The sequence below is a fragment of the Camelina sativa genome, chromosome 7 (assembly GCF_030686135.1).
Source record: "Camelina sativa cultivar CO46 ecotype springtype chromosome 7, ASM3068613v1".
NCBI lineage: Eukaryota > Viridiplantae > Streptophyta > Magnoliopsida > Brassicales > Brassicaceae > Camelina > Camelina sativa.
In genome coordinates this window covers 21,401,988-21,454,680 of record NC_141886.1, presented here as the reverse complement: position 1 = coordinate 21,454,680, position 52,693 = coordinate 21,401,988, and the positions used below count along the sequence as shown (strand labels likewise).

General features: G+C 37.2%; 9 protein-coding genes across 10 annotated transcripts; 3 read left to right on the top strand and 6 right to left on the bottom strand.

The window, feature by feature from the left end:
* Positions 1-6,796: 6,796 nt before the first annotated feature.
* Positions 6,797-11,551, top strand: LOC104750717 (tRNA(adenine(34)) deaminase, chloroplastic-like). Its single transcript, XM_087459093.1, has 4 exons — positions 6,797-10,492; positions 10,574-10,661; positions 10,892-11,019; positions 11,089-11,551. The coding sequence occupies exons 1-4, from the start codon at positions 7,029-7,031 to the stop codon at positions 11,351-11,353; spliced, it is 3,945 nt and encodes a 1,314-aa protein (XP_087315219.1). The 5' UTR covers positions 6,797-7,028; the 3' UTR covers positions 11,354-11,551.
* A 173-nt stretch (positions 11,552-11,724) lies between these two features.
* On the top strand, positions 11,725-12,877 carry LOC104750715 (lysine-rich arabinogalactan protein 19). Its single transcript, XM_010472557.3, has 2 exons — positions 11,725-12,568; positions 12,665-12,877. The coding sequence occupies exons 1-2, from the start codon at positions 11,885-11,887 to the stop codon at positions 12,758-12,760; spliced, it is 780 nt and encodes a 259-aa protein (XP_010470859.1). The 5' UTR covers positions 11,725-11,884; the 3' UTR covers positions 12,761-12,877.
* Positions 12,834-13,874, bottom strand: LOC104750716 (uncharacterized). Its single transcript, XM_010472558.3, has 4 exons — positions 13,649-13,874; positions 13,409-13,532; positions 13,184-13,318; positions 12,834-13,070 (listed from the first exon to the last, which is right to left on the bottom strand). Exons 1-4 carry the CDS (start codon positions 13,807-13,809, stop codon positions 12,966-12,968), a joined length of 525 nt encoding a protein of 174 aa, XP_010470860.1. The 5' UTR covers positions 13,810-13,874; the 3' UTR covers positions 12,834-12,965.
* Positions 13,875-14,275: 401 nt separating this feature from the next.
* On the bottom strand, positions 14,276-18,668 carry LOC104750714 (phosphate transporter PHO1 homolog 1-like). The gene is made up of 12 exons (XM_010472556.3): positions 18,020-18,668; positions 17,629-17,932; positions 17,048-17,487; positions 16,893-16,964; positions 16,597-16,726; positions 16,167-16,290; positions 15,807-16,056; positions 15,564-15,713; positions 15,293-15,445; positions 14,920-15,198; positions 14,669-14,805; positions 14,276-14,569 (listed from the first exon to the last, which is right to left on the bottom strand). The coding sequence occupies exons 1-12, from the start codon at positions 18,242-18,244 to the stop codon at positions 14,479-14,481; spliced, it is 2,355 nt and encodes a 784-aa protein (XP_010470858.1). The 5' UTR covers positions 18,245-18,668; the 3' UTR covers positions 14,276-14,478.
* Positions 18,669-25,362: 6,694 nt separating this feature from the next.
* Positions 25,363-26,844, bottom strand: LOC104753702 (uncharacterized). The gene is made up of 2 exons (XM_019237778.2): positions 26,655-26,844; positions 25,363-26,513 (listed from the first exon to the last, which is right to left on the bottom strand). The coding sequence occupies exons 1-2, from the start codon at positions 26,842-26,844 to the stop codon at positions 25,363-25,365; spliced, it is 1,341 nt and encodes a 446-aa protein (XP_019093323.2).
* Positions 26,845-27,925: 1,081 nt separating this feature from the next.
* On the bottom strand, positions 27,926-28,396 carry LOC147941547 (uncharacterized). Its single transcript, XM_087458561.1, has one exon. It carries the CDS (start codon positions 28,394-28,396, stop codon positions 27,926-27,928), a length of 471 nt encoding a protein of 156 aa, XP_087314687.1.
* A 5,885-nt stretch (positions 28,397-34,281) lies between these two features.
* Positions 34,282-39,622, bottom strand: LOC104750713 (phosphoenolpyruvate carboxylase 4). The gene is made up of 20 exons (XM_010472555.2): positions 39,415-39,622; positions 39,132-39,295; positions 38,927-39,041; positions 38,743-38,820; positions 38,590-38,658; positions 38,430-38,508; positions 38,267-38,343; positions 38,062-38,157; positions 37,763-37,904; positions 37,549-37,665; positions 37,380-37,450; positions 37,025-37,261; positions 36,786-36,911; positions 36,592-36,693; positions 36,354-36,500; positions 36,144-36,242; positions 35,947-36,035; positions 35,696-35,822; positions 35,409-35,615; positions 34,282-35,294 (listed from the first exon to the last, which is right to left on the bottom strand). Exons 1-20 carry the CDS (start codon positions 39,568-39,570, stop codon positions 34,470-34,472), a joined length of 3,123 nt encoding a protein of 1,040 aa, XP_010470857.1. The 5' UTR covers positions 39,571-39,622; the 3' UTR covers positions 34,282-34,469.
* Positions 39,623-39,949: 327 nt separating this feature from the next.
* On the bottom strand, positions 39,950-42,113 carry LOC104750712 (glutathione S-transferase Z1-like). 2 transcript variants are annotated; one of them, XM_010472554.3, is made up of 10 exons: positions 41,952-42,113; positions 41,737-41,833; positions 41,587-41,643; positions 41,107-41,192; positions 40,934-41,005; positions 40,795-40,848; positions 40,630-40,705; positions 40,451-40,512; positions 40,296-40,355; positions 39,950-40,190 (listed from the first exon to the last, which is right to left on the bottom strand). In XM_010472554.3, exons 1-10 carry the CDS (start codon positions 41,952-41,954, stop codon positions 40,080-40,082), a joined length of 678 nt encoding a protein of 225 aa, XP_010470856.1. In that variant the 5' UTR covers positions 41,955-42,113; the 3' UTR covers positions 39,950-40,079. The 2 variants fall into 2 exon arrangements, with proteins under 2 accessions (XP_010470856.1, XP_087316384.1); XM_087460258.1 differs by having other exon boundaries at positions 41,107-41,184; positions 41,576-41,643; positions 41,952-42,091.
* A 328-nt stretch (positions 42,114-42,441) lies between these two features.
* Positions 42,442-43,448, top strand: LOC104750711 (nudix hydrolase 1). Its single transcript, XM_010472553.3, has 2 exons — positions 42,442-42,808; positions 42,912-43,448. Exons 1-2 carry the CDS (start codon positions 42,670-42,672, stop codon positions 43,223-43,225), a joined length of 453 nt encoding a protein of 150 aa, XP_010470855.1. The 5' UTR covers positions 42,442-42,669; the 3' UTR covers positions 43,226-43,448.
* The last annotated feature ends 9,245 nt before the right edge of the window (positions 43,449-52,693 follow it).

Sequence of the window (52,693 nt, the reverse complement as noted above, 5' to 3'; positions counted from 1 at the left end):
AAATGAATAAATCCTTGCTTTTAAATTCAAAGTCACACATAAACTTAATTTACAATGTTCTCACTGGTAAATGGTAATGGCCTAGCTAATGAGGGGTTTGGGTGAATGACTTTATAATCTTTACGATATATTTTTTTGGTGGAATATAATCTCTACGATATTGGTATGGTTAATTAGAGGAACTTTGACTTTAATGCAAAAAACATGCCACCGGCTTTGTAAAGTTTGGTATGCATCATTTAATGCATGAATCTTGCTTTCAAGTTTCAACTAAATGTAATTCCCGGTTCACAAATACCGCGTGGTTAACATATATATATACACGTACCAGTCCCATAATACCTTAGATAAATATATATATATATATATATATATATATATATATATATTAAAAAAAAAAAAAACTTAAACATCATATAAATTTCAAAAGTCGCTAGCTAGATATTTGTTTTTGTTTTCTAATCAACTCTTGTTTGTAGCTAGGCATCTAGATTTGTATAAATTGAACTTTCGTTGTTTGGTTTGTAGCCTTGTAGGTATTCTCCTGTGTCTGGCCTGCCTGACTGTCTACATGACTACATCAGTGATAAGTTCGTAAAGCGTGTTAGTACTTCACAGCTGCTGAAGATTATCAGTATCAAATGGCCTTATGCAATTTTTCGTGTATGTTAAACTTTAATTAATGAAAGATACAACCAGAAACAAACAAGAAATATAAATACACTAATTTGTAATAACTATATCATTCTTCTTGTCATTATAACTCAATCGTTTAACCAAAAAAATAGCCTCGAACAATTAAATATGGCCATATGAAGAAATAAATACAATTTTGCAATGTTTTATTGCATGACATATATATATATATATATATATATATATATATAAATATATAAATATATGGTGGTCGACTCGTATTTTTATTCTGATATGACAAATATATTTGATAGAGTTTAATTGCATGGCTTATCCAGAGTTTTGGAAGTCGTTTTAAATAGTTGAATAACTACAATTAAAAAAATTATATGATTCTTGTACCTAATAATTTTTTTTGGGGTTTTCTCAAAATATCTGAACTTGGATTTTTTTTTTTTTAATAATCTGGATATTATAATGAATTCTTATTCGTTTATTGTAACCTCCATGACAGCATAACACATTGCATATGTCACTTTATCCATACAAGACAATATCAGTTTTGGTGTAATTATTTACCTTATCTTTGTTTTTTTTTCTCAACATCAACTTTTCATTAACCAAGAACAGTTACACATTCTATATCCACAATCCACATAGGGCTTAATTCAACTTGGTATTATAAAAATGATATAGATTTACCTTATTAAAACACTACTCTTCTATTTTATATAAATATTGTTTTTTAATACGTCTACATTGGTAAAGAAACAAAAACCACTGCGCCTAGTCTTCTAAAAAAAATCACACATGCACTTGGCTGAACACTACAGTTTTTGAACTATGTGGGTGTGCTCGAGCTTCAGCTAATATCTTACATTGACATTTATGTAATTATGCGATGTGGTGTTTGTGACCATGTGGCACGAAATAGTTTTCATCCATTTCTTTATCGGGTTCAATAGCCAAAGTCAGAAAATAGATTGCTTACTATTGGAGTTATATACTTAAATTAGTCCGTTGATTGTGGTTACCTTTGACAAAATTCAATCTACTATAAACTGGTAATATTTATAATAAAGTTGTAATATGGTATGGGATTAATTTGTGCAAAGGCATAATCAAAGATGTCATACTCTCATAAATGTCAAGACATGGGAAAAAAGGAAATTAGAAAAAACAAGACTTTGGCGAAAATTTCAAAACTTAGTAGTTAGATTGTCAATCGAATTACACATCACATGCCTTAAAATATTCACTAATACCATATATCTTCGTCTTTTAAAATCGTTGTGGATTTGGTGATTGAAACTAAAATGTTGTAAAAAATTAGCTAATTCATTAAACCTTAATTCTAAACATAAACCTTGGGTGGTCGTCGCCTCGTCCGTATCCGGCACTACTAAGATAGAGGGAAGCTTCTAAAAATTCAGAAGTATAATATTCCCTCCGTTTCAAAATATAAGATGTTTTAGAGAAGTTTTTTGTTTTATAATATATGATGTTTTCAAGTTTCTATGCAACTTTTAGATTAGTTTAGTATTTTATATTATGCAATATTGTTTCTAATTGGTTGAACTTATTAAAAGTAAAAACTTTTTAATCTGCATGTTTTAGCTAAAATATTATATATTTTGAAACGGAGGAGGGAGTATATAAATATACTAATATAGTTTGTAAATATAATGCATGATCACCTTATTTATTCATTAATTGATGTTGACATGAAAAATAAAAATGACGTTGACGTAAATTAGGAGAGCTTGCCACGAAGATGGTAGAAGCCGACAGAAGCTATAAGACCGTAACCTTTATTATTTTTTTCGGTTCAAAGATCCTAACGAATAAAGACCATAATTTTTTTAACTGATCATTTATCATTGTTTGTATAATTTTAAGCGACAATAAAACACAGATGGTTGAAAATTTCAATTTTAAATGTCGATAGCTCAATTAGTAAAAACTGAAAGTTTAGAGGTCAATGGTTCGAGAAATATTGTTTGGGATAGGACTATATAAAATGTTCTGATCCCTGGTCTAAGGGATGTACGAGCATAGACCCCAAATCTCTTACTAATTAAAAACAAAACACACTCAAAATTTCAATTTTACAGTGCAACCTTATCAACTTAAAAAAATGCCAACGGAACCTAAATCTCATATTAGAATATGTAATTTGAGTTCAGCCAAATTTGTTAGACCCAACTCAAAATAAACCGGACCCGAACGTATTAATTGAGTCGATACAGAACTGAATTAGTTAGTAGTTACCTTAGCTACCCCCTTAAATAGAGTATAACACACATTTATTGGAGTAACAAGAATAATCAATTAAGAAAAACTCATAATCGTGTTGGATGCATATTGTTCATTCATTCTTGAAAATTTTATATAAGTGATCTATGTTGATTTGTGAAGTAGCATTACTGAATTAGGGACAAATTTATTGGAAGATTTAGATCACACGGCTTCTAGGTATATTTTCTTCGTGTGGTGCTTGTAAAAAAAAAAAGGTTGGTAGCCATAATAAATCTAAAGTTGTGATGGATATTTTGTATTTATGAGACTTTTCCGAAAGTAAAAGACTTTATGAAGTTGACGATGAATCTGCACGGTTTACGGAATCTTTAGTTAATTGAGAGACTTCCAAATATATTCCACTAAAATGTGATTTGAGAAATTAATTAACGTTTTTAGATTTTTTTCTGTCTTTGACATTTTCTTTGCAGCGTTGATCTTTTCTTCTCTACTTAGAAATTGAGTTGTTTAATGCTTTTACTAAGATTTACCTAATACTCTATGTTGTGTAATTGTCAAGTGTCAACTTTGCATATGAAGCAATAACTATTGTATACTTCATTGCTATTACTGAATTTTGCTTAGCGTTTTAGACCAATAATTGTACTACTTTTTGTAACCTTTTAAATTATCATACCATACAAATTTTAGTGGAAGACTGTCTTCAAAAATATGAAATATCATATCAATGATCTTTTTTACACATCCCATTCGATTTCTCTTAGGACACCCTTTTGGCTAGGACATCTTTACATTTTCTTCTTCCTCCTCCTTTTTAATACGCAATTATATATCTTTAGTCTTGTCTCATTTTATTTTGTATGTTTTGTACTTGATTTTGAATGAATTGGAAACGATTACCAAATGTTAAATGCTTTCTTGCTATTGTAAATTCTAACGTAAATTTCACTCTATGAAATATATAGATAAACTTAGAGCTTCCACTTTTTTTTTTTTTCTTCAAACAGGTTAAATTCCAATTTTGTAACTGATGTTCACGTTTTCGAATGGTACATTTTGAAATACGAATCAAATATTTGAGAGAACTGTGAACATCTCTACAAGTAAAGCACAATAATTGACATGACATCTCCACAAAATAAAAGCTAATATTTCTTCTTCTTGGAATAAACAGTTTCTTTTGTTAATGCGCTATGGTTTTGTCCTCGATACAACAAAGTATAAAAGTGAGAAAACGGTCAATTCCCTTCTGAACTTAATTGTTTTATCGTATTCATACACAGATCTTTGGAGTGTACCTAAAACTACATGAACTTAACTAAAATTTAAATTTTCCACATGAACTATCGAAATCAAGCCAAAACCATCAAATCGAGTAACGGTGTTACTGTTCCGTTAATATATGATGACTGGATACCACACTGGACCCTTAAACCACGTATCATGTATTTATTTTTATATCTTATTATATAAAACTTGATGACAAAATTAGTAATTAACAAGATCGTGACACGTGTCAAGTGTATCATTCAGATGTTGACACATGTCAATTCTAAATTTATTAAAAATTTTAAAAATAAAAATCTAAAAATTCAAAACCTACCATAAAAAAAAATTATATAAAAGTAAAATAGAGAAAAGAAAATCTAATAAATAGAAATTCGAAATTATAATATTATTTACTTATTTTAATTTTAAGTTGCTAATTTTACAAGAAAAATGATTATTTTTTTTTATAAGATAAATAAATGATTATGAAAAATTATACAATTAATTACTGTTTTTAAAAAAATGTAAATACTCACCTTCACAAAAAGAAAAAGATTGTTGAAGTAGAAAAATAATAATAAATCGTCTCATATTTTTTTCACCAATCAAATAATTTATTTAAAAAGACTGTTATTGTAACATATATAAGATATGAGTACGTAAGATTAACGTATGTGTTTTTGTACCTATAAAAATATTAAAATAAAGAGATATAAAATAGGTTATTTAATGTGTTCATAAATAAAATTTGTTGGTTGTAGTAAAGACTAAAGAGTATATTTTACAAGTAAAATATGTTTGTGTGTACAAATACATTTTTAGTGGTAATGTAGATAGTATATTAAATGGATATACATTAGTGTATTATAGCAAAAAAAAAACAACTATTTTCTATAACTAAAGTTTATCTCTTTACTTTTATATATTGTTTTTACTTACGAAAAGAATTAAATATATATTCTTTGTTAAATTTCATTTTATTTTAATAACTTTGAACTCTTCTACAACTATTTTCTTTAACTAAAAGTGTATCTATATACTTTTTTTGTCAACAAAACAATAAATTAAAAGGAAATTTCTCGGTTAGTTGCCTAAGCCGGAGGGAAGGAGTTTACAAAAGAAACTTCAGAGATAAGAGAACGCGAAGCACATGCAAGATACTTCGCCTTCGTATTTGCCGCAGCGGGATCCATGAGATGAAGAATAGTGGGAAGGACTCCAGCAAGTTAAACTCATCGAGCAGGTTGGAGAAAGACGGAGAATCTTGGACTGCACCAGAGTGGCCCACAACAACTCTTCTAACTCCAAATGTAAGGGGAGAGGCTCCGTCTTAGACACGAGGTGAAAAACATTGACATGCGAAGACGGAGATGGAGCTGACATAACCACCATAAAAGAGAGAGCCTCTTCCCAGGCTAACTTATCGCCCATCCTAAATGAGAGAGCCTCAATCTCTAAACCTTGAAAAACTTTTTTGTTTATGGCTTTCTAGATTGCCTATAAAATTCATTGTAATTGAAGAAGTTGATCAGAATCACCTTTTTGAGAGATATCTTTCCAGAAAACAAAATCCAAATTTGATTACACTGACTCATATATAAAACTCTTTGACGAGACCAGAGTCGAAGATAAATCTCAAACTTCACACAAGCGAAAACATTCAAAGAAAACATGATTAATAGTCTAAATATGGGCGGGTCCTAATCTAATTTTTTATAAAGGCATTTCTTATATAGATAATAAAATAGTGATACAAGGAGCCCTAATATATAATACATAAATTAAAGAAAAGGGGAGAAAGCTAGCACTAAGCTAGATTACAGTTTATGTAACTAACAGTCAAACATTTTTTATTTTATTTTTGTTTGATAACTACTAAAAGTCAAACATTGTTTCTCTTCAACATTATATCACCTATTGGCTCAATAAACGGCGTTAAAGTATACGAGATATTTTACGTACCAATCATCGTTTTGTTTGGTATCCGGAGAATTCTATATTTTATAAAATATGTTTAAAAAATATCTGTATAATATTTGAAAATAAGGTTGAGATGAATAAATTACATATTAAAAACTAAAAAGAAAGAATTTTACATTGAATTTAGAATTTCAGATTAATTAACCTATAATAATTGTGCATGTTAAACTATTCTTTTATTAGGTTTCACACATCAAACGAATCATTCATATATTTTGAAATTATGAAAAATAGAGCAATATACTTTACTGTTTCTTTATGACCAAACGAATAGTTATTATAAAGAGTAAAATATGATATATATATACATATATATATATATATATATATATTTGTCTTGCCACCAACATAAGCTATGCTGAAAAAAATTATTGTTTGGATGTCATCTTCGAAATAATTTCTCTCTTTCTTTTTCATTTAAAGTATTGAAAATGAAATGTGTGTCCTTGAAGGAAAAAAGGTCAAAAAAATTATGGGATCCGTAATGTTTGAAATTCCTTAATGTTAGATTAAAAAAAAAAACATAATGTTTCTTACTATATATAACGCTTACTTATCTTTATGTTAGAGAAAGCCCAATAAATGAAACAGGCCCAATAAGAACCCGAGAGAGTTTTCCAAATTAATTATACTTGGTCAATTCAGTTAAACCAACTCAGTCGAACCGGACTGGTTATTTAGAATCATACATAGACTCGCTCTTGTCGTCTTCTTCATCTGCAAAATCCCACACACAAACAATTTCATATATTCATCATCTCCGATGTAAATCTCATCGAAGAAACCAACCACACACAACACAACACAACAATGGTCTCCTTCATTTCGAAATGAAATTTCAATAGCTGCTTAAAACGAGGGGGTACCTCTTCTGTTCAACAACAATGTTCAACAATACATACACCAACTCACTCCAATGGCCGATTCGGAGTAGAAATCGCCAAGAGTACTGCTCTTTGCTCCTCCCTGAGAGATCTGAAAGTTACCGATTCTTACAATCTTCATCTACTTCGTCAAGGAGATGTTGCTGCTGCTGTGTAACACCATCTTCTTCTTCTTCTTCTTCTTCTTCTTCTTCTTCTTGTCGTTCATATGTTAAGCCTAAGGTATCGTTAAACCCTGGATTTGTGCTTTATGGGATTAGGCAATCTACGCTTATCCAGTGGCCTTCGTTTCAAAGGAGGTTGCTTGTTTGTGGGAATAGACTTGTGGGTTGTGAGGTTTATGCTTCTTGTGATGGTAGACGAAGTAAAAATCGGAGCTTTAGGCTTAAGGGTTTGGTAGAATCTAATGAATGTTGTGATGGTAGAAGTTGTCCAGATGATGATGTAGAAGCTATGGTTTCGTTTTTATGTGAGGAGTTGATAGATGAGGAGAGGAAGTGGAACTTAGTTAGTAGAGTTGAAGAGAGTAAGAAAGTGGGAAATGTCAGAAAGGTTAGAGATAGTTATGGTGATGGGAGAGTTACTCGGAAAAACAAGCAGGAAAGGTTAGAGAGACCTGAGGGGTTTGGTAGGCGAAATGGGATTAAGGAAGATGTGAAGTTAGATGAAAGAGATGATTGTGAACATTGTGGGAGTAGAAAGAAAAGTTCTCAACTGGAGAGTGAGTCTCGGCGTGGTTCTAATAAATTGGTCAGTGTTGAATCCATTGGGAAAAGTAAAAAAAGGAATGAAGAAAGAGAAGTTCGACCAATAAGGACAAAGAGTTCGAGTTGTTCATCGTATTATTCCCTTGCTTCTTCTGGGGAGTTCGAGAGTGATACTGAAGATCAGGAGGAAGATGGGGCAATTCATCGAGAAAACGTGAGAAGTTCAGGAAAGAAAGTTGTTGAATTAAAATCTAGGAAGGAATCCTCTCAGATGCATTCGAGGAGAAAGAAAGATGAGAGCTCCAACAGAGTGGGTTCAAGCTACCGTAAGCAGGTTTTTGAGGAACGTGAAAATTCAAATCAGGCAGTGATTTTGAACCAGAGAAGAGGTAAGAAGTTTAGTCAAACTAGTAATAGAGCGTCTGAATCGACAGGAAATTATGAAGAAGATACAGAGATTCATGAGATCCATGTCAACGATGCAGAGACCAATTCCCAAACCCAAAAGCTTCTTGGTGAAAGAGAGGACTACGGAGTTCACTCAATTCGTAATGACTCTGGAAGCGAAAACATTGAGAGTTCTCAGCAGCTACTGAAGGAAAGATCAGAGGCTCGTTATAGCAGTGAGGAAAGAGTATCTGAAATGCGGAGAAGAGCCAAAAATAGACAGACCCAAGAGGAAGGTATAAATGTGCTCCAAAATTTTCCAGAGGGTACAAATTATCAGCAACCTCTAGTGGAAGAAAGGATATCTAAGCAAGCTGATATGAGAAGGACTACTGAACGCTTTTCTGAAAGTTCAAAAGTTCATGACATGGACATAAGAAATACATATGTCTTGCAAAGCGAAGAACAGATTAGAAACCAAGAGGTACATGCTGGCTTGGTTTCTGGTTTGCAATCAGAAAGGAAGCAGCAAGATGATCTTATTGAACATAATCCCTTGCAAAGGACGCAATCTGACAGAACTTCTGTTTCTATATCTCATACTAGTGATACTCTAAGGTATACAGAAATTCAGAGAAAATCTGAGAAGAGGTTAATTGGTCAAGAAAGTACTACGATTTTGCAGTCGGACAGCAACGTCGAAAAAAGCGGTGCTTGGAAAGACTCTAGGCTTGATCATGCTAACTCGACAAAAGAAGATGAAATGGCCTTATGGGATCCAAGTTCTCAGGAAAAGCTAGCTGAAGAGGCCCCAAGTTCACAATCATCTTTGACTTTGGTCTCGGGAAATAAATTGCATCTGGTAGTTCTGGTTTCAGCGGAGAGGAAAGGATCTCAAACAACACTGATTCCTCCTCCTTCTCAGCTGGTAAGCAGAGGTTCAGGGAAAAGTTATGGAACTGGTGGAGTTTCAATTCAAGAAATTTCCCATGAAACTTCAGAAAGTGGTGATCCCACAGCTTTTGAATACTCAAGAGCAGGAGCTCTTGCTACTAGTCAATATGCTGGAGAACCGATGAGAGTTACAACACACGAAGATGCTCTGGGTTCTGCACATCGGTTAGAACAGTCATCAGAGAAGTTTGTTGGGGAGTTTTTGAAAAAGGCCAAGCATGAAGTATCATATCCGGAGACTGGGGAGCAAAGAGTTGAAAGCAATCAGTTGAAGAGGCGGGACTCAAGGCGATCATCTGGTTCAGGAGCAAAGGGACCATCAGATGAATTATGGGTCACAGATTCTACTCAGGGAACCCCTCAACCAGGAGCCACGGAAGGCAATGCAGCCGACGGAAATGCTGCTTTCAAAAGAAATGGTAGGTCCTTGTGGAATGTTATCGCCGATATTGCTCGGCTTCGGTGGGGCTCCCGAGCTGGAAGCTCTGAATCGAGTGCAAAGCCTGCCGGAAAGAATTCACCGAATGAGTCAGTTAGCAGTGCAACATGGTTTTCTGGACGTGAGCATGAAGGAAGCAGTGATGATAACAAAGGGGATAGGGTTTTGCCTCAAGAAGCTCATTCCCTACATCAGTTGGAGGTTGGTCAAACTTCTCCTAGAGGCCAATTTGAATCTGCTGGCACTACAAAACTGAAGCAGCGATCTGGACGGCACGAAGGTGTAGTATTGTCACCATCTTCCACAATATTAGAAGGTGGCTCTGTATCCAATCTCATGGCTTCCACATCTGGTGATCAAATTGTTCGCGTTGATGAAGAAGAAGGCAGAAACTTTGAGTTCCGTCTTTCCGAAACTGCTTCAACAGGGGTGCCAAAGAAACTACCTAGTCGAAACCTGATAAGATCTCCTGCTATCAAGGAACCATCAGAATCTAGTCCAACCAAGGTAACTAGCGATCAAAATGTTACTGTGGGAGAAGGAAGACGCTACCAGGCTCGTGTTCCTGAAATGGATGCAGGTCAAAAGCCGTTGCCATTGCCTGGTCAAAGCCTAAGGTCTACTGTTGTAAAGGAACCTTCAGAATCCTGTCCCAGCATGGTATCTGGCAGTAGCAGCTTAAGAGAGCAGGTGGGACAACAACAACCTCTGAGTGCGAAGTCCCAGGAAGAAACAGGTTCCATACCGACAGACTCTTCGTCCACACAAAAGAAACTTCAGAGGAACAAACAGGTCGTGAGGGATAGTTTTGAGGAGTGGGAAGAAGCATATAGAGTAGAAGCTGAAAGGCGAACAGTTGATGAGATATTCATGAGGGAAGCGTTAGTAGAAGCTAAGAAGGCTGCTGATACATGGGAGGTACCTGTTGGGGCTGTGCTTGTGCATGATGGGAAAATCATTGCTCGGGGTTTTAACCTGTAAGTTTAGTTTTCGTTAAACCTTTTTTCACTCTTATATTCTCCAGCTGGATTCACCTAAACCATAGTTTTGTGTTTCAGAGTAGAGGAGCTTCGGGATTCAACCGCCCATGCAGAAATGATTTGCATTCGAGAGGGTTCCAAAGTACTTCGTTCATGGAGGCTCGCGGTAATCTTCTCTCTCACTCTGAAACCTCATGGTCATATATTAATTCCTGTTACATTGGAATAGCAGAACTAGTATATGAGCATAACAACAGATATTAGTTAAGGCGTGCTGATGGTTAATTTTTGGGGAAGTTAGAAAAAAATGATCAAAATAGTCAGTGTTTGATAATGTGTATTGATAGATGCGGTAGTGAAATTATTTACAGTATAACTTGCTTATTCTTCCAACAGGATACAACGCTCTATGTAACACTAGAACCGTGCCCAATGTGTGCGGGAGCAATACTTCAAGCAAGGGTGAACACTCTTGTGTGGGGTGCTCCTAATAAGCTTCTCGGAGCAGATGGCAGCTGGATCAGGTAACAATAACTTCTGAAACTGGAAACGTTGTTGCAGAGTCAAAATCATTGAACAAATTATGGTTTCAGGCTTTTCCCTGGAGGCGAAGAAAATGGATCAGAGAATTCAGAAAAGCCACCGCCTCCAGTTCATCCATTCCATCCTAAGATGACAATCCGGCGCGGAGTTCTCGAATCAGAATGTGCTCAGACAATGCAGCAGTTTTTCCAGCTGAGGAGAAAGAAGAAAGACAAGAACTCAGATCCACCCGCTCCTACAGATCATCATCATCATCTTCATCCTTCCAAACTCCTCAACAAGATGCATCAAGTCTTACCCTTTTTCTGTCTGTAGAAGCTTACCTCCAAATCCAATGCCTCGGTGTTCATTTCTGTATGTACAAGTTTTGCGTCTGATTTGTTCAAAATTGTATATTTTGTGTCCATGAAACGTTGTCATTTGTTAAAACCTGAAAACTAGGTTGGTTCATTGTAATCCCATTGATTGTAACGTTTTGCAAAAATTTCTATATGAACTCATGATGTTTTGCCTTCCAAGGTTTTATAACCAAACCTCTCTTGATAGTGATCTAGACTCTTTACCAATTTTATAGGTCCAAGGGAAGCATCGGTCCCATTTAGTTGATGATTAACACGTTTTATTAAAAAAGCTGATTATTATTGGCGACAGTTATATGATAAGTACGTATTAATGGCACGAGATTAGAAGTAACGTAGCATTCCGATGAAGACTTGATTTCTTAAACCACCTAACTCATCGTTGCACCAAACTTTTTCATTTACTTTAAGAAATCTCAACATCCCACAGTTGTTTATATGCACATTAACTTCGCCAATTGTTCCCTGCAACTTCCATCTCAACACAATGAATTCAAATTCAGTAATTTGGTCTCTTCTTTTAGCTTCTGTTCTCATCTCTCTCATTAGTGTCAATGCACAAGGACCTGCCGCATCACCGGCAACATCTCCGCCTGCAACACCCGCTGCTACTCCTCCAACCACAGCTGCTACGCCTCCAACCACTACTACTCCGGCTCCAACTACCACTACTCCGCCTCCAACCACCGCTGCTCCACCCGTTCCAGCTACTAAGCCACCAGCATCTCCGGTTACGCCACCGCCAGCAGTTACTCCAATTTCATCACCGGCTCCAAAAGTTGCACCAGTAAGCAGCCCCACAATTCCGCCACCACAGCCACCCCAAAGCCCACCCGTTTCAGCTCCATCCGTCTCACCACCACCTGTGTCACCACCTCCAGCTCCGGCTTCTCCCCCACCGGCACCAGCTTCACCACCACCGGCACCAGCATCTCCACCTCCAGCACCAGCTTCACCACCACCAGCACCAGCTTCATCACCTCCAGCACAAGCGCCTACACCAATAAGTTTACCACCAACCCCAGCACCGGCTCCTGCCAAGCACAAGAGAAAGCACAAACACAAAAGGCATCACCATGCCCCAGCTCCAGCACCAACTCCCCCGAGCCCTCCATCTCCTCCAGTTGTAACAGATTCCCAAGACACAGCTCCAGCACCAACGCCAGACACGGTAACAATTTCTTACTCAAAAACAATCTTAAAGGTTAACTATCACTGCCATGCTTCTGTGATATGATTATAACCTTCTTTAAATTCTGGTTTACAGAATGGAGGAAATGCCTTGAATCAGCTAAAAGGAAGAGTAGGAATGTGGGTCAATACTGCACTGGGAATTCTCTGTCTACTGGCTATGACAGCCTAACTTTCTTATCTCTCATGATATCACAAATGTATCAACCAGAGCAGCTACATTTTTCCCCATGTATACCAACACATTGATTCAAAAAATAATATATTCTTTTGTATTCTTTGTCGAAAATAGCTTCTAGTTCTTATATCATACCTAAACGAATATATCTGAGAAAAATGAATAAAAAAAGTTGATTCAACACTCGATGTAGCGTATATCAAACTTGATCAGTACCCAAATCCTTGGAGGTTTCACGGAAGTCGTACTCAACAATGGCACCAAGATTGTCAACCAGTTTATGATGCTGAAGACATCCTGCACACTGCCAAAAAAGAAATAATAAAAGCAATTAACCAACCAAAGCAAAGCATCTCTCTTGGAAAATTAAGCAAACATGTGGTGTGCACAAATTGGGAAGCAGAATCAGAGACACACCTGAACAAACACAAGGCCACGTTCATAAGCATGTCGATTGATAAGCCGCTTAGTTCTTTCTCCACATGAATCGCAAGTAAACTCCACTTGCAAACTTCTTCTCGGTAGTTTAGTGTCTACAGAAGCAACCTGTCCCTGCATAACGACAACAAGAAGAACCAAAGTTTCAGCGAGAAAGACACATAGACACAAACGACATCAAGAGACCCAATTTGATTGATATACCTCTGCGGAATCCTCTGATTCCTCTTCTGGGTTTAACTTAGAATCATCAGTAAGAGACCCAAAAACAGAGAATGATCGATTCCTTTGCTTGGGTGCTGCTACCACCTCTATCACACGAGCAGCTCTGTAGAAACAGCAAAAGGATTCGAATTTCAGAGGATTACGAGAAGGGAATAGAAAATGAGATCAGACCCATTAGAGGAAACGGGATGGAGAAGAAGAGAATTAAAGCTTTGGGACCTGTGTAGAGTCGTCGATATAGGGTTTTGCTGCTTGAACAACGGAAGAGACGGCTTGTAGAAAGAAGCTGAGAACCGTACACTGATTGGCTTTGTGTTACCACTTACCGGAGAATAGATTGGAGCCAAAACCGGTGACAAACGGGCGGTAGTATTCGCCATGTTCTCCGTCTGTTCTGTTCTGAGTTCTGACTCTGTTCTGTTGATCCCAACTTAACCTAGTAAAAATGGTAGCTTTACCACGGAAACATCTCTACCGTTGATTTCAACGTCTCAGATACAGTCACGTGTATAATAATAATAAAAATTTCTTATAGCTCAAAATTTTTGTAGATGAACTAATTCTCCAAATAATTTTGAAGTCTATTTGGTAAATTAGTAAATCCAAGTAGAAATCAGATACATTGCTGTGAAAAAAATTGATGTATACGATTTTTTTTATTTAGTTGAGTTTTTTTTTTCAATATATTGTCTATTATCATGTCTACCAATGACTCAAATTAATAAAATGGACTATCATTGTAGCATGTTTTTTTTTTGGTTAAGAAATTAAGATAGAACTCTTTATTTCTTGTTTTTTTTTTTTTTTTTTTTTTTCTTTTTTCTACAATTACATGGGGATGCACAATGAGAAAACAAAGGGGGGGAGATTCTTTAGTTACAATAATTTTTGGACAAGAATAATAATAATAAGGGTAGTTTGAAGAGTCTTGATCGTTGATCACAAAATATGGTTGATCAAGAAAGAACAAATCCTTCTCTTCCCCTTCTTCTCATATTGTTCTGACAAAGTTAACAATGATGATCGATCAGATCAGATCAGATCAGAGGTCAGTCTTCTTCGTCGACTTCTCTAAAAGGAAGTGGCACTGTCTTTACAGCTCTAAACTTGCCTGCATTATTTAGATGCTCATTCTCCAATCTGCATATGTTTTGTTTTTTGTCCACACAAGCATCACTATATATATATCCTGAATCTGATTCCAAAAAAAGATCCTTAAATATGGAGATTAATTTTTACCGGTAAAAGTTCCATTGTCCTCTCCTAATGACTTCAAGAGCAGCCAAGAACAATCCTGTTACTCGGTAATCTACATGCTCAAAACTTGAGTGCAAAACTGTTTGTAACCATGCCAACCTCAGAACAAGATTTAGAACCTACAAAAGAATCAGAGACAATGGCGGAGCTTAAGTATGAGAACAAGTTCCATTTTCAAATCTTTTGTTGAGATTTATGTGTGTATTTGGTGATAAAAAGATTTGGATTTGTACCATAGAGAAGTAGTAAATGGATTTTTGGCGAAGCATGAGTTGGTTCCTAAGCCAAGGGTTGTTGGAATTGTGTTGAAGTAAACCCCAATCTTTTACATAGTCCCAATACAATTGGTAAACTGTAGCTACACTTGACATAGCCACCACAAGGCAGAGCCAACCGATGCTCCTTTCCTTCTCGTAAGCCACTTTGGTTCCAGCGGCTAACATCGCTGACACGTACTTCCCTAGGTTCACTAGGTGGCTCGTTTCACCTTCATCAAACCACCTTCTTGCACACTGTGTTTCAGAATACTTTCTGTAAGTATTTTCTTCTAACTTGGGAAAGAAGAAACAGAAACTTGTGGAAGAAGGAATGATGTTTATTGTATACCTGCATTGCTCTCCAGTAGTATGGTAGGAAGGAAACTGCATAGGCGAGATCTCTGTAGTATTTGACTCTCATACAGTACCCATAGTCCTGTGTTGCGTAGCTACCAGTTATATAGTAGCAGGCGAAGTATTCTAGGTTCCTTAACATCGGTACCTGCAAGATAAGATTAAATCGATGTTCAAAGATCAGATTTTGATTCAGGTTTATGGTAAAGACTATATTTTTCTCAACTCTGTTTCAGTCTATTGAAATGTGATTCAAGGTATATTACCTGGCTACAAAGCTGATCAGCCATGAAGAAATCGAGCATCACGACTTTGTAAAGGGGCGAAAAAACTATGTTTCTAATGACTGATATAAGCCGGTAACGGCTTGATTTATAGAAAATGTTCAAGGGACAAATCAGTATTAACAAGAAGGCCTGCAAAAAAAATAGTAAACAGATTTAGGTTACAAATTAAAGAAAAAGAAAACACATATGATGAAGAGTGAGTGACTAGTGGTTGTTAATTACCAGTAAAAGAAGGCCAGGGATCACTTGTACTTGTCTAAAGGAGTAACCTTTGGCAAGAAGTGATAGATGAACAAACATGACACCAGCTATGGCAGACATTGAAGCGGTACATATCAAGAAAACATCTCTGTACTTGAGCTCATTTTGGGACCCAAGTTCGAAGATGAAACTATAGTTTATCCTCGCTTTTCGCCAAAAAAATATGTTGCAGCCGTATAAGAACAAGTGTAGAAACAAGAGCCCAAACATGCTGTAGAAACACATGAAACGAAGATTAACTAGCATTAGCTTCCATTGGCTAAATTATTTCTTCTATTAATCCATAATAAGGTTTTATAAGCTTTTAATTAGATCACTCGCCTAAGCACAGGATATGCAGTTTCCATGTAGAAAGTGTTCTCAGAGTGTTGTCTATACATTCCAGTTAGATGAGCCACAATGATGTAGCCAGCAAGAAGCGCAACAAAGCAACCAGTGAAAAGACCTGAATATAGAGATCCAACAAAGATAGATTTTATTATAATCTCCAAAAGATTCTTTAGCAGACAAGATAATGATATGCAACAGAGAGTATAACACAACATGACGCTCTTAGTTGTCCACCGAGAACTCAAAGATTAAAAGGTTACATTGTGGAATCCTAATGTGTATGGGTCCAAAGGCATTTTTTATTTTGTTAGTCTGAAAAAGATTTTGTGTTTAGCAAGTGCAAAATAATAATGTCACAACATATAAACAGGTAAATATTTTTAAACAGTAAAAAGCAAAAAAAGTAAAAAACAAATCTCACCAATGAAGAAGGTGACAGAGTGAGACTCTTTACGGTGGTGCGGTTTCAGATATTTCATCGCCTTTCTACGATTTTCTCCAGCGAAGTGCTTGATGAACCATCCCTCAACTTCGTCAGATAGATTTATCACCTGTTATGTCCCAAGATTATGACAAGCTATGTTGGTTAACTTTTTTTTTTCTTCATATTATTACAAAACCAAAATAATAAAGTGACAAGACAATAGTGTAGGTTTCGATTTTCCGCTTAAGCAAACTTTTACAACAAAGGAGACAGTAGATTTTTTTCTTAGTTACCTTGTCTGAACTGTTGAAATAAGAACTTTCCACAACTTTGAGATAGATTGGAAGGACTTGTTTTCCAGTTACCTAAAACATAAGAGGATTGGTCTCAACTAAAATAAAATAAAAAAACAAAAATTGAAAGAATCATATATTGATTTGAGGGTTACCTTATCGAACTTTTTGAGAATGTTCATGAAGGCTAACATGTTCAAGTTTCTGTAAGTTTTGAGATAGTTTAACCCTTTGAAGAGTTCTGTCAAAGCTCCTTTTATCATCTTCTCAGCGTGGCTTAGTTTTTTCTTGCTGATTTGCAGCTTATTTCCTCCATCTGGACTGTATTTTTTCGATGAGGAGTGGTTTATCAAGTAACTGATGGCTGAGAATGTACGAGAAGGATTGGTCAATGGAATCTTTATCTTGACATTCTTCCCTTGACAGCTGAATACTCGACCAGAACCCGTTGTCAGCTTCGAGTCCTCGTTGTTGATTTTGATCGGTTCTTCTGATCTTGGAGACTCCAATGCTTCTGCTCCATTATTCTCCAATTCCTCTAAGCAAGATCCCTCAACTTGCATTTGCTCCGTTCTGTTCCTAACAGAGTCTCCCTCTGTATCCAAAACAGAGCAAATTAATTTAACCAGTGATTTTTGAGATTAAATAACATAAAAAGAGCTTTTTCTTTTTGTGTGTTTAAAGGTCTACTTTATTAAATAATGCAGGTCTTTTAAAATAATATCTTCTTATTTACCGCAAGAGATGGTGCATGATATGGAATCGTCTTCTCTTGATTCTTGAGTAGACTCTCCATTGGCGTGCTTTTGTTTGAAAGCTTCTTTGAGCTCAATGAGTATCTCCATTTGCTTCTTCAGACACTCTCCTCTTTCCAAGAACTCTTTCTCCTTTGTTTTGTAGAATTGATTCACTTTGTTAAGCTGGGTGTCTAGACACGCGAAGAACTCTTTTGCAGCATCAGTATCATCAGCGATCTTCTCGAGAAGTTCCGTCTCATACACGTCATTGTTACTTCCAGAAGAAGCAAGCTTCTTATGAACCTATTTCAGAAAGCATCAAAGTCATTATAACACAACGAACCTATTAAGGTTTGATCAATAAAAGTCACAAAAGGTTAGTATTAGTACTTGGATGGTACTAGATCGTTCTCGCTCCTTGTTACCGAAAAGAGAAAGCTTTCCTAAAGAGGACTTAATGGTTTTAATGAGTGAAGTTTCAGTGTGCTTCTTCTCAACTCTACTGTTTAACATATGGATTTTCTTGAGGTCTTTCTTCAGCTGGGAGTAATCGACGAAGGCGTCTTTCCATTCCGGAACGAGCTGCCCCTCGAATTGCTTTGTAAACTTCACCATAGCTTCTTCTCTTTTAAGTCCGTTAACTCAAAATATGAAATGAAGAAGAGAGTGTTTGTTTTGTGAGTGTAGGCCAAGAGAGGAAGCTGAGATTTGTTTTATAGTGACCAAAGAAAAGGCAAAAGAAAAAAAAAGAAGAATATATTTGACCGGCTTGCTTGCTTCTACTGATGATGCCTCACAAAGCACATTCTCAAATATCCTTCTTGAAACCCAACTTCATGTACTAAATTTATCCTATGCTTTTTCCACTTGTGCTTTTTAGGGAGGTAAATCTTGTCTCGAGTGGGACCCTCTGATTCTCGCCTGGAATACATTCACCGATCCTCCTTCGGCCGCCAAGCTTCATATGCCTCTCTCACCACTCAGAATGTTTCATCCAAGAGTGAAGCTTGTACAATGAACTATATGAGCCAAAGAGGGTAATTTAGGTATTGCCAAGGGGAGACCAGAAATAGTAAGTAGATTGTAATTTGGTTAATATTTTTGTGTGGAAAAAAATGGACCAAGGAAATTAGGTGCCTAGAGTCACAAAAGGTATACACGGATTGGACCAGCTCGATTTCCACTACATCTTTCCGGAGGATAATGAAAATTTTGAAAACATAGAAATCTTAAAGAATCAAATAAAAGAAGAAAGAGCTACCAATCAAAATTCCGATAGAATAGTTTCATATTACAACTGCAGATGCTGCCAAACCATGTTATAGCAGTCAGGTAGTGTTGGTTATAGCCAATCAGAACATGGATTAATGTTCTTTAAAATCTACTTCCAGAAATACAAAAACAAATACAATGCAAATATGCAATCATTTTGACAACAAGCTTTTCCTTTTTGTCTAGTGCTAGATTTTTAGTGGCGACGATATGTCACAGCATTAATTAAGGAAAATAGAATTGTATTTGTATCAGTAGATTTTAAACAACATCTCAAACTTGGTAATGTTTTTGGATGAAACAACTATAGTATAGAATTAGTTGAGCAAATAAGTATATTATGAGAATTAGTTGAGCCGATTTTGTATGTTGTATAGTAAAATTATAAGTAATATTTTCAATAAAATCGGCTCAACCTACAGTTATAGAATTAGATACAAATATTATGAGACTTAATAGTACATGTATATGAGCTAATACAAATAGTATGAGACTTGTGTACAGCTAATTAAGGGAACAAACACTTCAATCTAATATTTATTTCTTTTCCATTTTTGATGACACATTGTAATTTTTTTTTTTAAGTTGGGCTTAGATGCCATATTTTGATGGAATAATCCTACATAGTTTTGTCTTGCTGATCTTAGTAAAAAAATTTCATGAAATATTTTCTGCCTGATATTTTAGGGAAGCAAATTTTACAAAGCACAGGATGCTCAAGAAGCTTTATGCACGCGGTTGAAGTACGTTTTGAGGGCAGCCATTCGGATGGATGGCATTGAATGTGCACACACTATATATTATATTCCATGTACTACTAATATATTTTGTAGATAAGGAAGATAAATTTTTTGAATAATGTATGGTATAGGCCTAGAAGATGTCCCGGATAATGAATTTAATATATACTTCACTACTAATGCCTCTTTACCTTTTGCCTAATTTACTTGTTTTATAAGAGAAACGAAGGGGTCAATAAAAGGAAAATACAAACGAAGCCAACATATGGCGGCCTTCCAATTACGGAAAGTCCATATTTCATGGAGCTTATTAGCTTCTTCTTCTTTTGCACAAGAAAATAAGAAAAAAAAAAAGCTTCTTCTTCTTTTCCTTTTTTTTCCAACGAAAAAGGTAACATTTAGTTTAATATTGACAAAATATAAATAATTTACGTAACTAAAGATGTCAACTGGTCAAGTATTGTCTTGCTCGAGTTCAAAACTAGTCCCTGAAAATAATTAGTTTATTATATATATGTTCAACATTCTTTTTTCAATGGATTGATGATTTCTTTTATTAATTGTTGTAAAATTGAATTATTTATAATGTGTCAGAAATCATTTTAATTTTTATTATTTTCATAATCTATTACATTGTTTTTAAATTATAATTTTTGGCCCTTATATGTATCGGATTGGCACTGTCAGATTGGTTTAGTATAGTGATCTAAAACAATTTCTAATTTGGTTTTGAAACATGGCAGTAACATTTTAAGTTCAGCATGTACTCACATTTTCACTCTCTCTCTCTCTATATATATATATATAGAGTAACATGGCAGGTTGGGGACCAGAATTAAAGACTCTAATTGAGATGAAAAGAAATATTTCCAAGAAAAAAGTAAGGAACACAAAATATTAAAAATAAAAGAACAAGAATTCGTAGGCTAATAAAACAAATAAAAACCAATGAGACGAGAAGTAGATGATGGTCTGAATCGAACCGCATTTATTTGTGTCTATGTGCTTATCATAGCTATCCACCACTTCGGAAACATCGGTTCCACAGTTTTGTTCAGCTTCACATAAATACATATATTTTTATTGGCAACAGATATCATACTTTAATTTCGTTTTTTTTTACTTTACATATTACATAACTCTTATTTAAATTTAAATATATTCTCTTTTCAGTTTTTTTTTTTATTTTTATTTTGGTATGAATGTTATGTGAGGGCCAATGTCAATTCTTTCATCGGTCGTCCAGATGAATATATAAAATTTTACTTTTTTCGTTCAAAGAAACGATAATATACATATCCAACTGATCAGTCGGTAAATGATCAAAGAGACCAATTTTATGTTGGGGGGCATAAAATATTTATGAAGATTGGACACTCAAAAGATACACCTTTTGCGATTCTACCAACACTAAATTACACCTTAAATTTGCAATGACTATGAGTGGCATACTCCAGATCTATGGGTCCAGTTGCGAAATAGCCATACAGATTGTAGCTATGGTTCGAATTATGACAACGGGATTTTTTTTTTTTTGATAGATCCGATTGGCTGTCGGGTCAGCCTTGAGGAGAACGCACCAAAGTGCTACCATGTGGACTCGTCGCCAACACCTAGATATTGGACTACCACACTATCTAACCCAAGTTTGGAATGCTTTCTGACTAATGCCCGGGGATAATCATGCCGCCTGCATTTCTGATTAACAGGTAAACCAAGTGGGCTAAGGCCCACCTGAAAGACTTCCCAACAAAGTGTTGATAACAACAACAGAGGAGGATCGAACTTGGGTATGGGAGTTTCACCCTTTCCCCACGCTGGTCCTACCTTCCGTTGTCAGCCCAAGAAGTAGTGGGCGAGTGGTAGGACCAGCGTGGGGAAAGGGTGAAACTCCCATACCCAAGTTCGATCCTCCTCTGTTGCTGTTATCAACACTTTGTTGGGAAGTCTGTCAGGTGGGCCTTAGCCCACTTGGTTTACCTGGTAATCAGAAATGCAGGCGGTCTGATTACCCCTGGGCATTAGTCGGAAAGCATTCCAAACTTGGGTTAGGCAGTATGGTAGCCTAACATCTAGGTGTTGGCGACGAGTCCACATAATAGCACTTTCGTGCGTTCCCCCCAAAGCTGACCGGACAGCCGATCGGATCTATCAAAAAAAAAAAAAAAAAAATTCCCGTTGTCATAATTCGAACCATAGCTACCATCTGTATGGCTATTTCGCAACTGACTGACTATTTTGAAACTCAAAAAATATTATAAACTAAATATATGAAATAAATTACGACGACATCATTTGGTTAAACTGCGATGGATATAAGACTATCGGGATCGCTAAATATTTGCAACAGCTACACAGTCGTGAACAAACTATGAAATAAATTCATAATTGTAATCGAAACTAAATTTGCCAAATGTATCAATGTGGTAGTAAAAGTGTCACAAACTAATATATATAGAGACAAAAACCACACAGTAGAGAAAAACACGACCGATCGATACTAAATGTATCTTCTTCTTTTTTTTTTTTGGTAAATTACTAAATGTATCTTTGTCTTTAGTCCTTAGTTGTTACCTTGACCGTTTGAGCGCTCAATACTATTCTTTGGATATGCGACCACGATACCACTTTGTAACCACACTTTTCCATGGGTCTCATGTGTTTTGCGGCATACTCCAGATCTATGGGTCCTCCGTTTTGTCCAATGATCCATTCACTATTCCAGAATAAATCATAAGAGTTTATGATTTGGCCTACAGATCACTAGCTAAGAGATATTTTGTCTCAGTTTTTCCCATTCGCATAAAAGAATAATCCAACAATTTTTTAGGTTTTGTCGAAAAGGAGTGGATATATCTAGTAGTGGTGGCAAATTAATGAATCTAGGAGATAGAACAGTCGGTTAATATTTTATCCAAAAAATAAAATATAAATAAGTTAATCAAATCATAAAATTCTAAATCATGTGAGAGACTACAGCTAAACCTAATAAAATCCATCTTGTAAGAATAAGATACCATCCTTTAGTAGTACACACTCTCTTTGATGTCGTAAGAAAAATATAGGGCCGAACTCTAGACTATATAGTATAGGGAATATACCCGTACGTCGAGCCTCTCTATATAAATGTTATATGCTCCTTGATCTTCGATTAAGATAATTAGAGAACTTCTATTTTGTTGATGAGATATTAACCATCAAAGTTAAATATGAAAGAAAGGTACTGTAAGTCTGTAATTACCGTATATATACACTATAATTAATGAATTTGTATAAATATATATATATATATATATATATATATATATATATATATATATATATATGTGTGTGTGTAAATTATTTGTTAACAATTTATATAATCTTTACCTTTAATAATCTTTTTAATAATATTCAGAATTTCAATTAAAGTCAAATGTCGTAAGTAAAATGTATAGCCAACTCATATCCACATCGAAGTTCTATATATGGTCATTTGTTTTTGGTTTTGAATGTTAATTAGAAATATGGTCATTTTTGTTCAAGTTATAGATTGATCAACCAGCTATAAGTTTTTGAACTAAAATGTTGTGGTAGTCACTGCAATAATTTTAATGTATGGAAGATAATATTTGGGAGTCCGAATCAACGAAGCTAATATTTTGATATAAATAATGTATTTTAACCTAAAAGGCGTAAGGCATATGCCCTTTGCAGTTTGCACGGTAATTTATCGAAGTCTAGTTAAAGTATATAACATATAAATATATATACACTCAATATACTTATTTAGGTAGCCACCTTCACGAAAGTACGTGTATGTCGCAGAGTCCTTTATTTAACTTTTGTCAACGTGGATGTATACACTGCTAGATTGAATTGTTTACATTTAAAAAGAGTAACAACGATGGCTAACTTACTTAGTATATGTGGAAGCATATGCTTCAATTTAGGCAGCGATGGATTAATGAATTAGTCTCCCTTTGCATGTGTCTTGATTCGAATTCTTACATGCCTATGTGTTTAGAATCAAATTATCTTCGAATCGTTGAGAAGAGAATATATGTGTATACACACACACGATCCTCCCAGAGAAAAAGGTTATTTTGGAGGTATTTTACGATTGTGATGTATTTCTACTTGAACTAATTCCATGTGTTTGGACATTGTTCAAGATACTATTCATTATGTCATGCATGTATATATCTATTATTCTTTTTTTTTTAATTGAAAATACATGTATTGTCCATAAAGTCTTCATATGTTTTGCCTGCCAATTTTTCGTATATATATTTAGTATTTATATTTAATAATATGCAACATAATTATAGTTGAATTGTATATAATGGAAGCTGCATCGCTATTGTGATCTTACCTAGAGAAAGATGTTGTCAATTTAATATTGCAATTGAAAGTTTGATATTATTCTCTTGATGAAGCATCCCTCCTAATTTACCATTCTTAGAGATGTAGAACTAAGAATTTTCTTTTGATTTGGGGTTGATTTGTATAATATTTTAATGCATGTGAATCTTAATTAGTTGCACGTCTGTTTCAAATAAATCGGAAAAGAAGTATATCCATATACATTATTACACTTAGCCTTTCATCAAAGCAACACTTGGTTCAGCTAAAATTGATCTAAAGAATCTCTCTAGTACTTTATATATTTCTCAAATGTTATTTAAAAGAAATTCCACATAGTATATATATATACTACAATTTTATTAAATTATGTAGTATAGAATATTAAAAAACGAAGTATATATATATAGAGTAAAAATGTGAGTACATGCTGAACTTAAATTAAGTTTTCATAACCATATTGATAGTTTTTTTTTCTATTTTTTGTTTGGACAAATGTATGATAACAAATGAATTTTATGAAAACTGTTTTGTCAATTTAGGAGGAAAAAAAATTGGATCATGTCTTTCTCCGAAATCCGAATGTTCTTGATTATAAAGACACGTGAATCTAAATTGCTATAGGACAAGAAGAAGAATCAGTTAATAGTTTTTTAAACAAAAAAACTCAAACATTTTATAACGAAATGGATCCAGAATATGAATATATACTTTTTCATCTTATCTTGTATAATTTATTTGGTTTAGAATACTATGTGAAGATTATGCCTTATCTTTTTAGTATAATGCCGAGGATAATTCTGTTTGTAAAACCTTTTTGTACATCTAATTTCATTCATATATATGTTTTTCTCATCAAATTATACTATTTACATTATAAATACATTCGTTTCGCTTCTAGTCACGTACATCATACATTGAAGAAACACCCGTTACAACTATTATGTTACAGATTAAATAGCTAACATGTAGTCGTAAAATAAGTCTCTAACGCATAGAAACGTTTGTTTAGCTTTAAATCCATCGTAAAATGCAGTGGCTTTGTGATGATACTTAAGATATAAGTGCATGCGGCTAGACATCTTTTTATCAAAAAAAGAAAAAGAAAAAAAATATAATATATTTTATGATTGTTTTACGTTACTCTTATGATGCAAGAGTTGCTAGCTATTAACTTTAGTATAAAGATATGTTGCAAATTGAGAGATAAAACTGCAACTACATCGACACATTTAGTGACTACAATTCCTAAGAAAGTAATTGCATAATTTACTATCTTATCTCATAAGATTGATTGTCAAGTGTTGAGATAAAAAGTAAAAAGCTGGTGATCAATTTTTTTTTTTTTTTTTTGTCACGAACCGGAATTGGTTTTCATTAATAAGGAAACGGTACAGTAGGTGGGGATATTAAAGTTGATTTAGCTAACGCATCAGCTTCCATATTCTCCTTCCTTGGTACGAAAATGAAAGATACAGAATCGAAACTTAGAGATAGATTGAGGATGTCGTGGTGAATCCCATGAAACTCCTTGAAAGAAGCCTCCATATTGAGCGCTTTGATCAACTGTAGTGAATCAGATGCGAAAGAGACTCTCTTGAAACCGATATCAAGAGCTTGGTAGATGGCAAGGAGTAGAGCAGATGCGACCTTCGTGGCTACAGATATGGCCTTGATTTTTGATGATTGAGATCTGTCAACGAAGATCCAGCCAAATCCAGCTTCCTTCGTTTCCTCGCGCCATGAAGCGTCAGAGAAACATTGGATGGTATCCAAGCGGATATCTGGAGTTGTCCGGATCTGGTCTGATGATTTTGATACTGGTATTTGGTGTTGAGCTGCAAGCCACTCTCTAGCTGCCACAATGCCGAGGGTTATGACTTCCGAGCAGGAGAAAAGGCGGTTCTCAAAATTCTTCTTATTTCTCGAGTACCAAAGCATCCACAAGATCCAGGGTGCAAGGTTCCCTAATCCTATCCCATAGGGTGGGAGACAGGTTAGTTTGTTGATTCCCTCAATTCCCTGTTGTGTATTTGTGAAGAGTTCTGCGTGTGGTGGAGTTTTGAACGGAGCTGACCGCCAGACTTCTAAAGCATAAGGGCAGTGAAACAGTAAGTGGAAGACGGACTCGTCAGCATTACAGTGTGGGCAAGTAGCAGATGGATTTATGCCTCTAATTCTCAGATTTTGGCCAGTCGGGAGGGCATTTCTCATGGCTTTCCAGACTAGGAAACAGACTTTTGGTGGGCAATGAAGGTTCCAAATATTTTTGTTCCAGTTGAAATTTGGGTTGTGGACTGGGAGATTTGGTTTGTCCCTATCTGTGGCCGCATGATATCTTGTCTTAGCTGAGTATTCTCCAGACTTTGTGAGGAGCCAGATATATTGATCAGAGGCTCCTAGCTCGCTTGGTCGCAAGATGGTTATCTTATCTTCGTAGTATGGTAAGATGGATCTTATCTTTGGCACATCCCATGTTTTAGATATTGGGCAGATAAGTTCTTCCACCTTCATGTATTGATTTTGTTCTGCAGGAGGTCCAAACGGTGTGATTGGTGTAGATAAGGAAATCCACAGATCATACCAAACCGACGTTGTCGATCCTGAACCTATTGCTTTGCCTAGATGAGATTTCAGAAGATCTTTTCCAATGCAAATGCCGCGCTAACCATGAGAAGCGGAAGACGAGACAGTACATTCCAAGAAAGAGTTGGTCTTGCAATATTTGCCCAGGAGGGTTTTAGCCAGTAGACAGTCGGGTTTGGTAAGAATACGCCAACTCACTTTAGCGAGGAGAGCATCATTGAAATAGGTGATATCCTTAAAGCCTAACCCTCCATCTCTTTTTGTCTTTGTCATTTTATCCCAAGCAATCTAGGACATTTTCCTTTTCTCTGCAGAGGTGTCCCACCAGAAACGAGTTAGAGCTGATTGGATTCGTTTGCACAGGGACATCGGAAGTTTGAAGCATGACATGGTGTATGTTGACATGGCTGAGAGGACCGATTTCAGCATTGTAGTCTTCCCGGCAACAGATAAGCGTTTTGCAGACCAACTTACTGCCTTTTGACGTATTCTATCAATTATGAAGTTGAAGTGATCTTTCTTTTTCCTGCCAAACATTTCAGGGAGGCCTAAGTATTTACCAAGACCACCAGCTCTTTGGATTCCTAAGGATTGTTGGGCCTGGATCTTCATAGCTTCAGAGGTCTTTGACGAGAAGGTAACTGCAAATTTTCCTTTATTAATCAACTAACCCTCAGCCAATTCATATTTTCTCAAGATGTTCATCAGAAGTTTGCAACTCTTTTCATCTGATCTGCAGAAGAACATAGTGTCATCAGCGAAGAGGAGATGATTTATCCTGGGGCAACCAAGCGCAACACGGATCCCAGGTAGTTTATTCTCTTTCTGTGCATTTAAGCAGAGGCGAGATAAGACCTCACCACACATGATGAACAGATACATGGATAGTGGATCCCCTTGTCTGATTCCTCTCTGAGGAAAAACTAAACCTTGAGCAGAGCCATTTAGTAAATAGGAATAGGAAACCGTGATCACACATTGCATGATCCATTGTATCCACATCCCATGAAAGCCCATTCTTTCCATGACTACTTTGATAAAATCCCATTCAATGTGGTCATATGCCTTCTCCATGTCTGTCTTTACTGCCATATAGCAGCATTTCTTTGCATCCGAGGTTTTTAAGTAGTGTAGGATCTCATGAGTAATGAGGACATTGTCAGTGATTGCTCTCTTAGAGACCAATGCTGATTGGTTTTCGGAGATTACATTCTGGAGGATTGGTTTGAGTCTCCTAGATAGCACCTTTGAAATAATATTGTAGAACACTGAACACAGGGCTATAGGGCGATACTCAGCCAACTTCTGGGGGCTTTTTAACTTTGGGTATGAGCCTAATGTTTGTTTCATTAATCTACTTTTGCAGGCACCCTGACGAGAAGAAGTTCTGGACTTCAAGGATAATATTTGGCTCCACTGTGTCCCAGTTTGAATGGAAGAAACTATCCGAGAAACCATCTGGTCCCGGTGCTTTTTCTGCATGGATGGAGAAGCATGCAGTCTTTATTTCCATGTCAGTTGGTAGGGCCGTGAGAGAGAGGTTCATGTCCTCATAGATGCATGGTTTAATGGCTTCCCTCACTGTTTCCAGCCGGAAGCTATCTTGGGATGTGAAAAGATCATCAAAATAAGAGGTAATCACATCAAGTATCTTATTCTCCTCATAAACGGTATTTCCATCCTTGTCCTCCAAGACCGAGAACTTATTAACAGCCAACCTTCCTCTAGTTATTGAGTGAAAATATCCAGTATTCTTATCTCCTAAAGATAACCAGAGTTGTCTGCTTCTTTGTTTCCAATATTCTTCCTCTGCTTTGTAGGCCATTAGCAACTCTTTGTTAATTTTGGAGATGTTTTCCTGGATGGGAGTTGGGTTCGACAAAGCTGCGTCCAGCTGATCTTTGAGGTTTTTAGTCAAGACGCGGCTGTTTTTTACTTTTCCTTTGTCCACTTGGAGATTGCACTTCTGCAAAGCTTCAGCTTCTCCTCAACCTCCTCGTGAGCATTTTTTGACCAGATTTCCTTTATGATGGATTTGATTTCCTCATTCTCTTTTAGGCGTCTGTCATATCTAAAGATTCCCCTCTTCTTCTTTTTTGTTAGGTCCAGTTGGGTGAGCAAAGGTCGGTGGTCAGAGCCTTCAAAGCGCAAGTATTCACTGCGACTATAGGGAAAGGTTTCCGCCCATGCTCCATTTGACATAGCTCTATCTAGGCGATAGAATACAAACTGATCATTCCTCTTTCCCCTCCATGACAGGAAATTTCCAGAGTGGCGTAAGTCAAACAGGTCACATTCTGACATAAAGGAACAGATATTTACAAAGGTTCCCACATGGCGGGGGAGGTCCTCCTTGTTTTTCAGAGGCATCAATGATATCGTTAAAATTGCCTGTTAAGAACCAGGGCTCCTCTCTCGTTCGGCCCAAGGTAGTTAGTTTCCCCCATATTTCTTTACGCCTCAAACGATCTGGTTCTCCATACACAAAGGTAGTAAAGAAGCTCTTCGCTTCAAAAACTATTTTTGTATCAATATAGTTTTTGCAGCTTATCAGAATTGATAAATTCACTTCGTGTTTCCAGAATAGGGCTAAACCTCCTCCCCCAGGGCTGTGGGGTGGGATCAAAAGATGGGAAGGATAATTCATCCAAGATAAGGAGCTTAAGACTTTTTCATCTGGGTTCTTCGTCTCCATGAGGAACAGAACCTCCAGTGAGATCTTTGACTGAAACTCACGGAGGCGCTGAACTGTTATAGGGTTCCTCAGCCCACAACAGTTCCAGCTTAGTAGTTTTAAAGAAGAGGAGACGGTGGATTGTGAAAATCCACCTTCTTCTTAACCATAGCTGGGAATATGGTTCCTTGAGGCGTTCCAGCCCCAGTCTTACTACTTACCCCTCGGTGGGAGGGTCCAACATCAGAGGTAGTCCTTCTTTTTGGTGAGGATTGAATGATGCATTTGTTTCGTTTGCTTGATTTTGCACCTGCTAAACTTAGAGGGCTTCTGTTTTGTGGTTTTTGAAGGAGTGGTCTATCGCGTCTTTTCTTCCAAGGGGCACTATTTGGAGCTTGTATAACCTCCCGACGTGGTGCAACCGGATCAATTACCAGAGGGTGGGCTTCAGAAGGATTCAAGTGTTGTGGTGTGCCCTCCTGGCTAGCTGCAATTGTCGCCTCAATAATTATGTTAGCGGTTTCTGCTGTTAAGCCTTTTGCTTCACCTTGTATCACTCTACACTTCCTTGCCACGCTTTCAGTAGGGTCAGCACAGCTCCTGTATTGCACTGTAACCTCTCGGAGGGATCCCATTACCTCCTCAGTAGATGGGATGGGCCTAGGTGGAGGAGGGGTTACTTCTGCTGATGACAGATTGTGCTCCACCAGAGGTTGCCTAGTGATAGATGTTTCAGAGTTTTCAGCTCGGAATAAGGATTTCTCTCGCCAGAGAAGATTTGGTTTCTTATATCCTCCTCCAAAGTTGTGAGAAAGAGAGAGAGCGACCAGGTGATCGTGGTGGTAAAGCTGGTAGCCTTCTTTCCCACGATGCAAAGTCTCTAGAGTGAAGTCTATCAGGATTGATATCCAGAGGCCTTCTTTGGTGAGTGGACAGATCCTGGAGAGATCCTCAAGAGTGAATCTGGTGTCGAGAGTTACTCGAGAGGTTTTGTTTGGAAGAGTGGGTCCCCTGAGTTGTCTCTCGTGATCTCTGTCTGGTCTGATTGTCCTGGGGTGCCCTAAAGTTATCCCAAGATGTGTAGTAGTTCCTCTGGGGTTCATGCATAACTGAAGCACTCGGCTGGGGGTTCAGTTTCTCTTGTCTCTCAGTTGTCGCTAGGAATCCTGGGCAGAATTTCTTTTCATGGGATAATCTATTGTAGAAAGAGCAGTGGTTTTGAGGTTTTTGTATCGGAAGGAAATTCGGGCTTCACTACCATCTCTGAACTCGACTATTGTCTCCTTTGTTATAGGTTGTAAGTCATCAATAAGGACCTTAACTTTAACTGTCGAGGTTGTAATCTCTGAATCCAAGAGTTCACCGAGCTCCTCACCAATTGTTTTCACCATTTCAGGAAGCCAGAAATGTTTGGGGAGTCCTTGGATCTCAATCCAGAACGGAATCATGGATGGAAATGTCTCTGAGATGATCGGTTCCCATTTTTGGAGGATGACCATCCATTGGTCGAAGTGATAGGGCCTGTTGTCAAGAACTTTCTGCATATCTTCCTCATACTCGAAGCTGAACTGGAAACAACCTTTACCAAGATCTGAGCTTGTTGCTTTACCTCGTAGGTTCCTACAGTTTGACAGGAAAGGGAAGAGAGACCATAGTCTTTGAGCCGGTGGGTTTGTGAGTCGACCCATTAAGGTAAGAGAATTTTCCTCAATCAGTGTAGAGGTGTCAAGATCTGGAGCTCTGATTCTTTTGCAAGTAGGGGGAGAAAAACCGTTTTCAATGTTCTTTCCTTTCAGGTGATACGGTATCCTCTTGTCCATGGTTCAGAGACTTTGGTTGCAGCGGTTTAGGTTGGTGGTTGGAATGGTTCTAAGCCAGGTTACTCACTTATCAAGTGAGATTTTCAAAACAAAGGGAAGCAAGGGTAATACGGTTTGAAAAGTTCTTTGAAAAAGAGAGAAGAGAGTCAAAGGAAAATTACCTTCAGAGGAATCTGTAGTCAGCTATAGTGTCTATGAGATAGTTCGCAGGTAGCAATTCCGACGTCGGAGTAGAGAGTTTGGTTGGGAGAAAGAAAATATCCAGCGGATTTTTAGGAGTTTGGTGAAGGGATCGCTGAATATATCCGTTTTTAGACACCAGAGTTTGGTTAGATCTGGATAAAACGGGCTTTCATACTCTCTATTGTCCTCTTTGGGAAAGTGCCTGGGAGAGTTTTTCAGAGTTGGATTTCAGTATGAATTGGAAAAAGCTATCCTAGCTCGTGATCAATATGTTGTAGTTTTTGACAAACTGGTTTGTTCTTACAATTTGTTTTCATGAATAAATTTTTGCATAAGTAAATTTAATTTTATTTCAAGTGGTTTAAATTCTAATGCATATGTTTTGGATTCTAGTATTGGAAGTTTGGAACTAGACTTAATATTACTCTACTCATCGGGTCTGAGCTACATTTTAGTTAGAAGATTTAACTCGATAAAGTGACCAATATATATACTATACATAAATATATATATATATATATATATGTATGTATGTAAAGGCAAAGAAAAAAGCTGAACCAATAACCAACAAAATTGGATTCAACATTTTCAACGGAAGCTTTTAATAAACTATACATCTTTTTGGATTAACATGTGTGTAAGAAAAAAGAAGAAAACATAATTTCTAATATATTATTAATATAGTAGATAAAAACATAATATATATAAATAATTTTGAGGAATTCCTCAATTTCCACTTCTCAATTATTATATAAATTTCTATTTAAGGATTTCAAATAATGATACTCTTCCTATTCATTTTCGTTAAGCAGAAAGAGCAACTTAAGAAAGCAAACAAATTGTTTGGTTTGAATTCAGAAAACAAAAACAAAAAAACAAAAATGTTAATTGTTGTAACGCCTTTCTATTCCAGTGAGTTATAAAAGAAAAAAAAAACAATTCGAATGAAGAAAACAAACAAATTGTTTGTAACGTCTTTGATATAGTTAATTGACTGTTGACTATAAATGCTTTTAGAAAACCTTTATAAGAAGATAAACCTTTGTGCATTATAAGATGTGCCACTTATGGCTTCATGCCTTCGTTAAAGGTTACTATAGATTAGCAATACTATTGCAATAATATTCTCAAGGAATATGCTCTTGGGTCATGCACTCATGCCTAGTAAAGTCTTTTTTAATTAATTCAGACATGTAAAAAGGCTACATAGTGTTTTGAGAAAGAAACTAAATAGTAAAAAAGCAACTGAAACTAGAAGTTGAATCATAGAGACTAAAGTTACTTTAAACCCAAATTTTTGATCCATCAACCTTCGGCCACAAGTTGGTAGTGGTTTTTAGACATGAAAACATGAGTCTGAGGACGAGGAAGATTGGAGCCTTGTCCACGAGGCTGAGTTACTAGTGCAGAAGGACGTTGATTTGTCGGATAGTTAGCAAAGGTACTTTTGAAATCCGGTATATATCCTGGTGGATAACCATGTAACTTGAAATATTTTTGCACCACATGTCCAGTCTGACCGCAGTGTGTGCACACAGGACGAGATACCCTAGGACGGTAACTGTTCTGAATAGCAGCATAAGCCACATTATCATAGGGACCCGGATAAGGAACATTGTCTGGAGGAGGAGCAGAAGCTTGAAAAATCATGATATCAGGCTTTGGTGTGATTGTCTTATGTCTTTCATCAGAGGTAACCATATTGAAAGCTTCCTCACTACTTGGAATAGGCTTCAACATCATAATATGCCTGCGAGTAGACGCATATGACTCATTAAGTCCCATCAAGAATTTTGTTACTCGACTCCGTTCCTGTAACTTTTCCCATAGTGCAGCTGCATTACACTCACATTTACCATAAGTGCAGACTGGTAACTCCACATAGTTCTTATACGCTTCCCATAAGGTGACCAAGAGAGTATAATAAGAGGTGACATCTAATGATCCTTTCTGAATAGAGTTTAACTTCTGTTCTATCTCAAAAACCCTCGGCGCATCATCCTGCTTGAAACGGGACATCAGATTTTTCCAAATACCCTCTGCGGTGGAAATGAATAACAAGCTTGCTCAAATTTTCTCATCAACCGAGTTAATGATCCAAGTGGATAGGATGTCATTGCAACGTGACCAAGAACCAAAATCACGGTGATCATCAGGCGGTTTTTTCATCATTCCATCTATGAATCCTAGTTTATTCCAAACATTAAGAGCTACTCTAACTGACCTTCACCAAGAGTAGAAATCAGCTCCAGACGTAAGACGATCGGATACGATACTCATCCCCGCATGATCTGAGCTGTGCAAGAAGAACAGATTCTCATACTGATCCGTCGGAGCCATCGACACTGAACTTGTAACCGGAGTAACCATGACCGAGATCTGAAAACAAGATTGTGCGATAGGAGGCAACAACCCAAGCTTAATCCAACGAGAGACAAGCGATTAACCCCAAAAGAACTCGGGTAATCAAGGAAGAACACATAACCAATACAATCGTAACAAGATTCGCGACGAAAGATGAAAGAATCTGGAGATTGGAGGCGCTCATTGGAAACCAAAATAACGAGAATAACGAAATCAGAGCTCCAGAAGAACGATTAGAGACGAAGAGAAAGACGAATTGAAGCTCAATCGAAGGAGAAAGAGCTCGAATCGAAGATAGAAGCAAAAAAAAAGCTCAGGATCGTGATCAATGGAGTTTGAAAAAGTTTGTTACGCGGAAAAAAGAACGAGAAATTAAATTTGCTCTGATACCATATTGACTTTGATGTAAAGATTATATTTCTCATTAATCAACCACAAAACTATACAAGGAGTATTTATAGTCTCTACAAGTGTAATAGAAGAACTAAGCTAAAGGAGACTTAGTAATACTTATTAATCATAATAAGTCAATATTTTAAATTGGAAAAAGAGATCAAATCTATAGTTCTCGGGAAGATTTTCTATTCAAGATAATAATATATATAAATTACTAGTTAAAAAAATGTATCTATTGTAACTATCTCTAAATATGTATAATACAATGAGTTACTTGAAAGATTGATATAAATTTGATTAGTAAAGTAGTAGTTAATAGCAAAATAGAATTTATAAGAATAGGTGCCTCAAAACCTGAATATCAACAACATCAATACTTGGTCCAACAACAACAAAGCAAAAATATTTTTTTAAAATATATATCTTGTAGGTCACGGAACCGAGGCAAGTGTTGTGGCATGTTAACCAGTGTTTCTCATTCCTGCAGCGATACCATTGATTGTGATAAGCAAAGCATCCCTAAGCTTATTGTTATCTTCATCACGTCTTAGCCTCTTAAGAACTTCAACTTGCATCATGTTCATTGCGTTGAGATAAGGAAGTCTACTCTCAATGAGTTTCTTCAAGCTTTTATTGTTCTCCAAAAGTTTCTCATGGCCACTTATCACAAGAACGTACTTCTCAGTAGTCAAAAGTTCCTTTCTTAGCTCAGTGCCAAGTCCTCTTCTTTTCTCAGAAACAAGTTGTTCGTCGTAGTGTTTGGTTATGGGGATGTCTGCTTTAGCTAACACCATCTCTATAAGGTCAATAGTGGACTGAAAAAATGGCCATTCTTTATACATCTCTTGAAGATCATCCGCGTGGCCCTTCTCAGAGACACCTTTTAAGCCAGCCCCTACACCAAGCCAAGCTGGAAGAACAAACCTTGTTTGGGTCCAAGCAAAGACCCAAGGGATAGCTCGGAGATGTCCTATGCCACTAGAACTCTTTCTTCGCGTTGGTCGGCTTCCTATATTGAGGTAACCGAGTTCCGCTTGTGGTGTTGCCTCTTGAAAATAAGATAGAAACTCTGGGTTTTCATACACTGTGCTTCTATAGTGTTGGCAACTTATTTTGGAGATTTCTTCCATTACGTTTCGCCATTTTTCCTCTCGAGGTGGCTGAGGGGGCTTTAAGGTAGCGAGTAGAACCGCGGTTGTGTATATTTCTAGTTGCCTAACAGCCGTTTGTGGTATCCCAAATTTAGCTTGAACCATCTCACCTTGTTCAGTTGAACGCAAAGAGCCCTGGTCAAACCAATTCAATCATTATCTATAATCTAGTTTTTTCAATGTATTTAATATGGTGATAGCATTAGTACAAACCAATATTATGATCTATCAAAAAAGTTGGAAACTGACCATTACAGAGCCTGGCGGTTGGGATTGTATAGCGAGATAGGTCGGACCACCACCACGACCAATGCTTCCTCCTCGTCCATGGAACAATGTGATTTTGATTCCAAATTCATTACAAGCAGCCACAACATTTTCTTGAGCTTTGTAGAGTTCCCATGCTGCTGTAAACCGTCCAGCATCTTTTCCTGAATCAGAGTATCCAACCATCACCTGCAAGTAACATTGTTATTTAGAGGCTCCCTTAAAATGTTTGTAGTTCTTTTAAATGTTTGAAGTTACGCGTAATGTACCTCTTGGTGACCGTTGTGGTTCTTTTGTACGTGTTCCCTATACCAATCGATTGAGAATAATTTTCTTATAGAAGGACCAGCGGCTCTTAAATCATTCACCGTTTCAAAAAGAGGTACCACTCGCAGCCTATTCAAATAAATAGATAGGACTAATAAATATTTAGGCTACTCAAAATGTTACTCATGCAGAAAGTGACTGCTATAAACAAAGCATATAACAATGTAATATTTTGGTGGAGATTTGAACTCACGTTCCACCAGGGCATGGTTTTCCATGTTTGCTAGTTATAGCAAGTCGAGCATCTTTTTGCAACAGCTCCACAGCGAGGACATCACTTGCCTGCAAGTAACAATACAAATCAATGTCATTGTTTTCTTTGTTGATGAAAATGTTTATAAATAGTCCACCCATAACTTATAGCTACATTTTCATTTGGAGAAATCATACATTTGAAGCCATAGAAATAACATAAGCTCCAAGTGATTCACTTCCAAGCTCAGCAGCGACTCGGAATGTGTCCAATACTTCTTTGACGTCAGGACCAACCTACATAAATGAAAAGAAAAAAAATAGAAATTAACAAGTGGTAAACAAAACTTGAGATGACTTTCATATAGTTGTTCCTTGTAGTATACGCAATAGATATTTCATTCTGACCTCGATATATGGAGGAACAAGAGGTCGTTTCCCTTTCAGTTCTCTTGTTAAAAAATCTAATTTTTTCTCTTCATCCCATTCACTATAAGTACCCATACCCAAGTATGTTGTAATTGCATCTAAAGCTTCCGAATGTCTTGCAGATTCCTAGTAATTGAAACATACAAATTAGAGAAATATATCATTTGAATTAGATTGGCCAAAATGTTATGAAGATTTAAGGAAAAAAAAAATTCACCTGGCGTAAGTCGAGTTTCACCAAAACCATTCCAAAAGTAGAAACTCTACGGATCAAGTCAGCGAGTCGACCATCAGCTAGTACACTAGCACCAGATGATTGCTGAGAAAAATAAATGATGTTATATTATATTAAAGATGATGGATTTTTATTGAAACACCATATATTTTCAAATGGAGAGTTAGGATTGTTACCAAAGATTCGTAACAGAGGAGCAGTGGTTCAAGAAGTTGATCTGATGTTTCATAGGAGTTTAATGGGTCAAACTCACAAGGAAGACCCTCAATTAGGAGTTCAAGAAGTCTTCTTGTCTTCACAAGCTATGATCAGAAATCATTTTTTTGAAAATCAATATGTATATACATAATTCATCAAAAAAAATGGTTCAAATTTGATATTATATTATGTTGATCAATAAGCTTATGATCTTTACCTTTTCTTTTACTTCTCCAAGAACAATACGATAAGGAGCACTACTAGCTCGTTTAAGTGGAGGTGGTTCTAGTAGTTTTTGGAAACTAGTCTTCCCAACCTGAGATTCTGCGAATAGTTTCCTCTGGAAAAGAAGTTGAGAGGTAGATGAGAAAGAACCTCGGGAAGTAAGACCAAGCTGCGAACCATTGTCAGCTTTCTCCGAGTCGATTTTTGAAAAGCCTTCTTCATTATGCTTCTATATTAACAAAAAAAATAAAGAAAACATTAATAAATAAATAAAAAGACTTTTCAAGAACGGAGCAAGTCAGCAAACTATGTTCCATATACATATGTAAGCATGCTATGTTCCTTACCTGAAGATTGGGTGGCATGTAATCTGTCGTCGTAGCAATTTCAAATTTAGTATGTTGTGATTCACCAAATTCTGCAATACGATGGGATAGAAAAATATGCATGCGTGAAAAGATTCGTAGATGTTGGAATAATTTTTTTTTTTTTTTTTTTACAAAATATATATTTTACCAATGCAAGAAGGTAGGTGAGCTCTAGGTGGAAGTTGTGATGGCAGGGATGATGAACTTTGTAATTGGTTTGAGTAATTTGATTGGCCTCTGTCAGAATCTTGTCTAGAACTTCCTTCTGAGGGAGAAAACATCAAAGTTTTAAGATTTAAATAAAAATGAAACTATACGAAAAGAAAAATAAAGATATTGTAGAAATTGAAGCATTTATATACCCTTTTCAAGAATTTCATCTGCTAATCTTGAAAACCTGTCACTGCATCGATCCGTAGACAATTCGAATCTTAAGCTATCAACCTCTCTTATGTAAAGATCGATAGCCATCCACCTAGACAAGAGAGATACTTCTTTCGTTACCTGAAAAAATGATATCATAACATCTAATATTAGAAGTGAGATGTGAACTAGAGTAATAGATATTAATGACCATGATCTATTGTATCTATGTATTACCAATTGGTTTTGAACTTGAAACCGTAAAATATAACATTTAAATATCAAAATCAAGCCTAACCTTTGCCGTGACATTTGGGTTTCCATCTCTATCACCTCCCATCCAAGAACCAAATTTTATAGGAGTGCATGTTAGTGGAAGTGGCTTCCCTGTGAACTAAACAAGAACATACAAAATATCAATATTGTCTTAAGGTAAAGTAATTTTCTATTAGTCAGATTTTTCAAATATATTCTACAAATCTAAAGGTAAAGATAATTAATACCTTTTTCAATGAATTGCTAACACGACGCAGGTAATGTGGTACAGCTTTCCAAAGGGATTGCTCAACAATGTTTAGACCTGGTGAATTAAAATGTAAAACAAAAAAGACTGGTATGTCAACTTAGATTTTTTGAAATTTACAAACTAGAATAGATATAACGTACCAGCTCTAGCTTCATCAACTGGAGTAGGTTTCTGACGTCTAAGTTCATCAGTTTGCCATAGTGAAGTTATCTCCCTGACCTGTTAGTATAAGTAAGTCTTAGTTGATTAGTTATTATGCTGAGAAAATCTATATAGGGAAGATATTGAGGTGGAGAGTACCAAATCTTCAATGAGCCTTTCACGATCTTCAAGGCTGAGATCTGATCTAGTGTTATATTCTAGAAGATGCTGCAAGAAACATATAATCTCAACTCTCACGTGCTACTAAAGATGGAAACATAAACATATATGTCAACATCATTAGAAACTTACAGCAATTCTAACATGCTTGTACTGCAAGGTTCGTCGATTAATTTGAGTAGGATGAGCAGTAAGAACAATTTCGACCTCCTAGAGTGCGATTGAAACAGTAGTAACCAGTCATAAATCAAAATGGGAAAACGAAACTTAGATTGTGTTAAAAACATATTGAGACCAATTAATGAAGTTGCTAGACCTGTTTGCAAACAGTTTCGTAAAGCTCGTCTGGAGAAATTCCACTTTGCAATAGCTGGCTGAATATATCATCACAAGATCTTGCAAGTTGTGTAACGTTACGATTTTTATGCATTCTGCCAAAAATAAAAAAATGTATATATATTCAGAATCCAGTATGCATGTAAATATTTTTGTTCTAATGTATTTGAATAAAAAACTATGACCTGTGATGAGTGTCTGCAATGCCCATCAAGTTAAGAGAATGAGTGAATGTACGAGCCAATGTTAAGGCTTCCTCCAGAGGCATTTTGGATATTTCACTAGTCAGTTGCTTCTCCAAAAGGTTTGCAGTATCCTCAATACCAGCCAAACGCAAATTTAACGCACTCTGAAGCGTTTATTACAACAATGTGAGATTCCTAAAAGTGATCTACAGAGATTCAAAAGGGAACAAGTAATCGATGAATTGTTAAAGAGTATAGATAACGAATAGACAGAAAACAAAACCTGAGCAAGAATCCGTATGCGTTCGACTTTTTCCATGAATGAGTTGCCGACTTCCCTTTGTAAAACGTCGTGGAAGAGGCTACCGAGCAACTTGCAGTCATCTTCGAAGCTTTGGAATGAGATTTCCTCGGCGATATCGTCCGTCGTGTCCGTCATTGTATGGATGAAACAAAGTGATTGATTGAAGAATGGGAAGTGTTGTTGTAGTGATCAAAGTTAAATTTTTCGATGATCGATTTAATGGGTATAGAAATTACTAATTATGGTGGTCAACGTAGTAAAATATGGCGCAGTTAAATTTGTGGTGCTAGTTCTATTCCCCGTAAAAAACTGGAAGCCTATTCTTCTTTGTTTCCAAACTTTAATTTCCACTCTTTCTTCTCTAAACAACAAAACCAAAAAAAAAATGTATATTTTGGGCCGTAATTTGTAAAGAAAAGCTATATAGCTTTTAGGCAAGTTGACGCAGGTATATATGATTTAGTTAATTAATTATAAAAATTCTCTTCACAAGTTGAAAGAAAAAATAAGCAAAGAGTTTAAAAATATATATATATATATATCAAAGATTTTTTTTGATAATTTGGGAGACATTGTGACGATTCGTCAGTCACAAAATTAAACGTGGTATAAAGTGACCATAGTTTGTGTTTAGAAGAAATTAGTTAGTTGGAGCTGGAAGCTGGAGCATCTGGCTGTTTCGCTGGGACTGCATCTTCAAACACAGACAGTTTCTTGTATGACTCGTAACACTTTGCAAGAGTTGGATACGGTTCCTGTAGAAGAAATCCATACAAAATATAAACATTAAAACATACTTTTATAACAGTAAACTGTGTAACAAGAAATTTCATGAAAAAGTTTACAAATTAATAATTTACCACATCGATATTGAATTTGATCTCTGCTGCGTGGATTTGGGTTGCTAGAAAAAGATCAGCCTAGACAAAAATAATGAGAGAGGTGAGTATTTTTTTTTTCTCTTCTCGAAATCTTGGAAGAGAGGATTAATTAATTTAGAGCAAACAGAAAATACCAAGTAAACTTCATCACCAGTGGCATATTTTCCAGCGCAATTCACCAACAGTTTCTCCAGAGCTAAAAGGTAATATATGTTTGTTTATTACAAATGTGTTCTGAGTTACGTATATGCTAATGACATAGATGTTGCAGATTAAGGTAGATTAGATAGTAACAACGATTCATAGTTCATACCAGTATATCCTTTTCTTATAGCGTTATTAACCCAAGCAATCTTCTCCTCAGCATTTGTCTTTTCCTCTATATACCTCTGTACAACCCCAAATAAAAGGATGAATAATGTAATTACTAGTTTAGTTTTGGAATCTGATAAATTAAAAATCAAACTCATGTCCTTACGATAACAGCTAGGTTTTGAAGAGGCTGTATACCAGAGGAAATAATACTCGCAGCCTGAAATAATACAAAATAAAAAGAACTACATTACTTTCTTAATGCTTCTACACACGTACGGTTCTAAAATAGAAAATATATATACCTGGTAATTTAAAGCTCGTTTATGGAGGTCACGAGGTAACAAAGGTGGCTCAGGATACTTCTCATCAAGATACTGTTGATACAAAAAAAATTAAACCACACTGATTTCATGAATTTTTTTTGCTTTTAAATCCGCAAAACATATAAATATATATAGATGTTTTACGTACTAACCATTATAATGGCAAAAGAATCAGTGATCACAACATCTCCATCCACAAGCACTGGCACAGTACCCATTGGATTGATCTTCTGGAAATCTTGAGGATCAAAAACAATTTACTTGACATTAATTAAGAAGCATATATTTTTCCATAAAATCAACACACAGAAAACAAAACTTTTATGTGCTAAATTTTTTTACAAGTTTTAATTATTAAAAAACATATTTTTGCAATTGAATACAAAAAAAATTACACCAATTTATATTAAACTAATAAGTCTAATAATTAATATATTATATGTAGGAAAAGAAATAAGTCTTAAACTTGTGACATTCACACGCACTGACGCACGCACACATGCATATACACGAAAGACAAATAACGATGCTAAACACATGCAATTTTTAATCTAAAGTCCAAAGTAACTTCGAGATCTAAAAATAAAACAATAGAAAAATAGACCAGATCTAAAAATAAACCAGTTCCGCACCTGGATTGAATTGATGACCCTTGAGCAAATTCACTGCTATATACTCATACTCAATCCCTACAAAAAAAAAAAAAATCGAACAAGAAATCCACAACTCAAATAAACATAGATGGAAAAATAACAAATATTTCGAAGCAGCTTAAAATAAACCTTTTAAAGTGAGGGCTATTCGCACCCGATGGCCACACGAGCTTCTCCAGTAGGAATATAGTCTCAGCATCTCCTTCTTATCTTCGTCGGAGTAAGCCTGAAAAGAAAAGTCAACGATACAAGAGAACTTGAGTAGTTGATGAGACGATGAAGCGTTTTCAACTTATAATCAATCAAAGGTGATTAGAAGAACAAGATTAAAAACAGATGAAAACCATGAAGAAAATATGCTTTTTTCTTGGCAGAATCTTGGAGTTTGGTTATTCAGATCGTAGAAGAGGGAAGTGAAGAAGTATTGACCATGTTGGGTCAATCAATACCAAAAATAGGTAAATGGTCGTTTTGTTTATTTTTCCTTTCCCCACTTGAAACGCCGCGCGCGTAAAAGGTCAAACAATAATAATATTTGAGATTCGTAGGGTTTTGAGAAAAAAAAAAAGATTCGTAGGGTTATTAAATACATAGCCTTACAGATTCGTAGGGTTTTGACAAAACCTATATATTTTTTTCTATCACATTTCAAATAAGTAATTTTTCAACTTAGTTATGTACAGATTGGTAAGTCTTTGATGTTTTCTTAAACTTAAACTAATGTTAATTAAAATAATTTTTTTTTTGTTGAAAATTTGACCCTTTTTTTATTGGTCATGGTTGTCAAGTCCTTTTGTTAACTAAAATAGTTGGATTGTAATATTGCAAATCCGTTTTTGAGATGGTAAATTATCAATAGATTTACTGAAAAAAGTGAGAAAAGAAGTACAAATTGAAAAGCAGCATATACTTTGTGTAATCCAAAACATAAACAACACACATTTGGGCCTTTAAACAACAAATAAATGCTGAAGCAATACGACACCGTTCGACCCAAATTAACTCAACAAAAGCCAAAAAACACGACAAGAAAGGGTTTCACTTTCACTGTGTTCGACAATAATGGCGACAGGAGAAAAAGCGATACCAAGAGTCGCCGTCGTAGTTTTCATCCTCAACGGCAACTCAATCTTGTTAGGTCGTCGACGTTCCTCAATCGGCCACTCCACCTTCGCTCTTCCCGGCGGCCATCTCGAATTCGGTCTCTCTCTCTCTCTCTCTCTCTCTCTCTCTCTCTCTCTCACCCCCTCTCTCTTTTAATTTCTCCCAAATCTTGATTAAGCTGATCTTTGTTCTTTAAGCAGGTGAGAGCTTCGAAGAGTGTGCAGCGAGAGAAGTAATGGAGGAAACGGGTCTAAAGATCGAAAAGATGAAGCTCTTGACAGTTACAAACAATGTTTTCAAAGAAGCACCGAAGCCATCGCACTACGTCTCTGTTTCGATGCGTGCGGTGCTTGTGGATCCGAGTCAAGAACCGAAGAATATGGAACCGGAGAAGAGTGAAGGATGGGATTGGTATGATTGGGAGAATCTACCAACGCCTTTGTTTTGGCCACTTGAGAAGTTGTTCAAAAGTGGATTCAATCCTTTCACTCATGGTGGTTGTGGTGGAAACTGAGAGAGATCATGTATTATTATTATTATTATGAGTAAAGTTATTGATTTTGGATTGAATAAAAAGAGCATTTGGTCTAGTGGTATGATTCTCGCTTAGGGTGTGAGAGGTCCCTAGTTCAATTCTCGGAATGCCCCCTCTCTCTTCTCCTTTTATTTTAACTGTATTTTTGGTCTTTGCTTTTCCTAGTTACGAATAATCTTAAGACTTTGTTGTCGATTCGATATTTCATTATGTTTGACTGTCATCTTCTTAACTCAAACATTTGACCTCTATGAGAAAGATAAAAATGTTACAACTACAAGTTGCATAAAATAACAAAAATAGTAAGGCGACTAATCTAGGATCAAGTTGGTCCTTGTTACGGATATGACGTAGTTAAAGAACATGACAAGATTAAGATTAGTGTACGGTGTGTGTGAAGGATATGGGAACAGAAGTATATATATAAATTCAAAAGAAAGGTAACAATGCTTAATCCATCTTGATTTTTATTTGGGCATCATGAGTCATGACCTTGAACATAAAAAGGAACAAATTCAATAGTATTCATTTGATGCACGAGAGGTTATGAGTTCATTTCGCGGAATGCTCCTCTCTTTTTTGGTATTTGTTTTCCTAATACGAGTAAACCAGATTTTGTTGGTAGGTTTTTTATTTCTTCATTTGATTATCATCTTCTTAACACAAATATTAACCTCTACAACCTATAAGTTGCAACTTTTACTCACTTCTAAAACCACAAGAATTTGTTGCTTTTGTATAAAAACAAAAGATGTAATTAAGGCGACTAATATAAGATGAAGTTAATACGGATATGAACATATTTAAGAACTTGAGAAGATTAATACTAACATATGTTGGAGACCTAGCTATAGAATACATTCTTAACTAGAACTCTAGAAGTAGATATAAATTTTAAAGAAGGCTAAGAAAGCCTAATCCATTTTCTTGATCTTTATATGACCATCATAACCTTAAACATATAAATAAACATAAAAAGAAAGGAACAATTTCAAAAGTGTATATAAATTGTATGCATATACAACGAGTATATCCTATGTTGATATAATCTACAAAACAAAACCACAAATAAAATAAATTGCAATGAATAAAAAGAAATCAACTCAATTAGGAAGAGAGTCAACAAAAGAGTTGTGTCTCTGATGTGTCTGCATTTTGTAGGGTTTTAACTATAGTTTTTAGGTTTGTTTTGAGTCTTCTTAGGTCCAAGTGTGCTTTTAGAGTCTTTTTAGTCTTTTGTGAGTCTTTACAGGTCCTAGGTGATTTTGGAAGGAACCTGAGCGTTTTGGGGATGGAAACATGCATCTGGAGCCAATTGGTTGAAGACTGATCGAGCTAGAAGGCAGATGGAATGAAAGCAGAAAAAAAACGTTCCGGATCGACTGATCCTCGCGAGATCGACCAATCCCGCCCCCGACGCAATCTTTCCTTTTTCGTTTTATACCGACTTTTTAGGGATTTATTTTATTATTTTAGCACGGAGCTCGACCCCTAGAAAAAGAACTTTTACTCTACGCCATTTTTGAGCACTTGTAAGCCTGGGAGAAGATCTCTTATCCTTTCTAACCCTTTGGAGAAGAATTCTGAACCCTTTTTACTTCTTTGGCAATTCAAACATGTTTTCTTCATATTTGATTTGTGATTGTCTCTGTTCGATGTCTGAGTAGTCTTACTGTTGGGTTTCGGGTTTCAAGGGGGGTTTTATGATTCACTGATTTAGGTTGTTAGATTTGGGATTGATCTATTGAGTTCTTCATCTATTGTTGTGCTTCTTTCTTAAACTAGATTAGCCACCTAGTTTATGATCTTAGGTTAAATTCATCTAGGCATCAAAAGTGTTGTTGAATTACTTGAAAGAACATAGGTGAGCAAGGTGATCCTTAGCCAACGACAGTTGAAGTTGGGGCACCTTGTGAACATAATCGGACTAGAACCTAATGCTTGCTAGGATTGTTTAGATTCAAACGACGATTTAGGGTTCATTCAATTCCTTGCACTAGATCGTGGTTGAGTGTGCTTTGGGTTATTGATTTAACTCTAGAACAATTTGGCGCCGTTGCCGGGAACCAAAACGTTTGCCTTTGAGATTTTAGAATTGAGTATAGTCTAAGATTTCTTTTTGTTTTTACTAATTATTTTATTTTCTCTTTTTTGTAGATTAAAAAAAAAAACTGTTTTTGGGGCCATGGATTATGATGACTGGCAGCAGGAAGAGGAGACCACATTTGATGAAGACATTCTAGATGAGCATTATGTGGAGCCACCGTTTGATGAGAGTGTTCTTACACCGAATCAAAAAGTTAAGTTGGATGAGCTTTACATGGAGCATCCAACAACGACAAGGAGGAACTTAGCAGCAATGATCCGGTTGAATCTCATCTCACATCGAGCAATACTTGAAGGGAGGGAGCCCACTTTCACAGAGATTAGGGAAGCTCATGCTTGCGAAAAGGTAATATATTGGGTTCCATGGTAGACAGAGTTTCAAACCCTATTTTCCTACTGCAAGTGCACAGCAAAGAAGTAGTACTTAGGGGTCGAATCCCACGAAGACCAAATTTTACTCTATGGTTCTATTGGTTCAATTTCAAGCTAAGACAATTCAAAGTTGGGTTTGTTTGGTAACAGTAACGCAATTAAAACTGTATAAAAAGGCAATAAGCAAAACACTAGATCAGGGGTAATTCTCGGGAATTTCAGAGACAACAACTAAACAACTATTCAGGGTATAGGTTAAGTACCAGTCTAGAACTCAAACATAAATATAAACTGATCCACTGTCGTGGCATCAATGACTCTATCTGATCGATTCTATGCGGAAACGTGGAGCACGTGCTCAGACATCCGGAGCACATGCTCGGCGGTCCATAAACCCTAAACTGTCGTTTGAGCCCAGAATCGCAGACAAGCATTAAAGAACAGGAATGATAAGTTCACAAATCACCTACACATAAACTTTCGCAGGTCTAGGATAATTTGCCCACTAATGTCTTTTCTAGCAACCTATTACACTTTTGATAAATAGATAAACCTAGAATCATAGATTGGGTGATCAAATCAACCTAAGCATTAAGTCTAACAATAGTGAAGAAATTAAGCATTAATTCTACCTATTGTGTTAAGTCTAACAATATATAAAGCCCTATTTGTGTTCTGTTGCTAACCCATGAAACCCCTTTTGAAACCCCTAATCTAGCAAAGAAAACTACTCAGACATAGAGAAATGAATCATAGCAAAAGATGAGAAATTCAATGACATAAAAATAAAAAGGGTTCAGAGAATGATAAACAAGGTAGCCGCTCTTCTCCCTCACAAAACGTCGCTCAAAATCCAAAAGAAAAGAGTATATTTTCTCTCCTAAAAACCCTAGGTTAAATAGCATACAAGTAGAGAAAAAAAGGAAAGAATCCAAATCAAATCTCCCTATTAAAAATCGATCTCCTTCCTCTTTCTCTCACAAAGGATCGCCTAAAATAAGGGGAATTAGGCAGGGAATCGGCGCCTAGATGCTTGCCACGTGTCGTCATGAATCCCTAGAGTTGGGAGCATGTGCTCCTGGGTCTAAAAATCAGCTTTTCTGCTCCAATTCAACTCCTTTCTGTTCCGATTGCTCCTGCTGTTCCAATCCTTGCTTTTAGCTTCCTAGCATCTTATTATAACCTGAAAAGGACTCAAACAACTACAAAACTATCAAATAAACGGGGTCAAAGTGAGTCAAAACCGTAACATATCAACTCCCCCGGACTTAGATCTTTGTTTGTCCTCAAACAAACTCAAACCAAGCGCCAAGAGAGCCAAGGTGGGAACTCGCAAAAATCTCAGAAACCGTGAGTAGACCATGACCTGCAGACCACATGTGTTAGAACAAGCTATACCACAAACTTCTCCAGCAAACATCTCCAAAACCAGAACCATAATTGGCAATCAAACCCAGAAAAAGATCACTTTCCAGACAAAGACTCTTTACATTCAATTAAAATTGGCGTGAGCTTCTCATTAAGGGCATTAAGCTAGTGAAATCGAGACTTGGTAGATAAAAGGCTGTTTTAATGGTGGAGCTATAGAGTGTTTAGGGGTTACCATTACTTCGAAAGAGATGCAGGATATCGCACAAAATGGTAAGGGAGAGTGGACTCATTGATGTCCACAACCTCTAATCACTCTCCTCTTCTTATCTTCTCAAACTCAGCCTCTCTTTTCTCCTCAGGGTACAACGCATGCTCGGGGGTGTGTAACACTAGCTCTGGTCCCTTTCCATCATCCTTAAACGTTTTTTTTTTTTTTTTTTTTTTTTTTTTTTTTGAGACATATGAAGGATGATGGGGGATCTTCTTCTGATATTGCCCCTGGAGCATGCGGACCGTATCCTAGGCTCTCTCTCTGCTCAAAACAACTCGCGGACTCGGATTTATATAATCTCGGAGCAGGTGCTCGCTGGGTTGGAGCACGTGCTCTGTCCGTCCGGCTCTTTCCTCTTTGGTTCTCCAGCAAGAGCGAGTTAGAGATTGTGTCAGTCCTGCTCTCCCCGACCGTTTTGCACATAGCTGCACAGAATGAGAAAACAAAAATACAAGTGCAAGTGGTTTGAAAGGAGGTTAGGCTCGGGGTGGGTACTAACTTAAAATGAGCTAGCTATTCAGGATCAGCAAGATTGGCAAAATGAATAAGAAGTCCTGAATATGTGACACGTTCCCTATCCTAATGCCCAAAACGAGAAGAATTTAAATCCGGTTAGGTTCCAATAAAGTAGAGTCTAAATCTTTCCGGTGAAACCTTAATGGGATGAAGCTTTTCTGGCCAGGAGAAGGGTCCGAATGTGAAGAGGTATTAGCTCGTCTTTGTACTCTTAGTTCTGCAACAATGGTCACTAGGAAAAACGGTCAAACTCACAAATGGTTAAAAAAAACATCACAGATTTCGGTCCTGATTCCCACAAGTTTTGGTTCGACTCACATGACAAACTGACTCAATAAAAAGAAAAATAAAGAAAACAAATGTCATAGGTGACCCTCCCCCGGACTTACTTCACACCGTCTCCGGTGTGAAAATAAGCCAAAGAGAGACCCGCAAAGAAGAGAAGAAGAAGGAAGAAGAAAAGAGAGAAGGGTTTGCGATTTGGTGGATTACCTGGGCCTGGTGGGCCTGGGCCTGAAATTCATTAAACTTACCTGGCCCAATCGCTCTTCTCTTTTTCTTCTTTTGTTCTCAGTTTGCCGAGCATGTGCATCGGGTTGCTCGCGTCCGGCGAGCATGTGCTCCGCATCTTCTTCTTCTTTTTTTCTCAGTTTGCCGAGCATGTGCATCGTGTTGCTCGCGTCCGGCGAGCATGTGCTCCGCATCTTCTTCCAACATTCCTGAAACCGAAAAGAGAAGAAACTAATCCTAAAAAGAAAAAGAAAAACTCAGCAATATATACCTGGTGGGTTGCCTCCCACCCAGCGCTTGTTTTAAGTCATTAGCTTGACTCGAAAGCTCCTTAGGCAATAGGATGGTCGCCTAGGGCGAAGGTTTCACCCTTGCGTGCTCAGAGGCGGCAAGATATGGTTTCAGCCTCTGTCCATTCACCACAAATTCTCCTCTTTTTGTGTCCAGCAACACAACAGCCCCATATGGTCTAATCTCCTTGATGGTGAAGGGTCCGGACCATCGTGATCTTAGCTTTCCGGGAAACAGTTTCAGCCTAGAGTTGAACAACAAGACTTGATCATTAGGAGAAAAGGTCCTAGTGAGGATCCGCTTGTCATGGTAGGCTTTGGTACGCTCCTTGTAGAGTTTTGAGTTTTCATAGGCGAGGTGCCTAATCTCCTCTAGCTCATGCAGTTGCATCTTCCTCCTTTCATGGGCGCTCTTAGTGTCAAAGTTCAGCATTTTCACTGCCCAAGCAGCCTTGTACTCTAGCTCAACAGGAAGGTGACACGCCTTACCATACACCAAATGAAACGGTGTAGTCCCCAGGGGTGTTTTGTAGGCGGTTCTATAAGCCCATAGAGCCTCATCTAGCTTTAGAGACCAATCCTTCCTTGTTGTGTTCACTGTTTTTTGCAAAATGCTCTTGATCTCCCGGTTAGAGATCTCAACTTGGCCGCTTGTTTGTGGGTGGTAGGGGGTGGCGACCTTGTGCCTCACTCCATTCTTCTTGAGAAGACTCTCAAAGACCTTGTTAATGAAATGCGATCCACCATCGCTAATGACTACCCGTGGGACACCAAACCGTGGGAAAATAACCGACTTGAACATCTTGAGCACGGTCTTTGCATCATTGTTGGGGCTGGCCAAAGCTTCTACCCACTTGGACACGTAATCTACAGCCACCAATATGTAATCATTGTCGAATGAGTTTGGGAAAGGTCCTATGAAGTCAATTCCCCAAACATCAAATACTTCAACCTCCAAGATGAAATTCTGAGGCATCTCATTCCTCCTACTGATGTTCCCTTGTCTCTGACATGTGTCGCAAGTAGACACGAACCACTGCGCATCTCTGAATATGGTAGGCCACCAATAACCCGCTTGAAGAGCTTTGGACACGGTTTTGAAAGTATCAAAGTGTCCAGCATAGGGTGAGCTATGGCAATGAAACAAGACTCCAGGAACCTCCTCCTCAGTCACACACCTCCTGAAAACACCATCCGAGCAATGCCTATAGAGGTAAGGCTCATCCCAAAAATACCGCCTTATGTCTTTTAGGAACTTCTTCTTCTTGTTCCCCACAAACTCAGTAGGTTCTTTCTCTGCTGCTAGGTAGTTTGCATACTCTCCAAACCAAGGAAAACTCGGCTGTTTGTTGGTATCGATTGCCTTGCACGGGGTTTTCGGAGCATGTGCTCCCAGGCGGAGCATGTGCTCGGCGGGATCAAAGATGCCAATCGAGTAAACATGTTCTTCAGGAAGGCTATCATCCAAGGGTAGCTCCTCTTCTATCCTCATTCTTGACAAGTGATCTGCAACTCCGTTCTCAATACCCTTCTTGTCTTTAATCTCCAAGTCAAACTCTTGAAGCAACAAAATCCAACGAAGAAGCCTTGGTTTTGCATCCTTCTTGGTCAGTAGATACCTCAATGCTGCATGATCAGTGTGAACAACCACTTTGGAACCAACAAGGTATGATCGGAACTTCTCAAAAGCAAACACAACCGCTAAAAGTTCTTTCTCGGTTGTAGCGTACTTGCACTGAGCCTCATCCAAGGTGCGACTGGCATAGTATATCACGTGCAGCTTCTTGTCTTTTCTCTGTCCCAGAACTGCTCCCACGGCATAATCACTCGCATCAGTCATGACCTCAAAGGGAAGGTCCCAATCTGGCGGTTGTACAATCGGAGCGCTAACCAAAGCTCCTTTGATCATGTGAAAGGCCTCCAAGCAAGCAGAATCAAAATCAAACTTCACTTCCTTACACAACAGCTGGGTAAGTGGTCTTGCTATCTTGGAGAAATCCTTAATGAACCGTCTGTAGAAACCGGCGTGGCCAAGGAAACTGCGGATCCCTTTTACCGAATTAGGCGGTTGTAAACTCATCATCACCTCAACCTTGGCTTTGTCAACCTCAATCCCCTTTTCAGAAATCTTGTGTCCCAGCACTATCCCATCTCTGACCATGAAGTGGCATTTCTCCCAATTCAGCACCAGATGTTTGTCTTCACACCGCTGCAACACCCTGCACAAATTAGACAAACAAACGGAAAAGGAGCTCCCATAGACGGAGAAATCGTCCATGAAAACTTCCATTATATCCTCAATCAGGTCAGTGAAAATGGGCATCATGCATCGTTGGAAGGTCGCTGGTGCATTGCACAAGCCAAAAGGCATTCTGCGGTAAGCAAAGGTGCCGTAAGGACATGTGAATGTGGTCTTCTCTTGATCGTCGGGATGGATTGGGATCTGAAAGAAACCTGAATAGCCATCTAAGAAACAGTAGTAAGGATGGTTAGCCAATCTCTCAAGCATTTGATCAATAAACGGCAAAGGAAAATGATCCTTACGGGTTGCAGCATTAAGTTTTCTATAGTCTATGCACATGCGATGTCCCGTAACTGTCCTAGTAGGAATCAACTCATCCTTATCATTCTTAACCACTGTAATTCCACCTTTCTTAGGGACTACATGAACTAGACTAATCCAGGAACTATCAGAAATAGCATAAATTACACCCGCATCTAGAAGTTTCATTATCTCTTTCTTAACAACATCCTTTAGATTCGGGTTCAACCTCCTCTGATGTTCTACCGAAGTCATTGATTCATCTTCTAGATGTATCCTATGCATACAAAGTTCTGGTGAGATTCCTGGGATGTCATCTAGTGAATACCCTAGAACATTTCTATACTTCCTAAGTTCACAAAGGAGCAAAGCGGTCTCTACATTGTTTAGTTCAGAGTTCACTATCACGTGGTATGTAGAGTTAGGACCTAGGAATGCGTACCTTAGGCCGGCTGGAAGTGGTTTCAGATCTACCTTTGGAGCTCTTAACTCGCTCCAAGGACCGTCCGCTGATTTTACCGGAGCATGTGCTCCGGAATCCGGAGCAGGTGCTCCCCCGGCGGATTCCTCTCCTGATTGGTTCTCATCGTCTAGGCTGGCGTAAGCTACCAGTTGCTGGAACCGTGTACCTGCATCCAAAATGCGTGTAAAACCATCAGTTTCCTCATTCAAGAATCCATACTTACCCTCTGCCTTTGTCAAGGCAACCTCCAACGGGTCGAGAGTGAGAACTTCATCGGTAACCTCATGTGCAACCTCTGAACCATCATCAACCACAAAAGTCTGACCATCTATCATAGGTTTCTTGAGCAGCTTGTTCATCTCAAACCTTGCAATCATATCCCCCAGCTGGAGATCGATCGCTCCCCCTTGCACATCTATAATCGCACCAGCTGTGCATAAGAATGATCTACCTAAGATCCGGGGGTCACGTGGTTCTTCTTCAAGTTCCAGAACCACAAAGTCTGCTGGTTTAAGCGTGTCCCCTATCTGGACATGTAAATCCTCCAACATTCCTATGGGGCGCTTGGTGGATCTATCCGCGAATACTAACGAAATCCGTGTAGACTTGAACTTCGTGTATCCCAGCCTTTTAGCCATTGAATATGGCATAAGGTTCACACTGGAACCTAGATCACAGAGGGAGTTTGCAAAAATCGTTTAACCGATTCTCACGGATAAGACAAATCGCCCTGGATCATCTCTCTTCTTTAGCACTTTGTTTTGCAGCACAGCACTGCACTCTCTTGAAACCATCATCACGTTCTCTTTCTCTGACACTCTCCCAGAAACTAACCCTTTCACATATCTCTTCAAATCAGGTATCATCTGAACAGCATCAGCTAGGGGTAGTTTTACCGTCAATTCTCTCAACATCTCCTTGCACTTTGCATCCTCTAAATCCTTGCGAGATTTCTTAGGAGGAACAGGGTAAGGAACCCTAGGGGTGTACACGCGTGCAGGAGGTA

Excerpts from the sequence above, each read along its gene's own strand:
- LOC104750717 (XM_087459093.1), top strand. The coding sequence starts at position 7,029 with ATGTTCAACAATACATACACCAACTCACTCCAATGGCCGATTCGGAGT. Across the intron at positions 10,493-10,573 it reads ATTGCTCGGGGTTTTAACCT|AGTAGAGGAGCTTCGGGATT; the intron begins GTAAGTTTAGTT and ends TTTGTGTTTCAG. Across the intron at positions 10,662-10,891 it reads TTCGTTCATGGAGGCTCGCG|GATACAACGCTCTATGTAAC; the intron begins GTAATCTTCTCT and ends TTCTTCCAACAG.
- LOC104750715 (XM_010472557.3), top strand. The coding sequence starts at position 11,885 with ATGAATTCAAATTCAGTAATTTGGTCTCTTCTTTTAGCTTCTGTTCTC. Across the intron at positions 12,569-12,664 it reads CAGCACCAACGCCAGACACG|AATGGAGGAAATGCCTTGAA; the intron begins GTAACAATTTCT and ends TCTGGTTTACAG.
- LOC104750716 (XM_010472558.3), bottom strand. The coding sequence starts at position 13,809 with ATGGCGAATACTACCGCCCGTTTGTCACCGGTTTTGGCTCCAATCTAT. Across the intron at positions 13,533-13,648 it reads ATATCGACGACTCTACACAG|AGCTGCTCGTGTGATAGAGG; the intron begins GTCCCAAAGCTT and ends CTGTTTCTACAG. Across the intron at positions 13,071-13,183 it reads GTGGCCTTGTGTTTGTTCAG|TGTGCAGGATGTCTTCAGCA; the intron begins GTGTGTCTCTGA and ends CTTTTTTGGCAG.
- LOC104750714 (XM_010472556.3), bottom strand. The coding sequence starts at position 18,244 with ATGGTGAAGTTTACAAAGCAATTCGAGGGGCAGCTCGTTCCGGAATGG. Across the intron at positions 16,057-16,166 it reads ACTGCATATCCTGTGCTTAG|CATGTTTGGGCTCTTGTTTC; the intron begins GCGAGTGATCTA and ends GTGTTTCTACAG. Across the intron at positions 14,806-14,919 it reads CCATTTACTACTTCTCTATG|GTTCTAAATCTTGTTCTGAG; the intron begins GTACAAATCCAA and ends ATTCTTTTGTAG.
- LOC104753702 (XM_019237778.2), bottom strand. The coding sequence starts at position 26,844 with ATGACAAAGACAAAAAGAGATGGAGGGTTAGGCTTTAAGGATATCACC. Across the intron at positions 26,514-26,654 it reads CTCGTCTTCCGCTTCTCATG|AACAAAATCAATACATGAAG; the intron begins GTTAGCGCGGCA and ends GACCTCCTGCAG.
- LOC147941547 (XM_087458561.1), bottom strand. The coding sequence starts at position 28,396 with ATGGCCTACAAAGCAGAGGAAGAATATTGGAAACAAAGAAGCAGACAA.
- LOC104750713 (XM_010472555.2), bottom strand. The coding sequence starts at position 39,570 with ATGACGGACACGACGGACGATATCGCCGAGGAAATCTCATTCCAAAGC. Across the intron at positions 39,042-39,131 it reads ATTGCAGACACTCATCACAG|AATGCATAAAAATCGTAACG; the intron begins GTCATAGTTTTT and ends TATTTTTGGCAG. Across the intron at positions 35,295-35,408 it reads AACCGCCAGGCTCTGTAATG|GGCTCTTTGCGTTCAACTGA; the intron begins GTCAGTTTCCAA and ends TGGTTTGACCAG.
- LOC104750712 (XM_087460258.1), bottom strand. Across the intron at positions 40,706-40,794 it reads TTCAAAACCTAGCTGTTATC|AGGTATATAGAGGAAAAGAC; the intron begins GTAAGGACATGA and ends GGGGTTGTACAG. Across the intron at positions 40,356-40,450 it reads CTGGTGATGAAGTTTACTTG|GCTGATCTTTTTCTAGCAAC; the intron begins GTATTTTCTGTT and ends ATTTTTGTCTAG.
- LOC104750711 (XM_010472553.3), top strand. The coding sequence starts at position 42,670 with ATGGCGACAGGAGAAAAAGCGATACCAAGAGTCGCCGTCGTAGTTTTC. Across the intron at positions 42,809-42,911 it reads CGGCGGCCATCTCGAATTCG|GTGAGAGCTTCGAAGAGTGT; the intron begins GTCTCTCTCTCT and ends TTCTTTAAGCAG.